At 44.4% G+C, this 72089-nt stretch overlaps 7 non-coding genes across 7 annotated transcripts; 6 read left to right on the top strand and 1 right to left on the bottom strand.

Annotated features, from left to right (window-relative positions):
- Window positions 1-7343: 7343 nt before the first annotated feature.
- Trnar-ucu (transfer RNA arginine (anticodon UCU)) lies at window positions 7344-7415 on the bottom strand. Its single transcript has one exon. It is a non-coding gene; the product is annotated as a tRNA-Arg (tRNA).
- An 18412-nt stretch (window positions 7416-25827) lies between these two features.
- On the top strand, window positions 25828-25899 carry Trnar-ucu (transfer RNA arginine (anticodon UCU)). Its single transcript has one exon. It is a non-coding gene; the product is annotated as a tRNA-Arg (tRNA).
- Window positions 25900-26314: 415 nt separating this feature from the next.
- Window positions 26315-26386, top strand: Trnar-ucu (transfer RNA arginine (anticodon UCU)). The gene has a single exon. It is a non-coding gene; the product is annotated as a tRNA-Arg (tRNA).
- Window positions 26387-26802: 416 nt separating this feature from the next.
- Trnar-ucu (transfer RNA arginine (anticodon UCU)) lies at window positions 26803-26874 on the top strand. Its single transcript has one exon. It is a non-coding gene; the product is annotated as a tRNA-Arg (tRNA).
- A 7582-nt stretch (window positions 26875-34456) lies between these two features.
- Window positions 34457-34528, top strand: Trnar-ucu (transfer RNA arginine (anticodon UCU)). The gene has a single exon. It is a non-coding gene; the product is annotated as a tRNA-Arg (tRNA).
- Window positions 34529-34944: 416 nt separating this feature from the next.
- On the top strand, window positions 34945-35016 carry Trnar-ucu (transfer RNA arginine (anticodon UCU)). Its single transcript has one exon. It is a non-coding gene; the product is annotated as a tRNA-Arg (tRNA).
- A 4904-nt stretch (window positions 35017-39920) lies between these two features.
- Trnar-ucu (transfer RNA arginine (anticodon UCU)) lies at window positions 39921-39992 on the top strand. The gene has a single exon. It is a non-coding gene; the product is annotated as a tRNA-Arg (tRNA).
- Window positions 39993-72089: the final 32097 nt, after the last annotated feature.

The following is a 72089-nucleotide window of genomic DNA, read 5'->3' on the forward strand; positions in this document are numbered from 1 at the left end:
CTCAACGTGGTTGTGAACACGTTGTCGTCGAAATCCACTACCGCAGAATAGACAGCGAGCAAAACATTTTTGTCCTAAACGCATACTGCCGCCCATCAAAAAAGGATCTCGATTTCAAAAACACATTTCATTACTGCGTAAAAGCGGTGACGACGAGACCATTCATAATCTTAGGAGATTTTAACAAAAATGGGGATACCGCTGCCAGTACAAGACAGGCAATCAACACCCTCAAGCAATGGAACAACACGGCATCCTCAACAAAACCGGGCACCCCCACGCGGATGGGCATGAGTACGTCCACGGACAGCACCACGGAATTCTGCCTTCTAAAAGGGCACTTGGACGTGACATGGCAGAACATCGGCAAAAACCTCGGCTCTGACCACGACAGTGTCAGCCTAACAATAACGGGGCCAAACTTCACAGAACAGGTTGGTCAGGCCCGAATAACAAACTGGGACCGGCTCCGCAAAAACACTACGGACAACGAGAATCCCGAGGCAACATCCCAAATGGCGCCACGGACTTATCAAGCCTGGGCCAAGAAGCACATTGAGTTGGTCGAGAAATATACCCAAAAGATAGCCACCACTGTCATAACTCTGTACGTTGACACTAAACTTGCACACATATGGGAGGCTTGAAACGCACTCACCAAACGATTGAAGAGATAAAGGCACAGTACGAAGCTCCGCAGGCGCATCCACAACCGCAACAGACAGGCAAAGAAATATGCCTCCCTACTCTGCAGGGAGGACTGGATGAAGCTGTGCGACGGCTTACAAGGAACCCTATTAACCAGAAAAACATGGAAACTCCTCCGGCATATGATCGATCCTCTAAATGGCAAAAGTTCAAGCAACCGCCACTTCACGGGTACGCTCAACAACTACACGGGGGTAGTGACCAACTGATTCATGACCTCAAAAGCAAGTATTTACAAACAGAAAAGAGCAACACGCCTCTCCCCGACTACGAGGGAACGTCGAACCAACAGCTTGAATTTCCGTTTTCAGGCCCAGAGCTCATTGCGGCCATTGACAATCCCAACCAAGACAGCGCACCCGGCAGACACCATCACCTACCGGTTACTCAACAACCTCAGCGACAAGAGCCGCATATAGCTCCTAGACCTCATCAGACACGCCTGGGCTCAAGGGGTACTACCCAAAGAGTGGAAAGAAGCCGAGGTCCGGCTCCTACCCAAACCGGGAAAAACACCCCACATCGAAAACCTGAGACCTATCTCACTCCCCTCCTGCATGGAAAAGGTCTTAGAACGAATGGTTCTCAGACTCCTCCAACGACACTTGGACTCCACTGGACAGATGCCAATAACCATGTGCGGTTTCCGCGAGCATCTCAGCACCCACGACGTCCTCCTACAATTTCGCGAGCTAGTCATCAAGACAGCGAAAACCCAAACACCAAGAGCCATCCTGGCCCTCGATCTTAAGTGGGCTTTTTACGTCACTCACACAAGCATACACCGTAGTCTCAACAAGATGGGATGCGGCAAGAAAATATTCAAATAAACTTAAGGCTTCCTGAACAACCGCCGAGCAGTCATCAAGATCGGAGATGAAACGTCGCAGCCGATCCAGCTGGGCGACTGGGACACCCCATAAGGGTTCGTTTCACCCATGCTCATTACCCTGGCCCTTCTACCCCTTCATGCCATCCTCGACACTATAGAAGGAATAGACCACGCTCTCTACGCAGATGACGTACCCATATGGACCTCCAAGACATGATCGGACGGATGGATGGAAGAGACCCTTCAACACGCAGCTAACACGGTCCAAGTATATGCCCAATCATGTAGTCTCACCTGCTGTCCCAAAAACATGAACCTCTTGAAATAACGCCAAGCCGAAAAAAGAGCGAAAGACCTTCTATAACACTCACCATCGACGGCACCGACATCAAAACTACAAATGAAGTACAGATCCTAGGTTTACTCATTCCAGAAAACGGCAATGCAGGGGCGGCGACCGTGAAACTCAAAACGACATCGGATGAGATCATCCTCAGGATTCGGCGAGTAACCAATCGTCAAAGGGGACTCAATGAGGAAGACGTACTTCGGCTGGTTCAAGCCTTTGTAATATCCCGATTAGTATACTCCACCCCATACCTCCAACTCCTCAAAAATATATCTACTAACTTGATACAGTGATAAGAAAAGCTACCAAACTGACCCTGGGCAACCCCGTCCACTCCTCCAGCAAAAACCTCCTAGGCATGGCCAAGCGCAACACCCTCCGCGAACTAACAGAGGCTCATCTCTCCAACCAACGAATCCGACTCAGCCGGACCCCAGCGGGGCCAGCGGTACTCGCCAAAATCCGATGGCAGGCAGCCTACCACCAAGACAAAGGACCCATACCCACTATCTGGACCACAAACATAGAAAGTAAACCAATCCCCAAAAACATGAACTCTGATCGCAACAAAGGTCGCCGAAAGGTCAGAGTGAAAGCCCTGACCAAACTCCTGAACACAAACGACGGAATACTCCACACAGACGCCTCCTTTCTTATGGGCTCTACATCGGCAACGATAGCCGTCACGACAATTTACAACCCCATCTGCTGCGCTTTCCTCGTCACGCCCTACGCCGAAGAGGCCGAGGCAGTCGCCATAGCGATAGCCCTTACTTAACACGGCTAAAAGGCCATCATCACGGACTCCCAGACAGCATACAGGAACAACAGAAAAAGGTAGGTGTCAATCCCAGCGACCTGCATTCTTCGAATGACTGACCCTCCAAATAACAAAACAGATCTTATATGGGTCCCAGCGCACTCCGAAGTAGAGGGCAATGAGTTCGCACACCAGCAGGTCCGCCAAGCTACCCTCCGGGCCGAAGAAACTGCACAACAACCCATCACTAGCTACCGCGAAATACAACGCCACTACAAGGGAGGGTAGGGCACGCTTTCCCCCACATCACAACTTCTTTGCTCGACAAGGACAATTCTTCTATCGGAAAATTCAAGGGGGTCCTTTCCAAACCCTGTACTTCAAAACAAAATTTATCCCGTGCGATACGACAAGGAATGCCCTTTCTGCAAACGACTCGGCACGCTCCGCCTCGTAAATAGAGAGTGTGACTTTTCCCACACCGTCCTCCCTCACTACCCCGCACTAACAGCGCTTCACTGAAAGATGGGAGACTTTGCTGCTCAGTCCCGCCCTGGAGAACCAGAGACTACTGATCGCCAGGGGCCTGGAGGCCCGAAGAGCCTATGGAGCCCGTGAATAGGGCCCCAATCCTTCTGGTGCCCAGTGGCGACAGCATTATTATCTCAATAAAGTATTTTCTCTCATGCCCCCCAAAACCACATAAAACCACTGAGCATGAGCACTCGCAGCACGCGCAGAAACGCACGCAGACGGCAACAAATTTTGGCAACATGGAATCTCGGCGATGTTTTCCATTTCCCTTCGAATTGCACCGTCACCAAAACAAGCACGAACCTTAGCATTTTGGTAAGCAAGTTTTTTTGATTATATTTGCATTGTTTACTCATCGAAAGCCTTTATTGGCACTTTTAGGGTGAACTGCATTTCCTTCCTCCTGGTAGACTCACCAGTGTTATACCTCCACTGGACGGCATCCCGTCCTCAAGCCAGATATCAGCTCAAATATTGAAACCATGCAACGTATATTAATCTGCTTTACGCCTTTTTGGATATTTCTTGCCACTATTCGGTCAACGGCGTACAAATGTTTTGATGGTGTAATGTTTCTTTTGTAAGCTGGTTGCCTTGAAAAGTGCCCAAGATGACCGCATTAGTTAGGGCAACTCCGCGATAGGTAATTGAATTCTCCGCAAAGACAACTTCTCTGAACTTCTTCCTAAAAGGCTGGCCCAAACTTTCTTTTCTAACAGAACACGAATGAGGCCTCCCACCAGAAACATTGAATTCCGCCTTATGCGTTTTGCTAGCGCGTAAAGCAACAATAAAACCTTTTTCCTTGTCGGGCGTTACATCGTGTGGTGAAAAACTGAGAATCGTCCTGTGGTGTTTATAATTGTAGTACTGACAATATGCGAAAGATCTCATAGATAGCTTTTACCTCGTGTAGACCCCATGTAACAATGCTACCGCATCGTTGCGTAGGTAAATAAGAGGTAAAAAACGTAACAATGCTAACACGTTCAACTATTCCAGCCATGTAATCTATTTATATTCTTGTTGCGACAGCCCCCAAGAGTCTTTATCAAACAAAATATGTAGCCCTTGTTTGTTTTCCTGCGTTAGGGAAAATGCGTTGTTTTAATTATATCCGCGAAGACGCAAATAACGTCCTATTGCTAAACGTTACGCAGGGGCACCACCACAAGGAAACGACTGATGCAATATTTGCAGAACAGGAGAAACGTGTTTGATTATTTGTAAGAATACAGTTCACTGAAGTCCGAAACATCTGCATGGTACTTCGCATAAATCGAGATGACTTTTGTTTTGCTGATGTGCGCCGGTAAGCATTGCACCTCCGATTACGGGTAGTAGCTGTCAACTTTTTGATGATCTTCTGTGATTCCTTTTGCATTACACAGAGCCGGTCGCGAAATGTTGAAGTTCACCCCCACTGGCCTAAGCTCGGCTGTTGTCCAGATACGACGCGCCGCCGTCTTCACTGAGATCAGAATTTGAAATTAACGTACAGCTCTATACCACCGGACAGGTTGTCGCACTACCATTACGCAGCGTTGGTCCATGGTTCGCATTGAACCTGCTGCACATTGTGGGATCAATACAGTTTCTCTCCGAACAAAAGGAGGGTTCCATTGAAATGGTACGCGATAATGTGACGCCGAAGCCGTTGTGGATACAATGGTTTCTTTCCATGTCTTTGCAAAAAATGGCCGAGGATGTTGTGGTCGTCAAGGTTCACTACCACCACGCTCATTCCTTAGGGTGTCGCATGGCGCGTTTATACTGACGCTCTGCCTTCGGTTCGCCGAGACTACTTGTGTACGCCACTGTCATGAGTAAACGGAGCTATATAAAGTAAGCCAGAATTTACCAAACTCATCTTGTGATTTAGCATTTAGGTATTTTCTGTACTTTCTGTATTTTCTGTACATATTTTAATACACATTTGCTGCGTGTGTGCATTAATTATTCGAAAGTGCATGATCACTCTGCTCAACTTGTCTTTGAGACAAAATTTTTGATTCTGGTTTTGCCAATGGCAAGTCTTCTCGGTATAAGGCAAATAACCTGTGTTTATGTCGTTTATCTTTTTATTTCAGTCATATGCACCCATTAAGATCGTACAATGGGTAACAGGAAAATATAACTAAAAAAATAAATACCTAAAAAAAGACCAATAATAAAAATAGGTAATAAATGAATAAAAATAAATAAAATATAAAAATTACATTGGTTCTCATGTCGCGAGAGCCTGGTAGCTGTTACAGCAACAGACTTTGAGATAAAAACGCTTGAAAAATACAAGACTGAATCCTCGGAAAAATGTATAAGCCTATAAATGATCTTAAAAGAAATTTTGACAAAGAGAAAACACCTCGGCATTTGCTACAAAAAAGCACGTGAATGGTTTGTAGAAAATGTCATCAAATCACTAAGCCAAACTTTCTTCTCAGTATTATTTTCGGCCGAACTCAGTGCAGGAAGTACCGCAAGCCGCATCTGGCCATTTATAGCATCGTGTTCAAGTTCAAGCCGGCAAATTTCGGAATCTGCGGAGAGCGCTTTTTCGCATCGGTTACCCTCTGCCTGTTAGCGGCCATGAGTTGCATCTCTCTTTTGAGTCCTTGAGAACCATGCATGTAAGACCTTCCCTTTTTCGCACTGCCAGTGATATTTAAAATTCGTGTCTGTTTATAAATGTTCGTTTGTCCGGCACACATTTTGTTTCTCCACAACTCTAGGTATTTATTGAGAGTCATGCAGTACACGCTATTTTGTTAGGCAAATTGTTTTAGCAACGAAGGAGGTTACAGTAAAAGTGACGGTGAAGAAAAAGGCAGGAGGACATTGAACATGGAAACAAGATAGGTAAAATTACAAAGATAAAACACACGAATACAAATAACACAAATCCAAGTACTGCAGCTTCGTGCAAACGTTTTTGTTTACAAATATTTATTCTCATGTTGAAGCCAATGTTTCGGGCCTCAGGAGTGGTGAGCCGGTGCGGGGCACGGGTCGGTAGTGATCCTGTCGGCTGCGGGATGCTCGCGTTCCTTCAGAAACGCCAGCAGCTCGCCGACACTCGTACTCGAAGTGGCTCAAACACAATAGAAGAAGCTCCACCGAAAGATTTCGTAGGCTTTCACGCCCAGCAGAGACATATAGAACAGACCGCCTTGACACTTTCCGGCAACCCGAAGGACCGGCCCACGGCTTCCTCCTTCATCCTTCTTTTTTCACGCGGTGCTCCAGAGCGTGGTATGCCCAATTAACGATCTTCGCTACTTATTGCCTCCTTACAAACAGGATACTTCCAGGTGTATGCCAAGACTATTTGACTGAAGTACAAATATATCCGCATACATTTCTTTAGATGACTGTACTATATATAGTCCGCCCTGTCCTATCCTCGCGCCCCTCGCGCCACCTCGTCATCCTCAGCCGGCACATGTCCATCGCGCGGGATTGTCCAGCGCCACTATTGCCGGATTACCACAATATATATATAATAAGGAAATGAGGGGCTCGTTGAGGAAATACAGAAAGATAGGTCGGCAGTCTACAACGCCAAAGGAGGCATAGGGATGTGGTTAGGCTCTATTGTTTATATAAAGGTTAATGAAGTTACATTTTTTTAATATACGGAAGAAAGAAAGAAAGAAAAACACGCGCACAGAGTGGGGACCGAACCCGCGCCTTTCGATTAGATCTCGAATGCCTTACCAACTCGGCTATCTGGGCGACAGTGTTCTCCTTCGCTTTCTGGGTTATTTATATTTACTACAACTGTATCTGACGCTTGAGGGTGGTAGCCAGCGCCACTCAGACTACACGGGGAGAAGGGGACCTTCTTTTCAACCCCCGGGGCGTGACGCGAACGTCTACAGCCTGTCATAAGCGGGCAACTGGCGCGAAACCCTCTTATGCTACCTTGGCATCAAGGCTGCCAGAACCGAGGCCCTCGCTAAGCTTTTGCACGATAATAGGGTTTAGAAATGAGGGGCTCGTTAGCAAATACAGAAAGAAATGCCGGCAGTCTACAACGCCAAAGAAGGCATAGGGGAATGGTTGGACTATTTGTTACCGTTAGTGACGTTACATTATTATTATTATTATTATTATTATTATTATTATTATTACGTGATAAAGATAGAAAGAAAAACACGCGCCCAGAGTGGGGACCGAACCCACGCCTTTCGATTAGATCTCGAATGCCTTACCAACTCGGCTATCTGGGCGGCTGTGTTCTCCTTCGCTTTCTGGGTTATTTATATTCACTACAACTGTATCTGACGCTTGAGGGTGGTAGCCAGCGCCACTCAGACTACACGGGGAGAAGGGGACCTTCTTTTCAACCCCCGGGGCGTGACGCGAACGTCTACAGCCTGTCATAAGCGGGCAACTGGCGCGAAACCCTCTTATGCTACCTTGGCATCAAGGCTGCCAGAACCGAGGCCCTCGCTAAGCTTTCGCACGATAATAGGGTTTAGAATTCAGGGGCTCGTTAGGAAATACAGAAAGAAATGCCGGCAGTCTACAACGCCAAAGAAGGCATAGGGGAATGGTTGGACTATTTGTTACCGTTAGTGACGTTACATTATTATTATTATTATTATTGTTGTTGCGAAGAAGCGTCGAAGCCGGGCATGTGTAGGTGCATCGGACACATGTGGACTGGCAGTCGTTCCGCAGCCGAAGCGCCCCAAAGCAATGTTCGTTTCAAAGCTTTCCCCATCCACCACCTCTGCTAGCCTTAAAACCCATCTGTTAACCTTAGGTGTCTCGCCCTTGAACTGCCGACGACTGAAAACTAAATTTGAAACGTACGCATCCTTTTATATTTCCGTCAGTGAAGAGTTTTTCGAGCGCTTGAATGACCCTGCTGTTTGGCCGAAAGACTGCCTCTTTAAGGAGTTTCGAGGCATGTTTCGCGAAGGCATGCTTCACAGCTCTGAGCGCAACAAATCAGAAAAAGAATAATGACTAGTTTATATGTTTTTTATCAGAACGTGCGAGGTCTTCGAACTAAGGCGACTGAATTTTTTGGTAATGTTCTGGTTTCTTGCTTTCCGTTAATAGCTATATCTGAAACTTGGTTGTGCCCTGATATTCTATCCAATGACTATTTTCCTCAAAATTACCATGTATATCGTAATGATCGTGCCTTAACTGGATGCAAACAAAAGGGGGGCGGGGTACTTCTCGCAGTTAACAAATCTCTCCCGTGTGTGCTACGTAGCGATATTGAAAACGCAGGTGAGTCTTTATGGGTCGAAATTCATATCTCTAAAACTGAAAAACTTCTAGTTGGTGTTTTTTACGTTCCTCCTGATGTAGTTCCTGACGCGTTCAATAAGTTAGTCTCCTCCATTGAACAGGTGCTCACTACTCATTGCGACCTCAAGGTCCTCCTCCTTGGAGATTTTAACGCTCCTAACGTTCAGTGCAGCCACCTCACCTGTTCCCACTACAACCACCACTTTCAACAGAAGGGTAATAGGTTACTAGATTTTTCGTCTTTCACTTCCATGGCACAGCGTAATCACATAAAAAACTGCAGTGGAAACATTCTGGACCTGTGCTTTTCAAACTTCGATGGCGTTAATGTGTCGCGCTCTGATTGTGCTTTAGTAATACCCAACAAATATCATCCTCCTCTTTCTATTTCCTGTTGCCTTCCTACAATGCTCCACCGTTCTGTAATTTCAAGCAATGCGCAACCTCGCTACGCTTTCGCCCGGGGAGATTACGTTGGGCTGTATGGCTACTTTTCTGCTGCCCCTTGGTCAACAGTCATTGACCACTGTGATGTCAATGAACAAGTTGACCGTTTTACTGAGATTGTGCTTTTGGGTATGAAGAAATACATCCCACAATATTTACCAAAGAAGTTCAAGTTCCCACACTGGTTTTCTTCTGAATTGCGGGATGCCCTGAAACTCAAAGAACGCGCGCACAGAAAGATGAAGCGCTCTGGTGCGAATCAGTTCGTTCAGGAGTTCCGGCGCCTACGTGCCCTATGCAAAATATTGCACAAACGTGATCATGCTTTGTACCTGGCGTCAGTTGAAGGTAAAGCAACTCATCAGCCGGGAGCCTTCTGGAAGTACATTCATTCTAGATCTAGTACAACGAAAGAATCTATTCGTCTACTGGATTCCAACGGCGATGAGGTTGCAGATGCGGCTGACTGCTTTGCTCGTCAGTTTTCTTCTTTGTTTGGGCTTAGCGGTGGTAGTGATGACGGCAGCGTCTCTTGTCACCAGGACGGTTACTCCGCTTGTTTCCAATTGGATGAGAACATCGTGCGGGCCAGCATCAAGCGGCTAAAGCCCTCGTTTTCTTCTGGGCCAGATGGTATTCCTTCTGCAATTCTAAAAACGTATGCAAATATATTTGTTCCTGTGTTCACCTCAATATTTAATAACTGTCTCCGGTCTGGCACGTACCCTCGATCATGGAAAATCTGTCGTGTATTCCCTGTTTTCAAGTCAGGCCCGAAAACCGACCCCATGAACTATAGGCCAGTGTCGCTTCTTTGTTCTGCCTCTAAAATATTCGAGTTATCTCTTCATAAGGTCTTGTCTTGCTCACTTAAACACGTCCTCATTCCTAATCAACATGGCTTCATGCGTGGTCGCTCAACTTCCACAAACCTCGCATGCTTCATGGAGCAGGCTGTCCCAGCAGTCATTGGTAGAAGCCAGCTTGATGCGGTCTACTGTGACATGAGCAAGGCCTTTGATGTAGTCAACCAGTCGTTATTGCTTGCCAAGCTCATTCTGTTAGATGTTCACGCTTCCTTAGTGGGTCTTATACGTTGCTATCTCCAGGAGCGATATTGCTATGTAAGTGTTAATGGTCAAACATCATTTAGGTACAAAGCAACCAGTGGTGTACCCCAGGGCTCCGTTCTGGGCCTCCTTCTTTTTTCCATTTTCATTAACGATGTTGCTTCTGCCATTAAAAATTCTTCTTTTTTGTTGTATGCTGATGATGTGAAAATCTTCAGAGAAGTGCGTAATGTTCAGGACTGTAATTCTCTTCAGGCTGATATCGTGTCATTCCATCGTTGGTGCACCAAAAACGACTTAATTTTGAACCCCTCAAAAACGAAAGTTGTTTCCTATAGTAGAAAAACTCAACAGCTGCAGTACTCCTATCAAATAGCAAGCACTGCACTGCCGAGGGTGACCGAAATTCGTGACTTGGGAGTACTATTTGATTCTTCTCTGACTTTCTCTTCCCACGTTACACAAATTACCGGACGCTCTCTTCGATGTCTGGGTGCTGTCTGCAGGTATTCTAGAGAGTTTAAAAGTCCTCTTCCTTTCTTAAAGTTGTATTCGGCTCTGTGCTTACCACTTCTCGAATACGGTTCTGTTGTTTGGAATGGAACTTGCAAGTCCAATAGTGACCGCATCGAAAGGGTTCAAAATAAGTTCCTTTCTATCTTTAGGCACCGTTTCCGTCATGTACAAGAAGACGCAAACGGCATCATGTCTCTTCTGAAAAGTATTCCTTCCCTTTGGTGTCGACGAATGAGAGCTGACATTATCTTTCTTTATAAACTTCTTCATGGTGATATTTTGTGTGATGACTTGGTTGCACTTATCAATGTCAACTTGCCGAACAAACTTTTCCGAAGATTTCGAACTTTCAGAACAGATGCTTTAAGTAAACGATGCTCGTTCATCTGCAGAATACAATGTGCATATAATGAATATTCCGATCGTCTTGATATATTCCAGAGCTCTTTGTCTTTGTTCTCTAATGAATTGAAAACTGTTGTAACTTATGTGCCTTTTTGTCATTTATGTGCCGTATTTCTGTTCCGTATTTATTTTATGCAAATCATCATCTTGCTTGTTTGTTTTTCACTTTTCCTGATTTTGTGTTGCTTGAATTTCTGTTGGTATAAGTGTCAGTGCTTGTAACGCTGAACTTCGTTTTTCCATTTTGAAACTTCCTGACATTTTGTTACAAAACCTTTGTTTTATGTGTATATTCTATCTCCGTCATGTGCATTGAGTATTTGCTTGTGTATTTTCAATTTTTCACGTGCCTTCAACGTTTGCTGGCCGGGTGTCATGGCTTCTAACACTAGGCTTCCTTTTTTTTTGCTGTTTTGCTGTTTTGCTTTCTGGGATCTCTGTAACTATTTTTATCTTATTGTTTCTTTCATATATACGGTTTTCTGTGTTGTGTTGTCTTGATTTTAGTTTGTTTTTATGATGGCTTGTATATGGTGTACCAGTACCAAGACCCTAGGGTTGTTCCTGGGCACCAAAAATAAAGGTTTATTGATTGATTGATTGATTATAATTACGTGATAAAGAAAGAAAGAAAAACACGCGCCCAGAGTGGGGACCGAACCCACGCCTTTCGATTAGATCTCGAATGCCTTATCAACTCGGCTATCTGGGCAACTGTGTTCTCCTTCGCTTTCTGGGTTATTTATATATACTGCAACTGTATCTGACGCTTGAGGGTGGTAGCCAGCGCCACTCAGACTACACGGGGAGAAGGGGACCTTCTTTTCAACCCCTGGGGCGTGACGCGAACGTCTACAGCCTGTCATAAGCGGGCAACTGGCGCGAAACCCTCTTATGCTACCTTGGCATCAAAGCTGCCAGAACCGAGGCCCTCGCTATGCTTTCGCACGATAATAGGGTTTAGAAATGAGGGGCTCGTTAGGAAATACAGAAAGAAATGCCGGCAGTCTACAACGCCAAAGAAGGCATAGGGGAATGGTTGGACTATTTGTTACCGTTAGTGACGTTACATTATTATTAATATTGCGCCACATGATGGCGCCCAGTAAGGACAAGTGCCTCCTCTGCTGCCTCGCTTTCTTCGGCAGGCAGGAGTTTTTTCGATGTTCTGAGTGTAAACGCCGTGCGCACGGAAAGTGCATTGTTCTTCCGGACGAGGAACTGCAGTGTTTGATCTCCGGTGAGCAGCCGTTCGTGTGCAATCTGTGTGTGGCTGCGGCGTCACCCGCTAGGCCTAGCGACCCCGGTGACCAAGCCAGCGAAGATGGTGAGCCAGCGAACATCCCGGCCAAACGAGTGGCGTCCCCTGTCGGAGCAAGCTTCAACACTTCGGTGGACCTACGCGCAGAGGTAGCTGCGTTGAAGAATCTCCTGTCCGAAGCCTGCGCGAGCCTCTCTTTTCTCGGGGATGTTGTCACCGAGCTGCGCGAGGAAAACCGGCTTCTTCGACGGGATAATGTGGCTGGGCTTTCCCAGCAGGCTGCAATCGTCGCTTCCCTGCGCGAGGAGGTTCGCTGCCTGCGAGGGGAACTCGCGCGTCCCCCGCCTTCTCCGCCTGCTTCTCCGAAGCCTGCTAATCCTTTCATGCCGCCGGTGACGTCACCGCAGTCTGGTATCCCTACGAGGTCGTCGTTCGCCGAAGCCGCCGCCGGTGCAGCCGGTGAATGTGCCCCCTTCCTGTCATCTACCACCGCTTCGCCGTTCGTTGACCGCCCCAGCAGTCAACCTGCTACGGCCTTGAGCACTTTGGTTTCCCCTTCGCTCCACCCTCTGCCCCCGCCTCCTAGGTCCGACACTGCGATTAATGGCCCGCCGACGAACTTGCAGAAGAAAAGGAGCCCTCCCCGCGTGGGTGCGTCGGAAGCTTCTCAGTTGGTTGTGGTACACCGACCAAACACGGTGGCTGGCCGCTGAGATGAACGCCCACGCCGGGGATCGTGCCGACGCGCAGGACATGGAAGAAGCCATTTTGCTTTTTCTTGCATACGAAACCTCCGTCAGGTTCATATTTTCAGAGAAGCATTATTGAGCAGTTTTAATTAATGTATTTCACCTTAAAATTATGATGCAATTTTAAAATACGGGGTTAATTATTTTGGTGTTAATTTCGATTTTGTAGGCTTTACTTTCTGCAAACATATATGAAGTACGACACACATCCTAAGAATCGGCCGTTGAATCGGCACCCAACAGAAATATGGCCGCTCCGCGGCACAGCAAGGTTAGAAAAATTCATGGAAAAATTAGAGGTAATGGTTATGAAGGCGAGCGCAGATGCTCGCGAAAAAAATCTATAACTACTGTAGGCACAGAATCACACGCGCGGTGTTTTTTGCTTGTCGCAAGCATTGCGGGCAACCACCATGCGCCGGCGGCTGCAACTCGTTGCTACCAGGAAATTTTTTAGCGCCGGGACATTACTTTTGAGGCGTGCTAAATGCAAAATGCGTGCAGCTAACGTGAATCGAATGTCTTCGGGCAGAAACATTGCTTTCAGGGCTGCAGATTAATTTTGACCACCGGTACCGATCGAGCGCAGCAGCGCGAGATCGACACAAGGGCGGTTTTACCTTTCTCCTCGATCTGGAAAACAACCGCTGCGGCCGGGAGCGCACCCCCGTCCTTGGGCTTTGCATCACACCGCCTAAAAAAAGCTAACAGCTCTACTTTTTATTAGTGCCTGTAAACCAATAGCACCGAACAATGTATTTGACCAATGGACATCCCCTATTGGTCTATTAGGCTGATACAACCAATAGCTATTGGTCCCACTATCCCAATAGCTTTTGGTCCCAATAGCTATTGGTCTCATTGGGACCAATAGAACCAATACGAATTGGTCTATTGGACCAATACATGTCACTCTATTGGACCAATAAATTTTGTATTGGTCCTATAGATACTCAAATAGAACCAATAGCCTGACCTATAGGACCAATACATTATTTCTATTGGACCAATACAAATTTCTATTGGAATTTTCGCTAGGGCCCCCTCTTATTGTCTCTGTCTCGGTCGCGACCCAGCATCGCTCTGGCGATGTTGACAATTGTTCAGTCCCGCGATATGCTTTCAAGCGTGGAGATTATGCTGGGCTGTATCACTTTTATTCATCTGCTGAATGGTCTAGTGTTTTGGATGTCAATGATGTTGACGAACAGGTTGGACGTTTTACCGAAATAGTCAGAAGTGGCATGGAAAAGTATATCCCTTATTATAAGCCTGTTCCTTCCAAATTTCCCCACTGGTTTTCTAAAGAACTTCGAAGTTCGCTTAAACTTAAGGATAGCGCCCACAAAAAGGCCAAGCGTTCTGGGCTCGACAAGTGGAAAGTGGAGTTTAGTCAGTATCGCTCTCTTTGTAAAATCCTCTACGGGCGTGACCACCAGCTCTATATAGAATCGTTAGAGGCTGCTGCGTCTCAGAAACCGGCTGAATTCTGGAGGTATGTACGCGGCCGTTCTAAGGCGTCTAAAGAACACGTTAGCCTGCTTAATTCCGATGGTGAAGAGGTTGAGGATGTTGCCACCAGTTTCGCTCAGTACTTTCATTCTGTCTTTCAACTGCCAGATGGCAACGACGAACGCTTATCGTTTAATAACTCTTATTTTAACACACTTAGGTTCGATGAAAAAATTGTCAATGATAGCCTTCAACGGATGAAACCATCATTTTCCTGTGGTGCAGATGGAATTCCAGCAGCCCTCATGAAGTCTTACGGGAACATTTTTGTGCCTGTCTTAACTTCCATTTATAATAACTGCTTACTTTTAGGTAAATTTCCTCGTGCATGGAAGATCGCTCGAATTTTTCCAATATTTAAGTCTGGTGATAACTCAGCCGTTTCTAACTATCGCCCGATCTCACTCCTTTGTGTCGCCTCAAAACTGTTTGAGTCAGCTCTGCATAAGCGGGCAACTGGCATAAGTCATAAGCGGGCATAAGCGGGCATAAGCGGGCATAAGCATAAGTCAGCACAAGCGGGCAACTGGCGCGAAACCCTCTTATGCTACCTTGGCATCAAGGCTGCCAGAACCGAGGCCCTCGCTAAGCTTTCGCACGATAATAGGGTTTAGAAATGAGGGGCTCGTTAGGAAATACAGAAAGAAATGCCCGCTTATGACAGGCTGTAGACGTTCGCGTCACGCCCCGGGGGTTGAAAAGAAGGTCCCCTTCTCCCCGTGTAGTCTGAGTGGCGCTGGCTACCACCCTCAAGCGTCAGATACAGTTGTAGTAAATATAAATAACCCAGAAAGCGAAGGAGAACACAGTCGCCCAGATAGCCGAGTTGGTAAGGCATTCGAGATCTAATCGAAAAGCGTGGGTTCGGTCCCCACTCTGGGCGCGTGTTTTTCTTTCTTTCTTTATCACGTAATTATAATAATAATAATAATAATAATAATAATGTAACGTCACTAACGGTAACAAATAGTCCAACCATTCCCCTATGCCTTTTTTGGCGTTGTAGACTGCCGGCATTTCTTTCTGTATTTCCTAACGAGCCCCTCATTTCTAAACCCTATTATCGTGCGAAAGCTTAGCGAGGGCCTCGGTTCTGGCAGCCTTGATGCCAAGGTAGCATAAGAGGGTTTCGCGCCAGTTGCCCTCTTATGACAGGCTGTAGACGTTCGCGTCACGCCCCGGGGGTTGAAAAGAAGGTCCCCTTCTCCCCGTGTAGTCTGAGTGGCGCTGGCTACCACCCTCAAGCGTCAGATACAGTTGTAGTGAATATAAATAACCCAGAAAGCGAAGGAGAACACAGTCGCCCAGATAGCCGAGTTGGTAAGGCATTCGAGATCTAATCGAAATGCGTGGGTTCGGTCCCCACTCTGGGCGCGTGTTTTTCTTTCTTTATAACGTAATTATAATAATAATAATAATAATAATAATGTAACGTCACTAACGGTAACAAATAGTCCAACCATTCCCCTATGCCTTCTTTGGCGTTGTAGACTGCCGGCATTTCTTTCTGTATTTCCTAACGAGCCCCTCATTTCTAAACCCTATTATCGTGCGAAAGCTTAGCGAGAGCCTCGGTTCTGGCAGCCTTGATGCCAAGGTAGCATAAGAGGGTTTCGCGCCAGTTGCCCGCTTATGACAGGCTGTAGACGTTCGCGTCACGCCCCGGGGGTTGAAAAGAAGGTCCCCTTCTCCCCGTGTAGTCTGAGTGGCGCTGGCTACCACCCTCAAGCGTCAGATACAGTTGTAGTAAATATAAATAACCCAGAAAGCGAAGGAGAACACAGTCGCCCAGATAGCCGAGTTGGTAAGGCATTCGAGATCTAATCGAAAGGCGTGGGTTCGGTCCCCATTCTGGGCGCGTGTTTTTCTTTCTTTCTTTATCACGTAATTATCAATCAATCAATCAATCAATCAATCATGTTTATTTACGTGCCCAGGAACAGCCAGAGGCCTGAGTGCTGGCGCACGGGTAGCTACATGAAAACAAAATACAAGAAACATGTAGCAAGAAACAAACAAGCGACAAGACACACAAATTGAAGTAGTGAAAATGACAAATACAGCACAGGCGGAGCCTGGGTACAGGTAAAAAAAAATAATAAAAATAATAATAATAATAATAATCAATCAATCAATCAACCTTTATTTTCGGTGCCCAGGAACAACCCTAGGGTCTTGGTACTGGTACACCATATACAAATCGTACATAAAAACAAACTAAAATCAAGACAACACAACACACAAAACCGTATGCATGAAAGAAACAATAAAGATAGTTACAGTAATCTCAAAAAGCAAAACAGCAAAAAAAAAAAAGAAAAGAAACAGGAGACCTAGCGTTGCAAGCCATGACACTCGGACAGCGAAATGTTCAAGGCACGTGACAAACAGGAAATACTCACTGAACATGACAGAGATAAGTTATACGCATAACACGAAGGTTTTATAACAAAATGTTCGGAAGTTTCAACTTTGAAAGAAGTTCAGCATTACAAGCACTGGCACTCAAACCTACAGCAATTCAAGCAACGCAAAACCAGGAAATGTGAAAAACAAACAAACAAGAACATGATTTGCCTAAAATAAATGCAGCACATAAATTTGCAATGACTAAAGGCACTTAAGCTACAACAGTTTTCAAGTCACTTGAGAACAAAGAAAAAGATCTCTGAAATATATCAAGACGATCAGAATATTCGTTATATGCACATTGTATTCTGCGGATGGACGAGCGTCTTCTTCTTAAAGCATCTGTTCTAAAAGTTCGAAATGTTCGGAAAAGTTTGTTCGGCAAGTTGACATTGATAAGTGTAACCAAGTCGTCACACAAAATATCCCCATGAAGAAGTTTATAAAGAAAGATAATATCAGCTCGCATTCGTCGACACCGAAGGGAAGGAAGACTTTTCAGATAAGGCACACTGCCGTTAGCGTCTTCTTGCACATGACGGAAGCGGTGCTTAAAGATAAAGAGGAACTTATTTTGAACTCTTTCGATACGGTCACTATTGGACTTGCAAGTTCCATTCCAAACAACAGAGCCGTATTCGAGAAGAGGTAGGCAGAGAGCCGAATACAACTTTAAAAAAGGAAGAGGACCTTTAAAGTCTCTAGAATACCTGCAAACAGCACCCAGACATCGAAGAGAGCGACGGGTAATTTGTGTAACGTGGGAAGAGAAAGTCAGAGAAGTATCAAATAGTACTCCCAAGTCTCGAATTTTAGTCACCCTCGGCAATGCAGTGCTTGCAATTTTATAAGAGTATTGCAGCTGTTGAGTTTTTCTACTATAGGAGACAACTTTCGTTTTTGAGGGGTTCAAAATTAGGTCGTTTTTGGTGCACCAACGATGGAATGACGCAATATCAGCCTGAAGATACTTACAGTCTTGAATGTTGCGCACTTCTCTAAAGATTTTCATATCATCAGCATACAACAAAAAAGAAGAATTTTGAATTACAGAAGCAACATCGTTAATGAAAATGGAGAAAAGAAGGGGACCCAGAACAGATCCCTGGGGTACACCACTGGTTGCTTTGTACCTAAATGAAGTTTGACCGTTAACACTTACATAGCAATATCGCTGCTGGAGAGAGCAACGTATAAGATCCACCAAAGAAGCGTGGACATCTAACAGAATGAGCTTGGCAAGCAATAACGAGTGGTTGACTACATCAAAGGCCTTGCTCATGTCACAGTAGACCACATCAAGCTGGCTTCTACCAACGATTGCTGGGACAGCCTGCTCCATGAAGCACGCGAGGTTTGTGGAAGTTGAACGACCACGCATAAAGCCATGTTGATTAGGAATGAGGACGTGTTTAAGTGAGAAAGACAACACCATATGAAGAGATAACTCGAATAGTTTAGAGGCAGAACAAAGGAGCGAGACTGGCCTATAGTTTATGGCGTCAGTTTTTGGGCGCGACTTGAATACAGGGAATACGCGAGAGATTTTCCATGAGCGAGGGAACGTGCCAGACCGGAGACAGTTATTAAACATTGAAGTGAACACTGGAACGAATAGGTTTGCATACGTTTTTAGAATGGCGGCAGGAATACCATCTGATCCACAAGAAAGCGAGGGCTTTAGCCGCTTGATACTGGTCCGCACGATGTTCTCGTCCAGTTGGAAACAACCAGAGTTACCGCCCTGGTGACAAGGGGCGCTACTGTTATCACTGCCACCGCTAATTCTAAAAAAAAAAGAAAACTGACGAGGAAAGCAGTCGGCCACCTCCGCAACCTCATTGCCGTTGGAGTCTAGTAAACGAATAGATTCTTTAGTTTTACTAGATCTTGAATGAATGTACTTCCAGAAGGCTCCCGGTTGATAGGTTGCTTTAACTTCTACTGACGCAAGGTACGAAGCATGATCACGCTTGTGCAATATTTTGCATAAGGCACGTAGGCGCCGAAACTCCTGAGCGAACTGGTTCGCACCAGAGCGCTTCATCTTTCTGTGCGCACGTTCTTTGAGTTTAAGGGCATCCCGCAATTCAGAAGAAAACCAGTGTGGGAATTTGAACTTCTTTGGTAAATATTGCGGGATGTATTTCTTCATACCCAAAAGTACAATCTCAGTAAAACGGTCAACTTGTTCATTGACATCAGGTTCGTCAATGACTGTCGACCAAGGGGCAGCAGAAAAGTAATCATACAGCCCAACGTAATCTCCCCGGGCGAAAGCGTAGCGAGGTTGCGTGTTGCAGGAACTTACGGAATGGTGGAGCATTGTGGGAAGGGAACAGGAAATAGAAAGAGGAGGATGAAATCTGTCAGGTCTGACTAAAGGACAATCAGAGTGTGACACACTAACATCATTAAAAATTCCAAAAACACATGTCCAAAATGTTTCCACTGCAGTTTTCCATGTATATGCTGTGCCATGGAAGTGAAAGACGAAAAATCTAGTAATTTATTACCCTTCTGTTCAATGTGGTGGTTATGGTGGGAACAGGATAGATGGCTCCACTGAACGCCAGGAGCGTTAAAGTCTCCAAGAAGGAGGACCTTGCGGTTGCATTGAGTAATAAGCTCTTGTTCAATGGAGGAAACTAACTGATTGAATGCGTCAGGAGCTACATCAGGGGGAATGTAAAAAACCCCAACAAGAAGTTTTTCAGTTTTAGAGATAAGAATTTACACCCATACAGACTCATCTGCATTCAGAATATCACTACAAAGCACACTCGGGAGAGATTTGTCGACGGCAAGAAGGACCCCACCCCCTTTTTGTTTGCTTCCCGTCAAGGCACGATCACTACGATATACATGGTAATTTTGAGGGAAATAATCACTGGACAGAATAATAGGGCACAACCAAGTTTCAGAGATAGCTATTAACGGAAAACACGAAGCCAGAACATTACCAAAGAAGTCAGTTGCCTTGGTACGAAGACCGCGCACATTCTGATAAAACACATCCAAAGTACTAGTCATCTTTGCTTTTCTTACGGGATGCGCTCAGAGCTGTGAAGCATGCCTTCGCGAAACATGCCTCGAAACTCCTTAAAGAGGCAGTCTTTCGGCCAAACAGCGGGGTCATTCAAACGCTCGAAAAATTCTTCACTGACGGATATATAAAAGGATGCGTACGTGTCAAACTTCGTCTTCAGTCGTCGGCAGCTCAAGGACGAGACACCTAAGGTTGACAGATGGGCATTAAGGCTAGCAGAGGTGGTGGATGGGGAAAGCTTTGAGACGAACTTAGCTTTGGGGCGCTTCGGCTGCGGAACGACTACGAGTCCACATGTGTCCGATGCACCTACACATGCACGACTTCGGCGCTTCTTCTCAATAGTAGGAGGGTTACGATCAAGCACATACACAGATTGCACCGGGGAAAGTGGGGACGGAGTGGGAGGCAGTGTCGGAAAAGCCGAAGACACCGACTGCAGCGGAGCCGACGTAGCCGACGGCGACACTTCTTTGTAGACAACTTGCGTGAGAGAAGGCTTTTCCAAGCTGCGACCTACTTCATCCTGCAAGGCAGGGGGGCGGAATAATAATAATAATAAATATAATAATAATAATAATAATATTAATCAATCAATCAATCATGTTTATTTACGTGCCCAGGAACAGCCAGAGGCCTGAGTGCTGGCGCACGGGTAGTTACATCAAAACAAAATACAAGAAACATATAGCAAGAAACAAACAAGCGACAAGACACAAAAATTGAAGTAGTGAAAATGACGAATAAAGCACAGGCGGAGCCTGGGTACAGGTAAAAAATAAAAAAAGAAGATGCCTATGTTGCTCTGCCTGTCGTAAAGGCCACACGACAGGCAGAGCAACAAAGTTTGACAGTAATACAACAAAAACAACGGAGTGTGGCGACCTCGTAATAATAATAATAATAATCAATCAATCAATCAATCAATCAATCAACCTTTATTTTCGGTGCCCAGGAGCAACCCTAGGGTCTTGGTACTGGTACACCATACAAAAAAAACCACTACAATTAAGACAAGACAACACACAAAAACTATATGTATGACATAAACAATAAAGTAAAAATAGTTACAGAAATCTTAGAAAGCAAAAAGGAAAAAAAAAAGAACAGAAAGTCAAAAAAGAAAAGGCAGGCGTAGTGTTGCAAGCCATGCCACTCGGCCAGCGAAACGTTCAGTAGATGTGAAAAATAGGAACTATACAAGCAAATATTGAATCAACATGACATAGAGTATACGTATGTAACCAAGGTTTTCTAACAACATATTAGGAAGTTCCAAAAAAAAAGGGGGGGAAAAGCTTCAGCATTACCAACACTGACACTAAAACGTACAAATATTCAAGCAACACAAAACAAGAAAAAGTGAAAAGCAAGCAAGAACAGTTTGCACATAATACATAGGGTATATAAATTTGGAATGACATAAAGGACTTAAGCTACAACAGTTTTCAACTCATTAGAGAACAAAGTAAAGGAGCTCTGGAATATATCAAGCCGAACGGAATATTCATTATATGCACATTGCATTCGGCAGATGGACGAGCGTCGGCTATTTAAAGCAACTGGTCTGAAAGCTGGAAATTTTCTGAAAAGTTTATTTGGCAAATTGACATTGATAAGTGTAACCAACTCATCACACAAAATATTACCATGAAGAAGTTTATAGAGAAAGATAATATCAGCTCGCATTCGTCGACACCGAAGGGAAGGAATGCTTTTCAGAAGAGACATGATGCCGTATGCGTCGTCTTGCACATGACGGAAGCGGTGCTTAAAGATAGAAAGGAACTTATTTTGAACCCTTTCGATACGGTCACTATTGGACTTGCAAGTTCCATTCCAGACAACAGACCCGTATTCAAGAAGAGGTAAGCAGAGAGCCGAATAAAACTTTAAGAAAGGAAGCGGACCTTTAAACTCTCTAGAATACCTGCAAACAGCACCCAGACAAAGAAGAGACCGACGGGTAATTTGTGCAATGTGGGAAGAGAAAGTCAGAGAAGTATCAAATAGTACTCCCAAGTCTCGAATTTTAGTCACCCTCGGCAATGCAGTGCTTGCAATTTTATAAGAGTATTGCAGCTGTTGAGTTTTTCTACTATAGGAGACAACTTTAGTTTTTGAAGGGTTCAAGATAAGGTCGTTTTTGGTGCACCAACGATGGAATGACGCTATATCAACCTGAAGAGAATTACAGTCCTGAACACTACGCACTTCTCTAAAGATTTTTATATCATCAGCGTACAACAAGAAAGAAGAATTTTGAATGGCAGAAGCAACATCGTTAATGAAAATGGAAAAAAGAAGGGGACCCAGAACGGAGCCTTGGGGTACACCACTGGTTGCTTTGTACCTAAAAGATGTTTGACCGTTAACAGTTACATAGCAATATCGCTCCTTGAGATAACAACGTATAAGACCCACCAAAGAAGCGTGTACATCTAACAGAGTGAGCTGTGCAAGCAATAACGAGTGGTTGACAACATCAAAGGCTTTGCTCATGTCACAGTAGACCACATCCAGTTGGCTTCTACCAACGATTGCTGGGACAGCCTGCTCCATGAAGCATACAAGGTTCGTGGAAGTTGAACGACCACGCATAAATCCATGTTGATTAGGAATGAGGACATGTTTAAATGAGAAAGACAAGACCGTATGAAGAGATAACTCGAAAATTTTAGAGGCAGAACAAAGCAGCGAGACAGGCCTATAGTTTATAGCATCAGTTTTTAGGCCTGACTTGAAAACAGGGAATACGCGAGAGATTTTCCATGAGCGAGGAAACGTTCCCGACCGGAGACAGTTATTAAATATTGAAGTGAACACAGGAACGAATATATTTGCATATGTTTTTAGGATTGCAGCAGGAATACCATCTGGCCCACAAGAAAGCGAGGGCTTGAGCCGCTTGATGCTGGTCCGAATGATGTTCTCGTCCAGTTGTAAACAACCGGAGTTCTCGCCCTGGTGACAAGGGGCGCTGCTGTTGTCACTACCACCGCTAATCCCAAAAAAAGAAGAAAATTGACGAGCAAAGCAGTCGGCCACCTTGACAACCTCATCTCCGTTGGAGTCTAGAAGACGAATAGAATCTTTAGTTGTACTAGATCTAGAATTAATGTATTTCCAGAAGGCTCCAGGTTAGTGAGTTGCTTGAGTTTCTACCGACGCCAGGTACGAAGTATGATCACTTTTGTGCAATATTTTACATAGGGCACGTAGGCGCCGGAATTCCTGAGCAAACTGGTTGGCACCAGAGCGCTTCATCTTTCTGTGCGCACGTTCCTTGAGTTTCAGGGCATCCCGCAATTCAGAAGAAAACCAGTGTGGAAACCTGAACCTCCTCGGTAAATATTGCGGGATGTATTCCTTCATACCCGAAAGCACAATCTCTGTGAAACGGTCGACTTGTTCATTGACATCAGTGTGGTCAATGACGGTCGACCAAGGGGCAGCGGAAAAGTAGCCATACCGCCCAGCATAATCTCCCCTGGCGAAAGCGTAATGAGGTTGCGTGTTGTTGGAATTTACGGAACGGTGGAGCAATGAAGGGAGGCAACAGGAAATAGAAAGAGGAGGATGAAATCTGTCCGGTATTACTAAAGAACAATCAGAGTGCAACACACTAACGCCATCAAAGTTCGAAAAGCACAGGTCCAGAATATTTCCACTGCAATTTTTTATGCGATTACACTGTGCCATAGAAGTGAAAGCCAAAAAATCTAGCAGCCTATTACCCTTCTGTTCAATGTGGTGGTTGTAGTGGGAACAAGTTAGCTGGCTCCACTCCACGCCAGGAGCATTAAAATCTCCAAGCAGGAGGACTTTGCGGTTGCCATGAGTGATAAGCACCTGTTCAATGGAGGAGATTAACTTATTGAACGCCTCAGGAGCTACATCAGGAGGAATGTAAAAAACACCAACTAGAAGTTTTTCAGTTTTAGAGAAATGAATTTCGACCCATAAAGACTCATCGGCGTTATCAATATCGCTACGTAGCACACACGGGAGAGATTTGTCAACGGGGAGAAGGACCCCGCCCCCTTTTTGTTTGCATCCCGTTAAAGCACGATCAATTCGATATACATGGTAATTTTGAGGAAAATATTCACTGGATAAGATATCGGGGCACAACCAAGTTTCAGATATAGCTATTAAAGGAAAGCAAGAAGCCAGAACGTTACCAAAAAATTCAGTCGCCTTAGTTCGAAGACCTCGCACATTCTGATAAAAAACATCTAAACTAGTCATGGTTGTTTTGCTTACGTGATGCGCTCAGAGCTGTGAAGCATGCCTTCGCGAAACATGCCTCGAAACTCCTTAAAGAGGCAGTCTTTCGGCCAAACAGCGGGGTCATTTAGGCGCTCGAAACACTCTTCATTCAAGGAAATATAAAAGGATGCATAGGTGTCGAATTTAGTCTTCAGTCGTCGGCAGCTCAAGGGCGAGACACCTAAAGTGGACAGGTGAGCATTGAGACTGGCAGGGGTGGTGGTCGGAGAAAGCTTGGAAACAAACATAGCTTTGGGGCGCTTCGGCTGCGAAACGACGACCAGTCCAGATGTGTCTGACGCACCCACACATGACCGGCTTCGGCGCTTCTTCTCAAAACTGGGAGGGTGACAGTCAGGCACAGACACGGAAAGCACTGGGAAAGGGGTGGACGGAGTTGGGTGCAGTGTAGGAGACGCCGGAGACACCGCCTGCAGCGGAGCCGACGTAGCCGACGAGGATGGCACTTCATTGTTAACAGCTTGGATGAAAGAAGGCTTCCCCGAGCTGCCGCGCATTCCATTCTGCAAAGCAGCGGGACGGCGAAGCAATTCAGCTCGCAAGGAGCAAACCTCTGCACGCAGGGAAGTGACCAACTTCGCATAATGGGCGCGGTCTCCCTCCCTCTCCTGACGGAGGCAGGCAAAAGCCCGCGCGTTTTCCCGGCGCAGAAGGTCGTTGTCCTCGCGAAGCCCGGCCACTTGGTCGCTGAGAAAGGAAATTCCCTTCAGCGCGTCAACGAGGAGCGCGCGAAGACCGGCAGGTTCGGCACCAAGGTCACCCGGTTGGAGCGGGGGCGCCGGGGCCTTCTTGACGACTGTCGGTGAGCCTTGACGAAGGGAGCAGGGGGAAGAAGCCCTGCTTGCGGGCGCGCCGAAGTCTTCGCTGGCTCCACTAGGCCTAGCCGCCACCTCAACCGTTTGACAGATGTTGCATTTGAACGGCCGAGCGCCAGATCTCAGGAGTTGAAGCTCAGCGTCCGGCCACACAACACACTTCGCGTGCACACGTTTTTTACAGGCAATGCAGCGGAAAAACTTTTGTTTGCCATAAAAAACGCAAGAGCAAAGAACACAACAATCCTTGCTAGGCGCCATCTTGAAAAAAAAAAAATAATAATAATCAATCAATCAATCAATCAATCAATCAATCATTTATTTGCGTGCCCAGGAACAGCCGGGGGGCCTTTGTGCTGGCGCACGGAAACAGAAACACACGAAACATAATGTACACATCTTTCAAATACAAAATAAAATACAAAATACAAAAAAACGAAAGGATAGCTTATGTTGAAGTTACGGAATAATAATAATAATAATAATAATGTAACGTCACTAACGGTAACAAATAGTCCAACCAATCCCCTATGCCTTCTTTGGCGTTGTAGACTGCCGGCATTTCTTTCTGTATTTCCTAACGAGCCCCTCATTTCTAAACCCTGTTATCGTGCGAAAGATTAGCGAGGGCCTCGGTTCTGGCAGCCTTGATGCCAAGGTAGCATAAGAGGGTTTCGCGCCAGTTGCCCGCTTATGACAGGCTGTAGACGTTCGCGTCACGCCCCGGGGGTTGAAAAGAAGGTCCCCTTCTCCCCGTGTAGTCTGAGTGGCGCTGGCTACCACCCTCAAGCGTCAGATACAGTTGTAGTATATATAAATAACCCAGAAAGCGAAGGAGAACACAGTCGCCCAGATAGCCGAGTTGGTAAGGCATTCGAGATCTAATCGAAAGGCGTGGGTTCGGTCCCCACTCTGGGCGCGTGTTTTTCTTTCTTTCTTTATCATGTAATTATAATAATAATAATAATATAATAATGTAACGTCACTAACGGTAACAAATAGTCCAACCATTCCCCTATGCCTTTTTTGGCGTTGTAGACTGCCGGCATTTCTTTCTGTATTTCCTAACGAGCCCCTCATTTCTAAACCCTATTATCGTGCGAAAGCTTAGCGAGGGCCTCGGTTCTGGCAGCCTTGATGCCAAGGTAGCATAAGAGGGTTTCGTGCCAGTTGCCCTCTTATGACAGGCTGTAGACGTTCGCGTCACGCCCCGGGGGTTGAAAAGAAGTTCCCCTTCTCCCCGTGTAGTCTGAGTGGCGCTGGCTACCACCCTCAAGCGTCAGATACAGTTGTAGTAAATATAAATAACCCAGAAAGTGAAGGAGAACACAGTTGCCCAGATAGCCGAGTTGGTAAGGCATTCGAGATCTAATCGAAAGGCGTGGGTTCGGTCCCCACTCTGGGCGCGTGTTTTTCTTTCTTTCTTTATCACGTAATTATAATAATAATAATAATAATAATAATGTAACGTCACTAACGGTAACAAATAGTCCAACCAATCCCCTATGCCTTCTTTGGCGTTGTAGACTGCCGGCATTTCTTTCTGTATTTCCTAACGAGCCCCTCATTTCTAAACCGTATTATCGTGCGAAAGCTTAGCGAGGGCCTCAGTTCTGGCAGCCTTGATGCCAAGGTAGCATAAGAGGGTTTCGCGCCAGTTGCCCGCTTATGACAGGCTGTAGACGTTCGCGTCAAGCCCCGGGGGTTGAAAAGAAGTTCTCCTTCTCCCCGTGTAGTCTGAGTGGCGCTGGCTACCACCCTCAAGCGTCAGATACAGTTGTAGTAAATATAAATAACCCAGAAAGCGAAGGAGAACACAGTCGCCCAGATAGCCGAGTTGGTAAGGCATTCGAGATCTAATCGAAAGGCGTGGGTTCGGTCCCCACTCTGGGCGCGTGTTTTTCTTTCTTTCTTTATCACGTAATCAATCAATCAATCAATCAATCATGTTTATTTACGTGCCCAGGAACAGCCAGAGGCCTGAGTGCTGGCGCACGGGTAGTTACATGAAAACAAAATACAAGAAACATATAGCAAGAAACAAACAAGCGACAAGACACACACTAATTGAAGTAGTGAAAATGACAGAAATAAAGCACAGGCGGAGCCTGGGTACAGGTAAAAAATAAAAAAAGAAGATGCCTATGTAGCTCTGCCCGTCGTAAAGGCCACACGACAGGCAGAGCAACAAAGTTTGACAGTAATACAACAAAAACAACGGCAAGAGTGTAGAGACAAATGAAAAAACGAACAAATGACAGTAAACAGTTTCAAAAATAGGCAACTATCAGTTGGATAGACACAACCGCAGAGAAATCAAATTCCAGAAAAAAAAGAACGACAGACATATCATAGGTGTTTAACATACTGTATTCAACAGCGTTGTACGGTAAACTGTAAAGGATTTCTGAAAGATGTCAAGGCGTTCAAAGAAGCGGTTGTAACAATTCTGTATTCTGCGCACAGGAGAATGATTGGAGTTGCGCGCAGCGATCAAGAACGGGCGATGCGACCTGGTGGGCCTTTGTGGTACACTAAACTCTAAACAGTTAAGCAGGTCTGCGCAAGAAAGGTCACCATGAACAATTTTGTGAAGAAATGTGGGGTCTGCACGCATACGTCTGCAGTTCAAAGAAGGGATGGAATGGACTATGGATAAGTCAGAATCAGGATGAAAACTGTGATTGTGATGACGGTGCTTAAATATGGATAAAAACTTCTTCTGCACACGTTCTAGTAATTCACTACTAGATTTGGAGATGCCGTTCCAGGCAACAGAAGCATATTCTAACTGTGGTATACTTATTGCATTGTATAGCATTAGAAATGGATCTGGAGAAGAGAATTCCTTTGTAATCCGACAAACATTTCCAAGGCTTCGGAGTGCTCGCCGGGTGATGAGCCTAATATGAGGAGAAAAAGAGAGGGTATTGTCGAAAAGCACCCCTAGGTCCCTAATCTCCTCAACCCTTTGCAGATGAGCTCCCTCAATACTGTAGGAAAACAGCAGACGGTGGGTTTTCCGGCTGTAGGTGACAGCCTTTGTTTTAGTGGGGTTTAAAATTAGGCAGTTTTTCCTGCACCAGACCGATAATTCCGACACATCCCTCTGCAAGGCACAGCAGTCCTGAACACCGCTAATGTGCCTAAATAGTTTGACATCATCAGCATAGAGAAGAAAAGAAGAGTTTGTTAACACTGTTGAAACATCATTGATAAAGACAGAAAACAATAATGGACCCAGCACGGAACCCTGGGGTACACCACTTGTTGCAGGGTAAACACTAGACTTTTTGTAGTTAACATCTACATAAAAGGACCGATCAAGGAGATAGTTGGACAACAAGGCAACAAGGCTTGCGTCTACACCGGACTTAGCAAGCTTGTTAATTAATAACTGATGGTTCACCACATCAAACGCCTTACTGAGGTCAAAATAAATAACGTCCAACTGGCCGTTTTCACAAACTGCAACCGAAGCCTGTGTCATAAAGCTTGCAAGATTTGTGACCGTTGATCGACCCGAGAAAAAGCCGTGCTGATTTGGTATCACAACGTTCTTGACGCAGGCAGCAAGAACTTTGTGCAGAGCTGACTCAAAGAGTTTTGAGGCGACACAAAGGAGTGAGATCGGGCGATAGTTAGAAACGGCTAACTTATCACCAGACTTAAATATTGGAAAAATTCGAGCGATCTTCCATGCACGAGGAAATTTACCTAAAAGTAAGCAGTTATTATAAATGGAAGTTAAGACAGGCACAAAAATGTTCCCGTAAGCCTTCATGAGGGCTGCTGGAATTCCATATGCACCACAGGAAAATGATGGTTTCATCCGTTGAAGGCTATCAGTGACAATTTTTTCATCGAACCTAAGTGTGTTAAAATTAGAGTTATTAAACGATAGGCGTTCGTCGTTGCCATCTGGCAGTTGAAAGACAGAATGAAAGTACTGAGCAAAACTGGTGGCAACATTCTCAACCTCTTCACCATCGGAATTAAGCAGGCTAACGTGTTCTCTAGACGCCTTAGAACAGCCGCGTACATACCTCCAGAATTCAGCCGGTTTCTGAGACGCAGCAGCCTCTAACGATTCTATATAGAGCTGGTGGTCACGCCGGTAGAGGATTTTACAAAGTGAGCGATACCGACTAAACTCCGCTTTCCACTTGTCAAGCCCAGAACGCTTGGCCTTTTTGTGGGCACTATCCTTAAGTTTAAGCGAACTTCGAAGTTCTTTAGAAAACCAGTGGGGAAATTTGGAAGGAACAGGCTTATAACAGGGAATATACTTTTCCATGGCACTTTTGACTATTTCGGTAAAACGTCGAACCTGTTCGTCAACATCATTGACATCCAAAGCACTAGACCATTCAGCAGATGAATAAAAGTGATACAGCCCAGCATAATCTCCACGCTTGAAACCATATCGCGGGACTGAACAATTGTCAACACCGCCAGAGCGATGCTGGGTCGCGACCGAGACAGAGACAATAAGAGGGGTGAAATTTGTCGGGGTGCACAAGGGATATTTCGGAGGCACACACTTGTACGTTTTTAAGTTTGAGAAGCACACATCTAGAACATTACCACAAGAGTTTTCTATGCGGCAAAACTGCTGCATGGAGGTGAACGACTGAAAATCTAATAGCATGCTGCATTTCTGCGCTGCATAATGGTTTTTTTGCTCAAAGGAAAGACTGTTCCAGCGAATACCTGGGGTGTTGAAGTCTCCAAGTATGATGAGCTTATGGTTGGAGTGTGCATTTGAGACATTTTCTATGGATGTGAGTGTTCGATTAAATTCAGAAGGTAATACATCCGGGGATATATAGAATGCACCGATGAGTAGCTTCTCGCCCTTCGTGAGGCCTACCTCAAGCCAGACTGATTCGTCTAGGGTCTCGAGGTCAGCACGCCGTATGCACTGCACTGAATGATCAAGGGCAACGAGAACCCCGCCACCTTTTTGTTTAGGTCCAGTTAATTTTCTGTCGCTTCTAAAGATTTGATAGTTAGAAGGGAAATAGTCGGAAGACGAGATATCATCGGAAAGCCAGGTTTCAGTAATGACAACAGCAGAAAATTTAGAGCATACAATATTTCTAATAAATTCAGAGGACTTAGTTCGTAGACCTCTAGTGTTTTGATAGTATATGTCGAAACTCTCGTACTTACTGATCATTTTCAGTTATTTCAGAGCTGTGCAGCATACCAGGGTGGACCTTGCCTTGAAACTGCTTGAAAAGGCAGCCTTTTGGCCACATAGACGGGTCGCTCAGGCGCCTAAAACACTCCTCGTTAACAGTTACGCAAAAAGAAGAATAGGAGTCGTACTTAGTCCTAAGGCGTTTGCACGACAATGGCGTAACTTGCACAGTTGACAAGTGGGCCAACAGTTGAGCAGATGTGGTGTTAGCCGACAGTTTTGAAACAAAGATGGTCCTGGAGCTGGGTGGTCGGTGTACCACAACCAACTGAGAAGCTTCCGACGCACCCACGCGGGGAGGGCTCCTTTTCTTCTGCAAGTTCGTCGGCGGGCCATTAAACGCAGTGTCGGACCCAGGAGGCGGGGGCAGAGGGTGGAGCGAAGGGGAAACCAAAGTGCTCAAGGCCGTAGCAGGTTGACTGCTGGGGCGGTCAACGAACGGCGAAGCGGTGGTAGAGGACAGGAAGGGGGCACATTCACCAGCTGCACAGGCGGCGGCTTCGGCGAACGACGACCTCCTAGGGATACCAGACTGCGGTGACGTCACCGGCGGCATGAAAGGGTTAGCAGGCTTCGGGGAAGCAGGCGGAGAAGGCGGAGGACGCGCGAGCTCCCCTCGCAGGCAGCAAACCTCCTCGCGCAGGGAAGCGACGATTGCAGCCTGCTGGGCAAGCCCAGACACATTATCCCGTCGAAGAAGCCGGTTTTCCTCGCGCAGCTCGGTGACAACATCCCCGAGAAAAGAGAGGCTGGCGCAGGCTTCGGACAGGAGATTCTTCAACGCAGGTACCTCTGCGCGTAGGTCCGCCGAAGGGTTGAAGCTTGCTCCGACAGGGGACGCCACTCGTTTGGCCGGGATGTTCGCTGGCTCACCGTCTTCGCTGGCTTGGTCACCGGGCTCGCTAGGCCTAGCGGGTGACGCCGCAGCCACACACAGATTGCAGACGAACGGCTGCTCACCGGAGATCAAACGCTGCAGTTCCTCGTCCGGAAGAACAATGCACTTTCCGTGCGCATGGCGTTTACACGCAGAACATCGAAAAAACTCCTGCCTGTCGAAGAAAGCGAGGCAGCAGAGGAGGCACTTGTCCTTACTGGGCGCCATCATGCGGCCAATCATGCGGCCAAAATCAATCAATCAATCAATCAATCAATCATGTTTATTTACGTGCCCAGGAACAGCCGGAGGCCTGAGTGCTGGCGCACGGATAGTTATATGAAAACAAAATACAAGAAACATATTGCAAGAAACAAACAAGCGACAAGACACACACATATTGAAGTAGCGAAAATTACAAAAATAAAGCACAGGCGGAGCCTGGGTACAGGTAAAAAGAAAAAAGAAGATGCCTTTGTGGCTCAGCTTATTGTAATAAATACACAACAAGCAGAGAACAAAGTTTGACAGTAAGACGACAAAAACAATGACAAGAGTATAGAGACAAATGATAAGACAAGCATGATAAGTAAACAGTTTCAAAAACAGGCAACTATATTGGTTAAACCGAACCGCAGAGAAACCAAATTTCACACACAAAAAAAGAAAAACGAACGACAGAGATATCATAGATGTTTACCATACTGTGTTCAACAGCGCAGTACGGTAAATTGTAAAGGAGCTTTGAAAGATGTCAAGGTGTTCAGAGAAGCGGTTGTAGCAATTATGTATTCTGCGCACTGGAGAATGATTGGAGTTGCGCGCAGCAGTCAAGAAAGGGCGATGCGACCTGGTGGGCCTCTGTGGAACACTAAACTCTAAACAGTTAAGCAGGTCCGCGCAAGAAAGGTCACCATGAACAACTTTGTGAAGAAATGTAAGGTCTGCACGCATACGTCTGCAGGTCAACGAAGGAATGGAAGGAACTATGGGTAAGTCAGAATCAGGACCCGGACTGTGATTGTGATGACGGTGCTTAAATATGGATAAAAACTTCTTCTGCACACGTTCTATTAATTCACTACTAGATTTGGAGATGCCGTTCCAGGCAACAGAAGCATATTCTAACTGGGGGATACATATTGCATTGTATAGCATTAGAAATGGATCCGGAGAAGAGAATTTCTTTGTAATCCGACACACATTTCCAAGACTTTTAGCGCTCGCCGGATGATGAGCCTAATATGAGAAGAAAAAGAGAGGGTACTGTCGAAAAGAACTCCGAGGTCCCTAATCTCCTCAACCCTTTGCAAAGGAGCTCCCTTTATACTGTAGGAAAACAGTAGACGATGGGTTTTGCAGCTGTACGTGACAATCTTTGTTTTAGCTGGATTTAAAATTAGACAGTTTTTGCTGCACCAGACCGATAATTCCGACACATCCCTCTGCAAGGCACAGCAGTCCTGAAAACTGCTAATGTGCCTAAATAGTTTTACATCATCAGCATAGAGAAGAAATGAAGATTTTGTTAACACTGTTGACACATCATTGATAAAGACAGAAAACAATAGTGGACCCAGCACAGAACCCTGAGGTACACCACTCGTTGCAGTGTAAACACTAGACCTTTTGAAGTTTACATCTACGTAAAAGGACCGGTCAAGGAGATAGTTGGACAACAAGGAAAAAGGCTTGCATCAACACCGGACATAGTAAGCTTGTTAATTAATAATTTATGGTTCACTACATCAAACGCCTTACTGAGGTCAAAATAGATAACATCCAACTGGCCGTTTTCACAAACTGCAGCCGAAGCCTGAGTCATGAAGCTTGCAAGATTTGTAACCGTCGATCGACCCGAGAAAAAGCCGTGCTGATTTTGTATCAGAACGTTCTTGACGCAGGCAGCAAGAACGTTGTGCAGAGCTGACTAAAAGAGTTTTGAGGCGACACAAAGGAGTGAGGTTGGGCGATAGTTGGTAACGGCTGACTTATCACCAGACCTAAATATTGGAAAAATTCGAGCAATCTTCCATGCACGAGGAAATTTGCTGAAAAGTAAACAGTTATTATAAATGGAAGTTAAGACAGGCACAAAAATGTTGCCGTAAACCTTCATGAGGGCTGCTGGAATTCTGTCTGCACCACAGGAAAATGACGGTTTCATCCGTTTAAGGCTATCATTGACAAGTTTTTCATCGAACATAAGTGTACTAAAATTAGACAGATTATTAAACGACAGGCGTTCGTCGTGACCATCTGGCAATTGAAAGACAGAATGAAAGTACTGAGCAAAGCTAGTGGCGGCATCCTCAACCTGTTCCCCATCGGAATTAAGCAGGCTAATGTGTTCTTTAGACTCCTTAGAACGGCCGCGTACATACCTCCAGAAGTCAGCCGGTTTCTGAGACGCAGAAGCCTCTAACGACTCTATATAGAGCTGGTGGTCACGCCGGTAGAGGCTTTTACAAAGTGAGCGATACCGACTAAACTCCGCTTTCCACTTGTCGAGCCCAGAACGCTTGGCCTTTTAACGTCACTAATAATGTAACGTCACTAACGGTAACAAATAGTCCAACCATTCCCCTATGCCTTCTTTGGCGTTGTAGACTGCCGGCATTTCTTTCTGTATTTCCTAACGAGCCCCTCATTTCTAAACCCTATTATCGTGCGAAAGCTTAACGAGGGCCTCGGTTCTGGCAGCCTTGATGCCAAGGTAGCATAAGAGGGTTTCGCGCCAGTTGCCCTCTTATGACAGGCTGTAGACGTTCGCGTCACGCCCCGGGGGTTGAAAAGACGGTCCCCTTCTCCCCGTGTAGTCTGAGTGGCGCTGGCTACCACCCTCAAGCGTCAGATACAGTTGTAGTCAATATAAATAACCCAGAAAGCGAAGAAGAACACAGTCACCCAGATCGCCGAGTTGGTAAGGCATTCGAGATCTAATCGAAAGGCGTGGGTTCGGTCCCCACTCTTGGCGCGTGTTTTTCTTTCTTTCTTTATCACGTAATTATAATAATAATATTAATAATATTAATGTAACGTCACTAACGGTAACAAATTGTCCAACCATTCCCCTATGCCTTCTTTGGCGTTGTAGACTGCCGGCATTTCTTTCTGTATTTCCTAACGAGCCCCTCATTTCTAAACCCTATTATCGTGCGAAAGCTTAGCGAGGGCCTCGGTTCTGGCAGCCTTGATGCCAAGGTAGCATAAGAGGGTTTCGCGCCAGTTGCCCGCTTATGACAGGCTGTAGACGTTCGCGTCACGCCCCGGGGGTTGAAAAGAAGGTCCCCTTCTCCCCGTGTAGTCTGAGTGGCGCTGGCTACCACCCTCAAGCGTCAGATACAGTTGTAGTAAATATAAATAACCCAGAAAGCGAAGGAGAACACAGTCGCCCAGATAGCCGAGTTGGTAAGGCATTCGAGATCTAATCGAAAGGCGTGGGTTCGGTCCCCACTCTGGGCGCGTGTTTTTCTTTCTTTCTTTATCACATAATTATAATAATAATAATATTAATAATAATGTAACGTCACTAACGGTAACAAATAGTCCGACCATTCCCCTATGCCTTCTTTGGCGTTGTAGACTGCCGGCATTTCTTTCTGTATTTCCTAACAAGCCCCTCATTTCTAAACCCTATTATCGTGCGAAAGCTTAGCGAGGGCCTCGGTTCTGGTAGCCTTGATGCCAAGGTAGCTTAAGAGGGTTTCGCGCCAGTTGCCCGCTTATGACAGGATGTAGACGTTCGCGTCACGCCCCGGGGGTTGAAAAGAAGGTCCCCTTCTCCCCGTGTAGTCTGAGTGGCGCTGGCTACCACCCTCAAGCGTCAGATACAGTTGTAGTAAATATAAATAACCCAGAAAGCGAAGGAGAACACAGTCGCCCAGATAGCCGAGTTGGTAAGGCATTCGAGATCTAATCGAAAGGCGTGGGTTCGGTCCCCACTCTGGGCGCGTGTTTTTCTTTCTTTATCACGTAATTATCAATCAATCAATCAATCAATCAATCATGTTTATTTACGTGCCCAGGAACAGCCAGAGGCCTGGGTGCTGGCGCACGGATAGTTACATGAAAACAAAATACAAGAAACATATTGAAAGAAACAAACAAGCGACAACACACACACAAATTGAAGTAGCGAAAATTACAGAAATAAAGCACAGGCGGAGCCTGGGTACAGGTAAAAAAGAAAAAGAAGATGCCTTTGTGGTTCAGCTTATTGTAATGAATACACAACAAGCAGAGAACAAAGTTTAACAGTAAGACGACAAAAACAATGACAAAGTATAGAGACAAATGATAAGACAAGCATGATAAGTAAACAGTTTCAAAAACAGGCAACTATATTGGTTAAACAGAACCACAGAGAAACGAAATTTCAGCAATAAAAAAAGAAAAACGAAACGACAGAGATATCATAGATGTTTAACATACTGTGTTCAAGAAAGCAGTACGGTAAATTGTAAAGGAGCCTTGAAAGATGTCAAGGCGTTCAGAGAAGCGGTTGTAGCAATTCTGTATTCTGCGCACAGGAGAATGATTGGAGTTGCGCGCAGCGGTCAAGAAAGGGCGATGCGACCTGGTGGGCCTCTGTGGAACACTAAACTCTAAACAGTTAAGCAGGTCTGCGCAAGAAAGGTCACCATGAACAATTTTGTGAAGAAATGTAAGGTCTGCACACATACGTCTGCAGGTCAACGAAGGAATGGAAGGAACTATGGGTAAGTCAGAATCAGGACCCGGACTGTGATTGTGATGACGGTGCTTAAATATGGATAAAAACTTCTTCTGCACACGTTCTATTAATTCACTACTAGATTTGGAGATGCCGTTCCAGGCAACAGAAGCATATTCTAACTGGGGGATACATATAGCATTGTATAGCATTAGAAATGGATCTGGAGAAGAGAATTCCTTTGTAATCCGACACACATTTCCAAGACTTCGGAGCGCTCGCCGGGTGATGAGCCTAATATGAGAAGAAAAAGAGAGGGTACTGTCGAAAGGAACCCCGAGGTCCCTAATCTCCTCAACCCTTTGCAAAGGAGCTCCCGCTATACTGTAGGAAAACAGTAGACGATGGGTTTTCCGGCTGTACGTGACAACCTTTGTTTTAGCTGGATTTAAAATTAGACAGTTTTTGCTGCACCAGACCGATAATTCCGACACATCCCTCTGCAAGGCACAGCAGTCCTGAAAACTGCTAATGTGCCTAAATAGTTTGACATCATCAGCATAGAGAAGAAATGAAGATTTTGTTAACACTGTTGACACATCATTGATAAAGATAGAAAACAATAGTGGACCCAGCACAGAACCCTGAGGTACACCACTCGTTGCAGTGTAAACACTAGACCTTTTGAAGTTTACATCTACGTAAAAGGACCGGTCAAGGAGATAGTTGGACAACAAGGCAACAAGACTTGCATCAACACCGGACATAGTAAGCTTGTTAATTAATAATTTATGGTTCACTACATCAAACGCCTTACTAAGGTCAAAATAAATTACATCCAACTGGCCGTTTTCACAAACTGCAGCCGAAGCCTGAGTCATGAAGCTTGCAAGATTTGTAACCGTCGATCGACCCGAGAAAAAGCCGTGCTGGTTTGGTATCAGAACGTTCTTGACGCAGGCAGCAAGAACGTTGTGCAGAGCTGACTCAAAGAGTTTTGAGGCGACACAAAGGAGTGAGATTGGGCGATAGTTGGTAACGGCTGACTTATCACCAGACTTCAATATTGGAAAAATTCGAGCAATCTTCCATGCACGAGAAAATTTGCCGAAAAGCAAACAGTTATTATAAATGGAAGTTAAGACAGGCACAAAAATGTTGCCGTAAGCCTTCATGAGGGCTGCTGGAATTCCGTCTGCACCACAGGAAAATGACGGTTTCATCCGTTTAAGGCTATCATTGACAAGTTTTTCATCGAACATAAGTGTACTAAAATTAGACATATTATTAAACGATAGGCGTTCGTCGGGACCATCTGGCAGTTGAAAGACAGAATGAAAGTACTGAGCAAAGCTCGTGGTGACATCCTCAACCTGTTCCCCATCGGAATTAATCAGACTAATGTGTTCTTTAGACGCCTTAGAACGGCCGCGTACATACCTCCAGAAGTCAGCCGGTTTCTGAGACGCAGAAGCCTCTAACGACTCTATATAGAGCTGGTGGTCACGCCGGTAGAGGCTTTTACAAAGTGAGCGATACCGACTAAAATCCGCTTTCCACATGTCAAGCCCAGACCGCTTGGCCTTTTTGTGGGCACTGTCCTTAAGTTTAAGCGAACTTCGAAGTTCTTTAGAGAACCAGTGGGGAAATTTGGAATGAACAGGCTTATAAAAAGGGATGTACTTTTCCATGCCACTCCTGACAATTTCGGTAAAACGTCGAACCTGTTCGTCAACATCATTGAAATCAAAAACACTAGACCATTCAGCAGATGAATAAAAGTGATAGAGCCCAACATAATCTCCACGCTTGAAAGCATATCGCGGGACTGCGCAATCGTCAACACCACCATAGCAATGCTGGGCAGCGACAGAGATAGAGACAATAAGAGGGGGGTGAAAGTTGTCGGGGCGTACAAGAGATATTTCGGAGGCGCACACTTGTACGTTTTTCAAGTTCGAGAAGCACACATCTAGGACATTACCACAGAAGTTTTCTATGTGGCAGAACTGCTGCAAGGAGGTGAATGATTGAAAATCTAATAACATGGTGCATTTCTGCGCTGCATAAAGGTTTTTATGCCGAAATGAAAGACTGTTCCAGTGAATACCTGGGGTGTTGAAGTCCCCAAGTATAATTAGCTTATGGTTGGAGTGTGAATTGGAAACATTTTCAATAGATGTGAGCTTGAGATTATATTCAGCAGGTAAGATATCCGGGGTTATATAGAATGCACCGATGAGCAGCTTCTCGCCCCTCTTGAGGCCTACCTCAAGCCAGACTGATTCCTCAGTCTCGAGGTTATTATTATTATAATAATAATAATAATAATAATAATAATAATCAATCAATCAATCAATCAATCAATCAACCTTTATTTTCGGTGCCCAGGAACAACCCTAGGGTCTTGGTACTGGTACACCATATACAAGCATTCATAAAAACAAACTAAAATCAAGACAACACAACACAGAAAACCATATATATGAAAGAAACAATAAAGTAAAAATAGTTACAGAGATCCCAGAAAGCAAAACAGCAAAAAAAAAGGAAGCCTAGTGTTAGAAGCCATGACACCCGGCCAGCAAAACGTTGAAGGCACGTGAAAAATTGAAACTACACAAGCAAATACTCAATGAACATGACGGAGATAGATTATACACGTAAAACAAAGGTTTTGTAACAAAATGTTAGGAAGTTTCAAAATGGAAAAACGAAGTTCAGCGTTACAAGAACTAACACTTAAACCGACAGAAATTCAAGCAACACAAAATCAGGAAAAGTGAAAAACAAACAAGCAAGATGATGATTTGCATAAAATAAATACGGAACAGAAATACGGCACATAAACGACATAAATGCACTTAAGCTACAACAGTTTTCAATTCATTAGAGAACAAAGACGAGGAGCTCTGGAATATATCAAGACGATCGGAATATTCATTATATGCACATTGTATTCTGCAGATGGACGAGCGTCGTCTACTTAAAGCATCTGTTCTGAAAGTTCGAAATCTTCGGAAAAGTTTCTTCGGCAAGTTAACATTGATAAGTGGACAATAATAATAATCAATCAATCAATCAATCAATCAATCAATCATGTTTATTTACGTGCCCAGGAACAGCCAGAGGCCTGGGTGCTGGCGCACGGATAGTTACATGAAAACAAAATACAAGATACATATTGAAAGAAATAAACAAGCGACAACACACACAAATTGAAGTAGCGAAAATTACAGAAATAAAGCACAGGCGGAGCCTGGGTACAGGTAAAAAAGAAAAAGAAGATGCCTTTGTGGCTCAGCTTATTGTAATGAATACACAACAAGCAGAGAACAAAGTTTAACAGTAAGACGACAAGAACAATGACAAAGTATAGAGACAAATGATAAGACAACCATGATAAGTAAACAGTTACAAAAACAGGCAACTATAGTGGTTAAACAGAACCACAGAGAAACCAAATTTCAGCAATAAAAAAAAGAAAAACGAACGACAGAGATATCATAGATGTTTAACATACTGTGTTCAACAAAGCAGTACGGTAAATTGTAAAGGAGCTTTGAAAGATGTCAAGGCGTTCAGAGAAGCGGTTGTAGCAATTCTGTATTCTGCGCACAGGAGAATGATTGGAGTTGCGCGCAGCGGTCAAGAAAGGGCGATGCGACCTGGTGGGCCTCTGTGGAACACTAAACTCTAAACAGTTAAGCAGGTCTGCGCAAGAAAGGTCACCATGAACAATTTTGTGAAGAAATGTAAGGTCTGCACGCATACGTCTGCAGGTCAACGAAGGAATGGAAGGAATAATAATAATAATAATAATAATGTAACGTCACTAACGGTAACAAATAGTCCAACCATTCCCCTATGCCTTCTTTGGCGTTTTATACTGCCGGCATTTTTTCTGTATTTCCTAACGAGCCCCTCATTTCTAAACCCTATTATCGTGCGAAAGCTTGGCGAGGGCCTCGGTTCTGGCAGCCTTGATGCCAAGGTAGCATAAGAGAGTTTCGCGGCAGTTGCCCGCTTATGACAGGCTGTAGACGTTCGCGTCACGCCCCGGGGGTGAAAAGAAGGTCCCCTTCTCCCCGTGTAGTCTGCGTGGCGCTGGCTACCACCCTCAAGCGTCAGATACAGTTGTAGTAAATATAAATAACCCAGAAAGCGAAGGAGAACACAGTAGCCCAGATAGCCGAGTTGGTAAGGCATTCGAGATCTAATCGAAAGGCGTGGGTTCGGTCCCCACTCTGGGCGCGTGTTTTTCTTTCTTTCTTTATCACGTAATAATAATAATAATAATAATAATAATAATCAATCAATCAATCAACCTTTATTTTCGGTGCCCAGGAACAACCCTAGGGTCTTGGGACTGGTACACCATACAAAAAAAAACACTACAATTAAGACAAGACAACACACAAAAACTATATGTATGACATAAACAATAAAGTAAAAATAGTTACAGAAATCTTAGAAAGCAAAAAAGAAAAAAAAAGAACAGAAAGTCAAAAAAGAAAAGGCAGGCTTAGTGTTGCAAGCCATGCCACTCGGCCAGCGAAACGTTCAGTAGATGTGAAAAATAGGAACTATACAAGCAAATATTGAATCAACATGACATAGAGTATACGTATGTAACCAAGGTTTTCTAACAACATATTAGGAAGTTCCAAAAAAAAAGGGGGAAAAGCTTCAGCATTACCAACACTGACACTAAAACGTACAAATATTCAAGCAACACAAAACAAGAAAAAGTGAAAAGCAAGCAAGAACAGTTTGCACATAATACATAGGGTATATAAATTTGGAATGACATAAAGGACTTAAGCTACAACAGTTTTCAACTCATTAGAGAACAAAGTAAAGGAGCTCTGGAATATATCAAGCCGAACGGAATATTCATTATATGCACATTGTATTCGGCAGATGGACGAGCGTCGGCTACTTAAAGCAACTGGTCTGAAAGCGGGAAATTTTCTGAAACGTTTATTTGGCAAATTGACATTGATAAGTGTAACCAAATCGTCACACAAAATATTACCATGAAGAAGTTTATAGAGAAAGATAATATCAGCTCGCATTCGTCGACACCGAAGGGAAGGAATGCTTTTCAGAAGAGACATGATGCCGTTTGCGTCGTCTTGCACATGACGGAAGCGGTGCTTAAAGATAGAAAGGAACTTAATTTGAACCCATTCGATACGGTCACTATTGGACTTGCAAGTTCCATTCCAGACAACAGACCCGTATTCAAGAAGAGGTAAGCAGAGAGCCGAATACAACTTTAAGAATAATAATAATAATAATAATGTAACGTCACTAACGGTAACAAATAGTCCAACCATTCTCCTATGCCTTCTTTGGCGTTGTAGACTGCCGGCATTTCTTTCTGTATATATATATATATATATATATATATATATATATATATATATATATATATATATATATATATAGTAAAAAGGGGCGCAATAAAAACATAACAAGTTTACTTCGAAAACATACCTTTACATCGACGTTTTGGACGGGGACCGTTCTTTATCAAGAGTAATATTTTACAGAATGGAAGCGGTTTATATACAGTTCAAGCACATGAGGTTCCGGGGCGTTGACATACGTTTAAGATTGGAAGCGAGGAGGAAGAGAGAAAAGGGCATTGAAACATGAGAGAAAAAGCCAGCAATAAAGAAGCACAAACTTGAAAAGCATAAATATGTGATAGAGAGGGATGGAAAGGCAGAGGTGGGGACGGGCAAACTAAAAAGAACCGAGAGGTCACGACAAACATTAGTTTAGGAGCGATGAGAGACACGTAATTGCGTGGTCGACAGGGATGACCCACAGGGGCGGCGAGTTGTACCTGCCCGTGGCCATCGCAGGCGAACAATATGCAAGGGTTGTACGCGCGCCGCTTCCAAGACTCCCGTTCCAGGAGCGCGTGTTTTTCGTCGGCCCTCAAAGACGCACCGCCATCTACTTCCCCCCACCCTTCCTGCTCAGTTCGCGGAAGTCGTAATGTGTCGCCGTGTCAGAGAAAACCGGGAAGAAACGGGCCGCCCCAGTCGCGCCGTCGAGAAGATAAGCAATCGAAAGTCCGAATGAGAGTGATTATGCATGAGTGAGGAGACATGAATCAGGTTGCCTGCAGAGACAGCGAGAGTAGTAAGTCAACGTGAGCGATAGGGGGCACATAATTGCGTGGTTGACAGGGGTGACGAGTTGTAAGCGCCCGCGGTCAGCGCCCGTGAACAATTTACGAGGGGTGTGACGTACGCGTGCCCTGAAGACTCCCGAGCGAGGGGCGCGGGGTTTCGTCGGCTCCCGAAGATGATCCCCCATTCAGTTCCCTCCACCCCCTTCTCCCAGTCAGTGTCGGCGCCAAAGTCGTAAAGTGCCCACGTGTTCGAGAAACCTGGGAAGAAAGGAGGCGCCCCCCGTCGCGATGGCGATAAGAGGGCTAAGCTGTCGAGTGATAGTAATTATGTCTCAGTGGAGAGACAGTGAAAGTAGTAAGCCAACGGGGGAGAAAAAGAGAGGGATACCGGTGCCACAAATCAAAACAGAAACAGGGCGAAGGTCAAAGGCAATAGCCGCGCACACGCACACACAAGTAGCAAACACGCACAAACGACCAAGTGGCCATGGAAAGAAGGAAAGACGCCAATGGCTTGACCGATTGACCCAAACAACGAAATCAATCGAGTGGCCGATAAAGCAAGCAAAATAAACAGTGACAAGACAGTTTCTTTTGATACGCGGGTACACTGGGTGAGACAAAACATTATCAATGGTGTCAAGACGAATGACGTATAGAAACAATTCTCTAGAAATGAGGTATAGAAACAATCTTGTATAGAAACAAGAAGAATGGCGTGTAGAGACATTCTTACACCATTCTGTGCTTATAGATATACACGCGTACACGGTCAACTCTTAAATAACACAATGTTTATACATAATTACAATGAGCAGATTTTTCCAATCACCACAACCTTCCGATCAGAAAAAAAATGCAGCAGAGGTGTGCGTTACGGGCACAACAACGAAAACCTCCCCTGTTGTTCATTTATTCCACCTGCAACTGTGTTGAATTTGTGGATTAGAAATGATTCAAACATCTCTCTTTCGTGGTGTGTTCTAAACTTTGATTTTAGCACGGTCACCGTGAATTTGTCAAAAGAGTGACCAAGGCAAGTAACGTGTTTTGAGACAGGGAGGTGAGGCAGCGTTTTGGTGTGTGATCTGTGGTTATTAATTCGTACTCGCAGTGGTGTTTCCGTCTGACCGATGTACTGTGCGCTGCATACAGTGCACTGAAGAAGGTACACAACATTAGCACTATCACAATCGAAGGTTCCGCGTATTTGAAAGGAGAAGCTAGTGGCAGTGCTTTCAGCAACAACAGTTTTTGGCATCATGGGGCAAAGCTTACAGCGGGGTTTGTTGCATGGTCCAGAGCCTTGAAATTGGGAAGTTGCAGTTTTTGAAGAAGTTATGATATCTTTCAGGTTTTTTGCTCGCCTATATACGACGCGGAGCGGTTCAGGGAGGACACGTAGCATTCGATCACTTTCCAGAAGGATGTTGTGATGTTTTCGCAAAATTGTTTTTACGTTCGGAGCGGAGGCCGAGTATGTTAGGACCAAGTTGGTTCGAGGTTTATCAGTTTGGACGTTGCTGCTGCTGTTTATTAGTTCAAGTCTGTCCAGTGTTTTCGATTTTTCAATGGCATCGTTTATTACGGGAAGAGGGTATTGTTGGCGGGTTAAATCTTTGCGTAGTTGGTCACAGTTGGCGGCAAAGTCTTGAGGGTTGGAACATATTCTTTTGAATTGGATGGACTGCGCAATTACGTGTCTCTCATCGCTCCTAAGCTTCTGTTTGTCGTGTCCTCTCGGTTCTTTTTAGTTTGCCCGTCCCCACCTCTGCCTTTCCATCCCCCTCTCTCACATATTTATGGTTCTCAAGTTTGTGCTTCTTTATTGCTGGCTTTTTCTCTCATGTTTCAATGCGCTTTTCTCTCTTCCTCGTCGCTTCCAATCTTAAACGTATGTCACCGCCCCGGAACCTTCAAGTGCTTGAACTGTATATAAACCGCTTCCATTCTGTAAAATATTACTCTTGATAAAGGACGGTCCCCGTCCGAAACGTCGATGTAAAGTTATGTTTTCGAAGTAAACTTGTTATGTTTTTTATTGCGCCCCTTTTTACTATTTAACCTTCACTAGCCTAATCGTTTGCCTTGTATATATATATATATATATATATATATATTTATATATATATATATATATATATATATATATATATATATATATTGTAGTGAAGAATGTTAGCTATGCTGCCCAAAAGCATCAGAGTCGTCATTACCCAGAATGGGTCATGTTGACCAGTGCTTGCACCGTCACATCAGCAAAAAGACTGTCGGTAATCCTCATCGCCATCGCCTAGAGCTACGGGAGTTTCTCAGACTGCTTCGATCGGCTCGTGTCTGCTTCCCTGATCCGCGATTCCTAACCTCTCGCCTTCAGAAAGATCTTCGTCAATAAATCACCTTTGAAGTGGTGGAGGACCCGGGGGCACGCCTTAATCCTGGAACTCCAGAGCCAGAAGTTGCCCTCGGCCATAAACAACCAACCGGACCAGAGTGCTACGCCCTCATCACCGACGGTGATGTGCTACGGTGCTATGCAGCGGGAACCTCTATTCTTCAACGGAACCGACAATAACGACGCCGAGGATTGGCTGTTCGTGTATGAACGCGTAAGCACTCATACCCGATGTGACGACGCCATGAAATTGAATGACGTCGGCTTCTCTCCGAAGGGCGCCGCCGAGTTATGTGTGGGAACAACACGCGCGACTGCCGGACGTGGTCTGAGTTCAAGGTAAAGTTCATTGCGGCCTTTGGCCGACCAGCGGTGCGCAAGCTTCAAGCAGAGCAGCGTCTGCGTGTTCGAACAGAGCAGGCTGGCGAGAGCTTTATTAGCTATATTGAAGACGTCGTGGACCTATGTAAGCGCGTCGACCCATCTATGGCGGAAGATGATAAAGTCAAGCCTATTTTAAAGGCATACATTACCACGCCTTCCAAATGCTTTTGTCCTAGGACTTGAGCACTGTTGCCGATGTCGTCAAGCTCTGCTTAAGCTCTGATGAGCTGCGGAAGCAACGGTCCCTCACTCGAGGATCTCTTCAACGGGATACCTCTGGGTTGAGTTTGGCAGTGATTTCGCTGATTCCGCATTGCTTACGCAAATCAAAGACTTCGGGCGTGAGAAAGTGGCTCGGCAGTTGTCCCTCCTACCCTCCATGACGGTCTGTGTCGACGCTAGAGCCTGCCCTCAGAGATGTCATCCGTGGTCAAATTGCCGAAGCACTTCTGCCGCCGTCTCCGCAGTACCTGCCAGTAGTTGCGCCAGTCACTTATGCCGATGTCGCCACCAGACCACTTCAGCAGCCTGCCGTGACGTTCCGGCCGACATTCCCGGTTTGACCTTGGGTTTGGCCTTCGGTGATTTCCCAACCTCAGTTCGTGCTGCAACCCCGGAGTGCATGGCGTACACCGGACAATCGCCCTTTGTGCTTTGCGTGCAGGATGGCTGGGTACGTTGCACGCTATTGTCGTCGTTATCCGCCGTCAACCTAGAACTCTGCGCCTCCAGACTCTTCTGAGTCGCCTCACGTCCATGTGACCCCACGTTCGTCGTTGCCAACCTCCTCTTCGAACCGCGCCACCTGTACTGACCACCGTTCGCCGTCACCACGCCGTCGCTCGCTCTCCCCGATGCGGCGCCGTCCTGGTCTAGGAAACACGGAAAACTAGACGCCACAGTTTCTGAGGCACGAACTGCGTCGATGTCGAAAAGTCCAAGACCTCATCCCCTTCCGTCCCCTATAAATGTCATTGATGGCATTCGCACATCAGCTCTGGTCGACACAGGAGCCGCCGTTTTTGTTATTCACGCTGATCTCTGCCGTTCCCTTCCCAAAGTAAAGACGCCCCGGGATGGACTATCGCTCCGAACCGCAAGTGCACAACATGTCGAGCCAATGGCTGCGTGCACAGCTAGGGTCCTTATTCAGCACGTCGTGCACCATATTGAGTTTATAGTGCTTACGGCTTGCTCCCCACGAAGTAACATTAGGATGTGACTTCCTTTCTCGCAATAACGCAGTGATTGACTGCGCACGCGCGAAAGTGGAACTTTCTACCTTTTCTGAAGCATTGTTCGACGATGACCATCCCATCCACGCTGCTAAACTTGTCGTGGCCGAAGACACTCCTATTCCGCCCTGTTCTTCTGTATGTGTGCCTGTATTCTGTGTGTCTGTGACCTACGCCATGGCGCTGTTTACGCCATCTGACACGTTTCACCGCCGAAACCTTTTTCCGGTGCCGTTTGCTGTTCTAGTTTTCCACTCCGGGGGAAGCGCCATGTTCATCACGAACCTTTCGGCCGTACCGTGCGCCCTTCTAGATGGCGAAACTCTTGGAAGTCTAGAACGTATAGACCCTGGCCTTGTTTTCAACGTTACGGATGGCGTGTCACGCATTGACATCGACGGACTAGATCCATGTTCGCAGATCCAAACTCAGCCACTGACCTTTTTCGTGCCAACGTGGACGATGCTCTAGACAGCACCCAACAAGCTCAACTTATTGCTATACTTCAGCAATTCCGTTCGTGTTTTGATTTTTCACACAGCGCGCTTGGGCGCAGGACCACTGTGGAGCACACCATCGACACTGGAAGCCATGCTCCCCTTCGGCAACGGCCGTATCGCGTCTCCCAAGCCGAGCGTCACACCATCGAGCAGCACGTTGACGCCATGCTTCAGCGTGGCGTTGTTCGACCCTCAAGCAGTCCCTGGGCATCGCCGGTTGTTCTCGTCCGGAAAATAGATGGCTCTATTCGATTTTGTGTAGACTATCGCCGCCTCAACAAAATCACGCGCAGGGACGTCTATCCTCTCCCTCGCATAGATGATGCTCTGAACAGCTTGCAGGGTGCAGAATTTTTTTTCGTCACTTGATTTAAGGTCCGGATATTGGCACATTTTTATGGCGGATGATGATCGCCCAAAAACGGCATTTGTCACACCTCATGCATAGTACGAATTGAATGTCATGCCGTTCGGGCTATGGAACGCCTCTGCAACAAGTGAACGCATGATGGAAAATGTTTTGCGGGGCCTCAAGTGGAAGATCTGTCTGTGCTATCTAGACGACATTGTCATCTTTTCCGCCGATTTTCAGACGCACCTTCACCGTTTGGAGAAAGTTCTAACATGCCTTTCTAGAGCTGGGCTCCAACTTAACCTCAAAAAGTGTCGCTTCGCCGCCATGAAACTTACCATCTTGGGTCATGTCGTCTCCAAGGACGGCGTGCTCCCCGACCAAGCCAAGCTTCGCGCTCTCGCCGAATTCCTGAAGCCAACCAACAATAAATCCCTTCGGAGCTTCATAGGACTTTGCTCGTACTTCCGGCGTTTCATTCGCAACTTTGCTTCCATCATTGAGCCATTGACGAAGCTCCTTGGTGGTGCTCGTGACTTCCCTGCCTGGTCTCTGGCCTGCGACCACGCGTTCCAGACTTTGCGCCGTCTCCTGCCCTCGCCACCCATACTTCGACAATTCGACCCTACAGCGCCTACCGAACTTGATACTGACGCCAGCGGAGTTGGCCTTGGGGCTGTGCTTTGCCAATGTAAACCAGGTTTCGACGAATATGTCGTCGATTATGCCAGCCGCACCCTAACGAAGCCAGAATCCAATTATACAGTTACCGAGAAGGAGTGCTTGGCCATCATCTAGGCGCTTGCTAAATTTTGACCATATCTGTACGGCCGCCCATTTGATGTGGTCCCGACCACCACGCCCTCTGTTGGCTGTCTTCTTTGGAAGATCCGGCAGGTCGTCTGGGGCGATGGGCGCTTCGTCTCCAGGAATATGATATACGAGTGAAATACGGGTCTGGTCAGAAGAATTCGGAAGCCGACGCTCTCTCCCGTTCCCCCGTACCGGCTGATCTCTAGGACTCTCCAGGTGATCTGTCTTACCTTGCTGTGACTGATATGGCAGCTGAGCAACGGAAGGACCCATGGATTGTTGCGCTCCTCACCTCGCTCACCAATTCTTCCCAAGCCGTAACGCCACGCGCTCTCCGCAGGCAAGCATCTCACTTTGCAGTACACGATAAGCTTCTTTATCGACAAAACTACTACTTGGATGGCCGCAAATGGTTGCTCGTGATTCCTCGACATTTGCGGTCCGATGTTTGTGCCTTGTTCCACTCTGACCCCAGGTGTGGTCATGTCGGCCTACTGAAAACCTATGAACGTTTGCGTCTTCGTTACTTCTCGCGCGGGATATACAACTTTGTGCGACAATACATTCGATCCTGCCAAGATTGCCAATGTCGAAACCCGCCGGTACCTCATCTGTGTGGTTCGTTACAGCCACTGCCTTGACCAGTGAAACCATTTGATCGTGTGGGCATTGATTTGTATGGACCGTTACCCTGCACAGCCGCCGGAAACCGCTGGGCTATAGTTACCATCGACCACTTGACGCGCTATGTTGAGACCGCCGCTCTACCAGCTGCTACCGCACGCGACGTCACCTCGTTTCAACAGCGGCCTTTTATACTTCGTCACGGTGCGCCTAAGGAGCTACTCAGCCACAGGGGACGCGGCTTTCTGTCTGACGTCGTAGCGGAGCTTCTTAAGGAATGCAGCGTCATCCATCGAACGAGTACTGCCTACCATCCACAAACGAATGGCCTCACAGAGCGTTTTAACCGTACCCTGGGGGACATGTTGTCCAAGTACGTTGCGTCTGACCATCGAAACTGGGACCTCGTACTCCCTTACGTGACGTACGCCTACAGACCCGTCGACCAGCGTTGAACCCTCTTCCGCTTCCTATGGCACCAAGACTGCCAGAACAGAGGCCCTTGCTATGCATGTAGCGCTATCCATACAAACAGCTGAGAATTTTTTTAATCAAAAAGAAAGTGGTGGAAAAATGCTCGCCGGGTGGGATCCAAATACACGACCTCCAAAATACCGGTCTGGTGCGATGACCGCTATGCTACCGGCGGGGCTGTTTCCCCAACCCTTTTTCGGGTATTTATTTTAAGGTATTTTCTGTGTCCTGCACTTGAGGGTAGCAGCCAGCGCTACTCAGACTACTCGGGGTGAAGGAGACCTTCTTTCTAACTCACTGGCCGTGCCTCGAGTGTCTACGACATGTCGAGAGTGGCCCACCAGCGTTGAACCCTCTTGAGCTACCTTTGGCACCAGGACTGCCAGAACAGAGGCCCTGGCTATGCATGTAGTGAATCCGAAATGGGAAATGAGGGGCTCGGTCAATAAGACAGAACAAGAGTTGGCATTCAAGAAAACCACGCAAAACAACGGGGGGAATACATTAGGTCATTAAAAGAGATAAAAAATTTTTGAGTAAGAAATGAAGTGGTCCGGATACTGCGTTGCAGATGTGCAAAAAAAATTTACTCACATGCACAAACATGAATGTTTTGCACAAAAAAGCTACATCGAAAGGAACAATATATATGCGTTTAATGAGTGCTGATTCAGTATAACAGTATGAGTGTGGCAAAAATGTCCAAAACACATTTAGGAACACAGAAGTGTCCTTTGTTTCAACTCAGCAAGAGTTACATAGCGATGCCGGTGTCGGAACGACCAGCCCGTTTTTTTGTCAATATTGCGTTCGCAATGCTGAACAGTCGTTTTGAAAAAGCTCTTTAGGGTACCTCCGTGTTGCAATTTAGGATAAGTTGCTTCTGTCCATCAGGCTCAGGATACCGCCTCCGCTTGTGCTCCTAGGCTTGTGCTAGCATGCAACCCTCCTTATCACGGACATGGTTGTTGTGAGTATGTTTGATTGGATGGCCGTTAAAACACTTGTGGTGCCGTTCGCATAACTTTGGCCGTTGTGGTTTTCTCCTGAAAGTTTCCCGAGCGCGAGCGTCGGTTCCTCAGAAACAGAGCTTCGGAGTGTTACACTGCGGAATTGATCATTCGCGTTCGCCTTCTTTGTCGAGCCCTTACCTGCGGTAAATTTATGCTAAAGTTTTAAAGTTGGCCTTCCGCTTCTCGCAGTCAGAACGGAGGAACTCTGCACACGGCAGCAGCTACCAGCTACGCCAGCACGACTCATCTCGCCATCGGTGCCCGGCTGAATCCCTGGTCGGAACCGTCTGTCACAATACATCACAGTCATCACACTAGTATGATGCTAAAGGAAAGGTGGCAAAACAACTCCCACAGAAATTCTAAAACAAACCTCAAAGTATACCTGGCACATCGCGAAACGGTAAGTGAGAAAGGTTACGGTGGTACGTTCGAGTGCGATGTCCGTGCGTGGACCGAAGGAACGTCCGAGGTCTGATTCGTCTTGAAGCTCTCACGGATGGTTGCTGTTGTGCATGAGACCTATGTTGCGCCTTGCTTTGCACGGAAGCAACAATATTTCAATAATCCGAGACAGGGAACCTTACGCCTTGCATTTACACGCTGCAAGCGCAACGCTGGCGACCAAGCAGAGAAGTCTCGTATGGATCTTTTGGCTGGTTCGGCTTCCTGTACTGTAGAGAACCCGCGTGCGATAGAAACGGTGCAGACACGTCTTCGTCTGCTCAGCTTTTATGCTCAGAATTTAACTTCCACTCTAATGTACAAAATAAGAAGCCGCGGGAGCAGACGAATTAAAGAGGCACCGAAGCACCGGTATCACGCCCTTCTGCAGACGACGTAGCGACATGGCCGTGCGCACCCGTTGCCGCCTGCCCGACAGCCTGCGGCTGGCTGCGTGGTTAATCTTCTGACTTTGATTTGCCAGTAATAACCGTATGCGGAAGAACGGGCCAATCGGGCATCTTAAAGGAAGAGAAACATAGTAGTGGCTTCTGGCTTTTTGTACTGGCTTCAGCCCTATAGCATTGACTTCAAAACAGTAAAACCTTGGCGATGGAACATTTGAAGAAGAAACGACGTTCGTCTGCCGTTTGTCCGTAAACGTAACGAGCTACCGTTACAGATCCATACGCTTCTAATAAAACGGCAGCGTTCCTCTGTTCCTTCCCAAAAGAACTAGTTCTAGGAACAGCGCTTGGAACCCCATTCCGTAGAACACTGCAAAAGAGCATGTGTTTTTACGCCTTAAGCAAGAGCAGCGAAAGGCTTCCTGCAAAATAAAATTGTATACAGCGGCCGCTGTGACTGCACATTTCGACGAGTACGCTGACACACAAATACACCCAAACGGGTGACTTACACTTCTATTTTTTGCCTGTCTAAAAGCACAGTGGTTGCGAAAAGGTAATTCATTATGCCGGTGGTTGTACTTCTCAAGAGGGAAAAAAGTTCAATGCCTCGGCAATAGACAGTTATAGATTATTATGGCCTATTTCCAAGTTTCAATGGTATGTTTGTGTTACGATATTTCAGGTGCTAACAGAGTACACCGGCAGGGTCGGGTAGCAAATTTCAAGCACCCATTTGGCTGCTTTGGACAATTTGTCCAGGGCCCTGCAAGTATTTGCAAACGTATCGTTTGTAAAGCAGGCGGGCAGCATTGCACGCCGACTGCCTCCCATGCTCCCTGTCAAGCCACAGTCACAGGACTTCTACATATACGCGTCATTCATCGAAATTAAACCAGAAAGCCTCGTAGCCATGCAGCAGCGTGTGAACCACAAATTCTGCGTCATGATCAGGTACCTCGAGAGAACCAACGTCACCATGCAAGGGCATTTTATTTATTTATTTATTTTTATTTACTTATTTCTTTTTATATTTATTTATTTAATTATGGCCCAGACGGCATTATTGAGGGCAGTGGTGCATCTGGATGTTCAAAGATGGTCAAATTGTACAAACATTGTATACAGTTGAACAAATATCTAAAAACTCTAAACCACTTAGTATGGAGCGGTGCGCAGATATAAAGAAAGCCTTAAGACAAATCTACACAGGTATTGCTTCGAGCATAGAACGCTAAAAAACTAACATTGAGAATCGCATAGAAATTAAAATATTACAGTGGAAGGAAAAGAAACACTGCGGAAAAAAGTTCACAAGCTAGACAGATGTTAAGCAATCCGACACTTGTTTCCTAAGGTGGACAATGTTGTTATTAAGCACTAGAAATTGTGGCAGGCGATTCCACTCTGATGTAGTTCTAGTAATAAAGGAGTTTGAATATAATACAGTGCGAAGTTTTGGCATACCAACTTTACAAGAATGATGAACTTTTAAGGGTGGCGTTCAATTTATAGATTTTAAAGAGAAGGCTTATGCGCGATATCTTCCTGCGCAGTGTTAGTGGTTAGAGAGATATAGTTGTTTTTATTTGCGTTACGCTTGATAAAATGCCCTTATCATGAAGGATGAAACACGATGCTCGGTTTTGGATTGCCTCAAGTGCATTTATTAGTGAATAATGGCATGGATCAAAAGCTTAACTTTCATATTCGAGTTTTGAGTGCAAAAGTGCTTGGTTCAATAACAGTTTAACCGAAGTGGGTGCTAAGCATATGTCGCCTAATAAAACCAAGCATTCGGTTACCATTCCAGATAATTGAAGAGATGTGCATATTCCAACCAAGGTCGGCGGGTAAGATAGATAACCCGAGGTACTTTTTAGACGGCACTGGTAGAAATTGGGTGCAATTTACGTTGTCAGGAGAACCGCAATAATTTGCATTTAATGATATAACACTCATATGCCAAATCGAGCACCAATTATCGATAGCGTCAAAATCCTCTTGAAGCAAAAAAGGTCTGTAGTATTTTTCTTTCTCTGTAAATAGCACAATCATGTGCAAAAAGTTTCACACAAGAAGTTAGATTGTTAGGAAAATCTTTATTATATATAAAAAAAGCAACCAGCCCAAAACTGAACCTTGTGGTGCGCCTGAAGTAACAGGAAGAGTTGAAGAGTTAAATCGAATAAACAAATTGAGAGCGATCTGTTAGAAAACTAATCCACCTAAGAACATTGGGGTCTATATTGAGTTGGCTTAGTTTGTGAAGAAGCAGGAGGTGGGGCACTTTATCAAACGCTTTAAAAAGTCTATAAATATGCAATCAGCCGGAGGACCATTAAAAAGTACAGAATGAAGATCGTTTGTGAAGGCTAACAACAGCGTTATACACGAAAATAATGTTGAAAGCCGTGTTGTTCCGGTGTAAAGAATGAGAATGTATCAAGAAAACTTGCCAAGTGAGAAGCCATATTGTGTTCAAATATTTCAAGAAATACTATCTAACAATGTGAGGCAATAGTTCGAAGCGGAATATTTTTCAACAGATTTATGGAGTGGAATAACTTTACCTATTTTTAGTCATATAGAGTCTCCCCTGATTGAGGAGACTGATAAAATATTTTGGACTGTAAAATAGACGAATAAACACAGGAGTTTAAACACTTTTGTATTAATATCATCGGGACCATCTCGAAGGCAATTTGAGGCTCTCAATTAGGCGGGTAATGCCATCTAATTCAAAATGAATAGGATCCATGGGGAAATCATAATGAGTGTGACAATCTGGGAGGGACTGGTTAGTACCACTGCCAAATGCGTTTGCAAACGTGTCCTTAAGAGCTATGGTGCAATCAGCGTGGCTGATTCGGTTTCACTTCAAATCAACAAGGTAAATTGTTGAATTATCAGCAACCTTCATCCTACTCCATAATTTTTAGGGTTTCTGGAAAGCAGTTCAGGTAGTGTAGCATTCATAAACTCGTCGTTTGCTTGCTTTCAAGCTTCCTTTAGTGCTGACCAGAGCTCCTGTTTTCGAGGACGCTTCGCAGTGATGAAGAAACGTGTTTTTTTGTTAGCAAGGCGTTTGAAGGCATGGCTGAACAACGAAAACCTATGGTTGATGGTAATACTCTTTTGTGGAATGTGATGTTTATTTAAGTTGTGAATTGTACTTTTAAACAGGTGCTTTTAAACAGGCCAACCAATATTTCGGGATCTGCCATTACTTCCTTCGCTGAAAAATGCCGCCGACAAGGCCAGCGAGATTTCTGCAGCCCATCGCCGTGGTATAACGGCCGGTCCAGCAGATCAGAACTGACCTTCAAAGCGTCTCTTCTAGGTCACAAGCTGCGAGCAAGTGCAATATTGTGACCACAAACTATGCTACTGCTACACAGAGACCTCCACTCTTCCCAACAGGGAGGCAGAATTTGTCGCCAAATTGTTCAGCAAACAAGTTGTATTGCTTAATATTGCCCCTGAATTTCAAATGCCTTGCCGCGGACGACTTCACTAAGGAGCTGGTGCAAGAGTATTGCGCTACTGCGACATGCATCCCAGAAGACCCACAGCGTACCAACACCAAATGAACCGACTAATGAAATGCAAGAACAAGGCAATCGCGAACATGTTGTCTACGTATCTCGTGATTCAACTTATGACGCAGGACAAAATACTCCATTTCGTATTCTTCTAATACATTGCTGTTATCCCTGAAAGTATGCAGATGGCTGTATTCGTGTTTGTCTACTGTCGACAGGCGACGACAACCCTCGACGCCACGCTTACACACATGAAAAACAACGACCCCAATGCAAAATCAGCTTCAAGAATAGGAGTGTTTCTTGCCTGCGTATGTTATGCGACCTTCTAGCTTGTGGATTCTGAAGGCCACGACCTTCGGCGGCTTGACGCTAAACATCACCCAGGTGACCTTGTGTACGTTTTGACTCCAATTCGAAGACGGCATCTCAGTGAATGCCCCTTGGGGGTGTTTCGTATCCCACCGGCTTCAGTGACGTGTCGCCCAACCTTTTTGCAAACTTTTCTCCCGCGTTGAGTACGGATAATCAAAACGGCGCACACGCCCGGAAGTCGTCTTCGTGTTTTGCATCTGGCGCTACTAAACCAGATGACTGTTTTGAATTTCTTATTTCCGCAACAATTCAATGCACTCGTGAGGTTATAATGGAGTGGCACAAGCCTCCCATTTTTTACGCCTCTGTCTAGCTTGGACAACATGCCGGTGACGGACTCGGCAATCTTTCTTGGAAGCAAAGCGCTCGTTCCCTTCACTTTTCTTTGCAAGGCGGGCATGCTATCTCACTTGATAGGAATAGCATATCATCATCTTGTCCCCATAATAGAAAGCTTTACTGTGTACGAGACTTCTCTTAACAGTTTTAGAAAAAATGACGGGGAAAGAAGGAAATGCACGATTGTCATCGCCGTACCACTCAATTCTCTAACGATCGCTATCGACGTCACTTTGTCGTCTGATGTTGATCGGTTGTAAAGGGTGTGAGTTCTTTGCGTTGCAGAATTTGCCGTTTATTAACTTTCTTGAACGAACCTGCTACACCCTCGCCAACTTGAAACAATACACCCTAATATTTTATCCGCCAGGAAAATTGTTTCGAGAACGTCATGATGAACAACTTTTGCCCACGTGAAGCAATACACTCCAAGTTTTTTTTTTGTCACCGGAATTGTTTTATGACCATTATGATGAGTCCCGTATTGTTGGTCATCACAGCTTTCGGGTAATTTTGTGACATGGATGCTTCTGCCGGTGAAATATTTTTACGTGTATAAGCTGGCTACTAGGCTGGAAATGTTTTTGAAAAAATCATTGCTGCAACATTGCTGCAACATTTTAATTACTTTACCAGATTTGTTTTCAGCTATGCCGTGAACAAAATCCTTCTGTTTCTCTTTATTTCTTCCCATTATGGCTTGAACTGCATCAAAAAGTTGAATGGCACACGCTGCAGCTTCTGTTTAATGAATGTATTGCGTGGTTGTTGTGCACTTCTCTTATCTCTGGCACACTCCTTATGTAACATGCAAGCAATTTTTATTAGGTTTTACGTATCAAGAGGCCCGTTATGTAAATATGGTGGAATGGCACATTGCTCTCGACGCTCCCGACTCCTTGGCAATACCCCAGGTATTCGTAGAGGCAAGAACACCCATGTGTTCGTACACGAATGTGTTCGAGATTTTGGCTGTTGGTTAAGCTTTCTGCAAGTGGTTATAATCATTCCGCAAGAGCCCACAAGAGCGCGCCTCATACCCTGTGTAGTTTCGGTGCATTAAACCAAATAATTGTCATTATTACGTCCAATGTGTATATTCCACGATTAAACGAACAACAAGACCAACTTTCTTCTACGCGGCCAATGTGCGGAGAGAACACTCTCATTCCTGCTTTCGGCCATTGCTGAGGGTGAAAGTTCTAATCGTAACCATTAGCCTGACAATAACAACGGCTCAACCGAGCCGCTGAAATAGGCCTACGGAAAGCGATCGCGACTACTATCAGTTAATACTGTCTCAACTGAATAACAGACGCAATAGTCTGAGAACATTGTTTTGGAATGCTTCTCTAAGGCTAGAATTTTTTATGAGGATGATTTCAGTGGTGCGCTCAAGCTGACTCGATTTTTCATATAAAAAATTGCCTTGGGTACGTGGCAATTAGGCCATGTCATGGCGATCATTTTCAACAGCTCTGAGTCGACTAAGATGTTGACTGTCAGACTGCTGCAAGTACATGGTCCAGGGCTGCTGGTTCGGCGTAATGAATCCACTGGGCATTACAGGTCAGACACACAGTACAGTTGCTCATGGAGGGCGTCACGAATGGAGACATTGAAGCCACATTTTTGTACAACAGGAAAAGGGTAGAATCGAACAGGGAACGGTGGCACCTCAAAGGCATTGCTTACAAAGTTTGCATCACGAGGACACTGGTGCTGAATTTCAAAGAGTTCTTCTTGGTAGATATACCTCACCAGAGAAGTGCTGCACGTGAGCCTGCTCTCGTGGTGGTGCCATGCCCGCGATGCTGTGTCTTCGCTGCAGCGGAGATTACCACATGCGTAGGGATTGTTAAGGTTGTCATTTTTCAGAGTGCCTTCTATTTGGCCACCCCGACCGGCAGCGTGTGTATTTACACGCGTCTGTGACCGGGTCAGCGAATGCCGAAACAACGTTCGAACAACCCATGAACACTGTATATAGCGAGAAGTTAGCTCATTCCGAAGGTGCTAGAGATATTGTGAAGCTACCCCAGCACACTAAGAAAGGCAGACACACCCGAAAAGTAGCAAATGCGGCAGCCTCTTCAGCAAAAGAACACACCATTGTAGATACCTTGACAAAAAGGGACAAACATCTCTTGGCAGCAGCCGACCTGCGCCTAAATCCTGGTTCCCCAAACACCAAAAGTCGACACGTGAGAAGTGAAATGCAACACCGGTGATGCGAACACTACAGACCTTACAGTGAAGCCAACGACGAAACGGCTACCAGCGCCCCATCCTGCTGCCGGAAATGCCGCCTGATTGAAATCAAGCAGAAACAGTACCCCAGATGCGCAAGGCACATGACAGCACCGCGGCTGCCCGGAGCACCGAGTGCTGAATTACACGCGAGACGTAACCACCAAACTCTTGGTCTCCTTGTTAATAAATATGTGTGGGGATCCCACCCTCCACAGAGTTACACTCTATATAAGGTCTTTGAGGCGGAAAAAAATACAGTTCCAAGCACAACACCTCCTTATGGCGCATGAGGGTGATGTAAGCACTTAAGAAAACGTTAGGGGAAGGCAAAGACACGAGCTCTCCTTCGGGGTTTCCCGGCGATAAAATACGCATGTTTCTGGCCTGAAGTCGATAATGTGGTGTTGTGCATACTTTTCGGTGAATAGCAGAATAATGAGTCATCATCGAATGGATGTGTTTTTTGGAAGATGGGTCGTTTCTGATATTTCTTTTCGCCGCCATACATTGACGTTTATGTCTATTAACGCTCCACGCTTAACAGACGAATGGGTTACGTTTTTAACAAATATGCGACTGCAACCTTTAGCAGCACGTGACAATCAAAGCAGCCAGACTTTGAACTATGCAAGAACGGAATTGTATGGTCATATCGCAGAATGTGGTCTTGGGAATATGGCCTAATGCATAGAGGCACCACAAGGTGGGGTCTATATACAGTATAGGGGGCCATGCCACTCACGACTAGAGGTAATGTAATTTCAGATAATAATCGGAAGTGCTTTCGCCACAGAGCTTCGCAATATACATTACTGATCATTGTCTATTTGCAAGCAAAACATGGTTCGAGACAACTGTGACTCTCCAAACACAGAGTAATAAAACTTACACCAATAGTTATTTATTACAAAACTTTCAGCTGTGTAATAAAACCCAAACTCTGCGAGATCGAAGTAGGGTGTCTATTTAATGGTTTTAAAAACGTGCAGCTGAGTAGCCAAAAAATAAAAACCAAGATATTAAGATATAGGTTGATTAGGGTCTGCGCAAAACTATTCGAAAATGCCGTCACAAGAAAACAGTCACAGCTGACAGAGAAGGAACGCGGAGAGCATGGTGCATTCAAAAATTATGTTAGGAAAAATAACAGAATGGTTGGTTTTAAACGGAGACCACTACATGGAGCGCCAGAAATACAAATGTTTTATAAAGCAAAAGCTGGAGATAGTATTACCCAGTAAAACATAAACCCAGTTTGAAAGGAACAGCATTATAGCCGGAGATAATAACGACACTGGGCTTCTTTCTGGATTTTTACATAATTCTGACAGCTTAAGAGCTCCATAAAGAGAAAGGATGAGGAACAAATTTGTTGTCAACATGCCAAATCTCGGAAGTCACATGAGGTAGCAGTTGCAGTAGTAAATAACATGAAACGAAGTAAAAGCAGCATTCGACAAATAAAAGCATGGAAGTCACTCGGCCCAGATGGCTGAGGTGTGTTCTTTCAGTACACGTTCAAAATTGCATAGCGCTACTCGCTGCGGTGGGTTTGAACCAAGCTTTTAAGGGCACCCAGTGTCACTGTCCTGTAAACTGCTAACACAGCACTTATTAAAAACTACACGTATTAAAAATATAAAAAATACCGGATTGATGCCTATTTCACTTGAGAATATCAATTAGATAATACTCCAACGCTACACTCAAGAATATTCAAGGGTGCCATAAACAAACCTATGGGCTCTCGCAAACGACGCACTTTTCGAGGAAAGTGGACACGCATGAACAGTCATAGGTGTAGTCGCCTTCTTGGGTGCAGCAATATCACCAAATAGGCTGCTCGGCTTCAACTCGACCTTGAAAGCCATGTTACACCGTGTCACATGAAGGTTTGTTCAGTGGGATGCTGTTGAAAAAACGGCGAATATTTGAAAACAGAATTCAGCAAAAAGACCCCCGGAAATGCCCAACAGTGTATGGGCTTGAACATGTTTGCACGACAGGAAAGAGGACGGGTGTGTGGAGCTGCTGGAAGATTAGCGAATAACCGCTGGGGCAGTAAACACTTCCGTCACCCAGGACGCTAGTGCTAGGCGAGACGACCATTTGGGAACACGGCACGAGAAACGCGACGTCTCGTTTCCTTGGGGGAGTGTTGTAAAAAAGCCTAATATATTTATAACACTGTAGGTTTGGGATCTAGATTTAGAAGAAGTTGAGCTGTTCAGAGACGGCAATGGCGCAAAAGTTAGTTAAATTTTACGTGCAATCAGACCATCTGCAATCACGTCAGCGAGAGCTTTATGTATTTTTTTCTTGTATGTCATATCTTGCCAGGTATTTTTTATGGCTTGTATTGGCTGGAGCAGCCAAGGGTCACGAAAGTGTACATAAAGAGCGACATTTTTTTTCGGTGCATTGTTGCCCTGTATTCTTCCTTTTAAATTAAATAGGCATGCAATTGATCTTTGAGTAGCATAACTGCACCTCCTCGGTACTTTGGTGTGTGGAACTAGCATGTGCCGTTTTACAGTACTTTGCTTGTATACGTTATAATTTTAGCCTTCTCTTGGTGGCCATAGAATGGCTTTTTTGAGCTTCCAAAAATTTTAAACCATGTAAACTTCCAGAGGTTTTTGTGGAGAGTAATGGTTTTATCTAGTCGTATAATTTTGGTGGCTGCCATTCCAACTTGCGGAATTAAAAGCGATTCCCTACATTGCATGGACAGTTATAGCAGACTTTACCTTTTGTGGCTTCTAAAAAACAAGAAACGTGGCATTCACTTTTTTCGTGACTCTAACCCGTGATTGATAACACAACGATCAAAACATAGCAATGCTGTGTTGTTACCTAACAGTTTCAGCAACAAAAAAACTAGTTACGACAGTATAACAAATCTATTCATAGGTGCAGTTAACCATGGTTTTCAGGCTGCTCCTTCACGGATTCGTTGCTGTGTGCATGTTAGCCCTGAGTACTAGCCAGAAGTGTGAGCTGAGGTCTCCACTGACCTTTTTTTTTCCCTGTCGATATAAAAGAGGTACGTTGAAGTATTATGGGTTAAATATAGATCACGCTGCGTTTGCACGATTTGCTCGTATAATAAAAACTGGATCTAGCTGTCTCTAATTTTAAGTGGCAGTTGGGGCAGTTTCAATTACCAGGAGAGGGATAGTAGAATGTGCAATGATTTCTGGGTTGCAGAATTGTTCAGCCCACAAGCCTAAAAATTGAAACATCTTTTCAGCAATGATTGGTATTTGAAGTAATGTTTTTGTGTCTAGCAATTGTATGATGTTGCTTTATTCTGTCAGAGTTCACGGCTGCTGCAGAAAAATATTTCTCTCACCTATATTATTTAAAATATTTCCAAGCATTCTTTTGCCTAAATCCGGTGGCATAAATATGCTCGCCCAGCGGATGTGTCATGGCTTACGTTTTAAAACATTGGTTTTAAACCATAAAACACACGTGGTTTATTTAACACCAGTGGCGGTGCCACAATGTTTTAATGGTTTCTGCTTAGAGGCCCAATAAACACTTCGTCTAGTAAGGGCTGCATTGTCTATGTGTCGCATAGAGAGAATTGCCCTTAAACGTTTTGGTGAAGTTTCATATATACCTACTAGCTCTACTTTATATACTGGAAAAAAAGTAAAACCAACGACTTCCGCAGAAACGGTCGCCTCGTGTGTTCGATGCATTGAAAACACAAAAAGCTTTGACACGTGCACAAAAGATTTATATAAATTACATAAATTTTCAAATTTTACATAGGAAAAGTACGTTTTGCACCAGATGTAAGACGGAAGCCAGTGCCCATAGAGGTAGCTGTTTATAATGTAAACGAACACTAAAAAAAGCCAGGAAAAATGTAAAACACAAGCATTATATTTAGCATTTATTTGTAAAAGCGTAATTTCATAGATATATACATTATCTGAAAAGCACACTTCCTGTCTAAAAGGTACGTTCGTTGCAGTTTTTTAATACCACATGCTATATTTGGACTAGAATGTCATCTACAAGATCTTATTTATGCAAAGTTGATCAACCACTATACGAGACCTACAAAGATGTTTTTTTTACAAGGACAACAGCAATGACATAACACGTAAGGATCGTAACTAACACTAACATACTGATTATATATGATCCAAATTCCTTTTTCGAGTAGGCAAAATTACCAAAGTAACGACAGACCGCATTTTGGGGATGTTTTGGGACGTTGACTGCTGGCACGAAGCAACATACATGGTACTTTAAACCAAAGGTACGAATAACGTTGCTTTTACTGTGTGCTTAAAACATTATTCTCTGCGCGAGCAGAAATTATTTTAGAGGTGCATGTTTTCAGTGGGTGCGGCTCTGGAATATTTATTATGTCTGTACAAAAAACCGAGAAGAACTTGCAATGTATTTACTTTCGTAGATCTGCTGTCAATTAGAGAACACTTTCTGAAAGTTACTCCTTGGAGAGACAATTTAAAATCACATTTCTGGCTCATACGAGCCCAACTGTTTTCGAAACGTCGTGCCCATTCATAAACGGCTCAGGTAAAAAAAATAAAGGGTGTTCTTTTTTGAGAAACACCAAATTATGGTAATATTTGAAAATGTTCGAGCTAGCTATTTTAATTATTCTTATTTTAATTTTTTGAGACATTAGTTAGACTTTGTTAGTGTTCTTAGTTTACGCATGCAATCTAAACGCTACGACCACCCATGACACGCCCGAAATACTTTTACGCCGAGGCCGCGCTTCGATTCTTGACACTGGGATACTGAGGTATGCGTGCCCACCAAAGAGTCATGCCCTCGTTTTAATTGCCTACCCAATCGCAAGTGTGTTCACAAAAAAGTACGATTTCCGCAAACCGGCTAACTTTTAGCCAGGGTTGCGCATTCAGTTGGAGACCTTGTCTTGCACTTTCGTCGGTTGGCTAAGAAATTAGATTTCAGCTGCTTGTATATGCCGCCCAAGCTCACCTGTTTTGTTTGCGAGAATTTTTTTGCACTTTATTTGAAACATATCCAAGCCACTTTGGTTATTATGTCCTTCTGAGGGATCATATAAACCTTCCACATTAGGGCACTTTACCACGGGTGGCAGTTTGTATAGTTTGTGCTCATACTACCAGCATATATTGTAGCTTGCCTTGCTATTTTGCTCGAGCAAAACTAATGCAGTCATAGTACCAAATGGGAGGACGTGTCGCCAGTTGACTTCACACGTTAGACCCGAGCCGACTCTTCTGTCTGGATGAACATGCCGGTGATGGGGCCAATCTCGAGTTTAAAACAAAATATTTGAATATGCTGAATGCAAAGACACAGGAACCGGCATAGATTCCAAGGGTGGGGCACAGAAACAATCATGTGATAACTTAGAACAGTGGCGGACTTTTGTCACCACGGGCAGCCAAGCATTGTCTTTACGGTCGTATGTAAACGCTGGAAAAACAATGTTTCGGAGTTTTGCATCTTTGTAACTTTCCTGGAAGAATCTTGCAAAGACAAAATATCCTTGCGGCTCTTTCCTCATAGTTTGTTTTGCGGCAGCGATCGCGGTGTCGTCAAAATGAGAATTGTTTTCATTTCATAGGTTTTATTTGTGTCATGATTTTTTGTTAAAAGCGGCGAGGGAAGAAAAACCCACCCAATGCCACATCGACTAGGCCCCCGCCCACTGTAACATGGGCAACATTAGGCACAGCAAAGCTACGCACAGATAGCTCAAATAGATAAGTATGCAAAGGTAAAAGCAACTTGGTATGCATGCTTAAACTCACGAGTACCCCGATGAATGCGAATCAGAAGGGCATCAAGTATATATACCTTCATACAAACAGAAAATACAGCAATACAATTATACACGCTTTCGCATCATCAACAACGTTCTAGTAAACACAATATTTATTTAATAATATCAGCAGCTTGACATAGGAAAGTAACACAAAGTAAATATAAATAACTATTAAGGAGTTGCTCAAACGCGTGTTTAACTCATAAGTTATTCATGTGCTTCGCCAGTCTGTGAAGGCTGTTTAGCAGTACCGGTATTTTACTTCGTAGAATATTTTCTCCGTAAACGGTTCTGTTAAGAGAGACCGACCAGAGCACCGGATGTCTCGTAACACGTGAATAGATATTTTCACTTTATTTAAACATAGTAATTAAACAACTCCTGCCTTTATTTGTTTGGTAATTATGTTCTTGCAGATACGGTTATAAAAAAATGCAGTATGCTAATAGGAATAATTTTTTCCACCAAAGAACGCACGCTGTCGCCAGAGACGACGTTTGAGATATTTCTTACTATTCTGTTCCGTAATCTATTCTATTTATGGATATTTGTAGAAGTAGTGGTGAACCATACTAGAAAACAGCATTATGTGTGTGGTAAGACATCCTGGCTACATAACTGACGATGACTTCTTGTCTTACGTAGTGAACAAGGAACGCGTATTTGGTTCCGACACTTCAACTATATTTTTATTTATGGTCAGTATTCGCTTTTCTTTTGTACAGTAAGAACCGTGATATATATAGAGAGAGCCTATTATTTACTGGAAGCAAGTCTCAGTAACGGTAAAGTGCCCCTGTGATACGTGATAGTTATGCAACGACTTTATCTGTCTGTAAGTCCCAAAGCATGTTTTCAGAAAATAATAATCCGAGCGTCTTGTAACTAGTTACTATTGGAGTTGGAGAGCCATTTAGAAAAACAGTTCGATTTTGGTGCAGCTGCTTGTTGTTTGCTCGTAATACAACAGATTTGGTATTGTCAGTGTTTATAGCTATTCTATTACGCGATGCCTATTCACCACGTTTAAGCAACATTTCATTTCCCCATAAAAACAAAAAATCAAGTCGTTTTTCGAAACAAATACACTAATATCATATAGGCGAATTACATAATTACCGACAGGATCCATTTGAACAATGTCGTTGATATAGATATTGAGTAGCTAAGGTCATACCATGCTCCCCAGGGGTAACCCGAACATTGGCTGTTTTTTAAGAATAGTGAATTTTAAATGAGTATTATTCGGTATGACTACTTAGATATGATTAGATAACTTTGTGCTCTATGCCACGTATACCGCAGGATTCAAATTTTCGCAATGTCAGTGCAGTCCACTATAAAAAGAAATAGGCAGCGCCTGGTTTCGATCCCATGACTGTAACGCCGCAACGGGACGTACGTGGTGCTCTTCCCACTGCGCTACAAAGGGAGACGGGAGCATGTGCTACAAGCGCGGATTATTTCCTTTACTCATTCAAACTACATCAAGGAGCTACTGATACAACGAAGGTACTCGAAGCTGAACGTCACAGAAACGACGGACTGAAAACGTTAGAGGAGGGTTTTGATTTTGCCGTGTGAAAGCCGTGGTGGGAAGAGCCACGCGCCTTGCAGCTCAAGTAGAGAAGAGGACGAAAAGGGCGGGAAGTGGGGTAGGAGCGTGAGCACGCAATAAAGACGACAACCAGGAGGTGTTTTGTCAGGTAACTCGGGTGTCGGTCTCTTCGCTGTCTCTACATTTATCTACATTTCTCTTAATTTCTCTGTCTCTACAAGGGGGTTCACACTACGTTCGCATTCGTGCTCCGATAAATGAAAAAACCTAATGGGAAACAATGAAACCTACATGGAACCCCTTCGCCCACAACCTCCTCTCCTTCCGCCCCCCATGCTTCGCAACCTCCTAATGGATCCCCACGGAAAGATGGTGTAATATTAAGGATTTTTAGGCACGGGCAAAACCAAGGAGCGGCAATGATGTGCGACCGCGGAGCCGCGCGGTTGTGTTCTATCTCTAGCTTGGCATTGGCAGTGTTGCGGAGTTACGACTTCGAAAATCGGAATGACGCCGTATTCATTCCGCTTTTTTTATCGTTTAACAGCAATAAAAATGAGGTGATTACACAAATCGCAGGCTATGACTCAAGCTTTAATATTTGTAACAAGAGAACCCAAAAGACACAAAAATCAAGAACAGTTGGAGAATTAGTGCTTACTCCGGTTCTGTGGTCGATGGCACTAGTTGCACCAAAGCTTTGGTACAACCAGGTTAGTGTATTTTTCGTAGGTATGTTACATATAAAGTCTATATAAAGTCACCCCCATATATAGACTGAAGGGTATTCTCCTACGAAAACAACATCAGATTTTTAAATAGGAAAGGAAAGCTGATTCTGGTCCAGATGGAGGGTGATATACAACAGAAAAGACGAACTCGTTCCTGCTGATTGACAACACTTTCTAGTCGCTTTGTGTGCAACTAAATATTTTAAGAGTTCACTGCGGTACTCTTTATTCCGTAATATTGCTACGCCACCACCGCACCAAGAAAAAATGATTTACATCCTGGCCTTTCATTTTGCATATTGCTGTAAGCGAAAAATGTAGCATCGCAGATCTAGAACGAACACTGTGCCGAACTTGTAAAACTAGCTCTATACAATTTCCTACCATCAGTGCATGTATTTATAATTCAGCAACAACATACAACTCCTTTGATCCGCAATTCCTAGTATAACATTTATGATAAACTCTACAAAAACTGCCTGGAAAGCAGCCCGCGAAAACTTACAATCGTGTGGTTCAGAGTTCATGGAATTGAAGTAATGGGAGATCCTGGCGTGATTCGCTCAATTTAAACGTCAAGCATAGATCAGTCACAGCGCACCATGGCATTTACGAGATAAAAAAAAAGACACCAAATATTTCAGAATTCAGAAATTTGAGGAAAACCAATCAATACAGAATAATGTGACATAAAACGTATTTTGACATGTCTGTGATTTAGGTTCTGCCTAATGTTCATTCTGCCACTCCGAATGTTTAAAATGAAATCATTTGTTTTTAACTCTTTATTTACGTTTTAGTTAGCTCGTCTACCGAATGAATATTTAAAAAACAAATTGACCACCAAAAACGTGCCTTGTGAGAGAACAGCACTGTTTTTTTAGTTTGTAGGTGTTAAGGGCAGCAGGGAGGGTTCTTTTGGGCATTTAGCAAATTTTCGGCATAAATTTTTTTGTAGTAGCAGTCCCTACACCAGACGCTATTATGTTCAAGTTGTTTTTGAAAATATACACAGTTGCAGCATCGCCAAGCAGTATTTTTAATTTGCGAAGATTTATTTTTAATGGATTCGGGAAGCTACGTCACTCTCCTTATTGTTGATATATCTACGCTCAGTAATGGCAAAGACCTAAAAATTACTTATTTTTAAAGGCCTATCTTCTGGTTCGCGACTATTGTAGCAAACAGACAGAAATAAAAATAACTGCTAATAATATTAATATAAATTTTTTCAAATAACAATAATACTTTCCAAATTCTACCTACGCAAATACATTAATATATTTATCTATCTAACACCCTATGACCCAGTTTTAAACCAAATATTTGTGTTAAACGGAAAACGATATGCTATGCGCCACCGCTCATTTAGGCCATCAATGATCTGATATTTTATGTACAGATTTTGCCGTACACTTGCTCTTCTTCATATTTCTCCAAAGTATATTAGAGACAAGATTTTTGAAAACAATTCTTTAAACCATATTCCCTCTCAAAACAAGTTTCTACACCTTCGACATTGAATATTTTTAGTTTCTTGTATTTCGCCTGTTTTTGGATTGGTTTACACGTCGTCTGCTTCTGGTGTGAAACCTTGTAGTAAACTCATGATTCTTTAACCCTGATGAAGTCTTTCTAATCTTTTACTGGTGCCTGCAAAACTAAAAACTTTTTGGCGCAAATTTTTTACCGCCCTAATAGCTTTACCTGTGCTAACACCATGGTATACTCAATTTAAACATAGAGGTAAATGCTCGTCTCAAGACACGTTTACAATTTTTGTCTTTGTATTTTAAATATCACTACACGCATTTAGGTGTACTATTCATATTTTTAGATTCAATGTTTTGCATACCCTGACAATGCTGTTCTAGAACAGATGGTGTACACCGGTGCAGTTTATCTTTGTGGCATCGTATTGACGTTTAGTCCGATGCTATTGCATCAAAAGTATTACCATCGTAAGTTTCAATTGCAATTCTGTAACAGATCACGGCGAATTTTGGTATGTATGAAGCAAGGGACGTTTGTAAATAAAATACCGATTTTCTAAACAGCTTTTGGCAGGGTCAAAGAAGTCGCCTATATTTTGAAGGCTTCCCAATAGGTGCTCAAAAAACTTCTACACGTTTTGCATAGGTATATCTGGCACACGTCTTGTGATAGTAAATTTATTCTGCTTTTACATCGAAGTCCCAACGCAGTGTGCAAAACTGGCAGATACATTGAAATAATAAAAATTGCTCGGTTTTGTTTCTCTGTTTCGCCGACTAGAAGATTCCTTTAAAAAATAGGTCCAGATTAAGCAAACACTGACGACGCTATGGTGGGAACAAATATTATTCAAGAACAAAAAAATTGACTGGAATCTTAAAAAACTGCTTGCAATTTGTAAATAGTAGCGGTAAACACGTTTTAAACAAATTGTTTTTTTTATTTACTTTGTTACTGTTTCAGTGTCAGCAGCATTATTTGAAAAACAAAATTAGGCATAATTTACCTTTATGTCCTCTCCGTTAAAAATGTCGTTTTTCAAGCATGCAATTTTTTTAAAAAAACACCGATATATTCATTCACATAGTTTACACAGCGTCGCTTTTGCATCTCCATATTAGGTCATAATTTCGGTTTTGTGTTTTTACGGTTTTGTGTAGGAAACCTAGCTCTACACCTGCGGCTGATACGTCAATCATTCAAAGTCGCCCATCTTTTCTTTACCGAAAGTCAATCTTGAACGATAGCACAAAAAACTACCTGTTTTTTAAAACCACGTAAATTTGCGCTGTTTCAATTTGCAGAACGAAAAAAAAAACTCAATGTACTCAGGTCAACCATTTTTTACCCTTCCGGTGCTTTCTCTCGGTATTTTGGTGGTTTATGTATTTGGTCACCATATTGTAACAATAGAAATAAAAAGTCGTTTTAAAATCTTGCCATTTCACAGGCGCAGGTGACATCTAATATACACTCGTAAATTACATAGGGCCATTGTCAGTGTCGCTGAAATTTCATTTGGTTTGTAGGCATTCGTATTTGTACATGACGCAATAAGAAGTACCTATTTATGGAACGATGTTTCAAGAGATACCTTACATGCCTGGATCCCGATGTTGCTTCAAGCTTGTTTTACGTCCAGAAAAAGGCACTTTGTAATGGTGCTGCTCGGTTGTGGAACACACCCCAAGATAACAAAACGTCTGCAAAAAAAACATTCTTGCACTAATCAACTGCCTGCTGATAAACTCGCACTTTCGAATTAAAAACAGCGAAATGAATGTCTTTCCTGCGGTCTTTTAATGTCCAGTTTTTGCCACCGAAGTTGTTTTCCAACACAAACGCATTTGTATAATATGTTCCTCCCTTTGAGATCGGTTTTTTAATTTCACAGATTGTGAACTCCGCATAAGAGGAGACAAAATACGGCCCTTTTTACTACTGACATTTGCGTGGTGGCCTTTGGAAATATCTGGTAACCAAACCTCACGCACTCAACGTATGACCAACAACATTGCGAAAAGTTGATCAAGAGACAGCGGCAATGAGATGTCGTTACTCTTTTAATATAAATATATTTATAAAACTTCTTGCAGTAAATTTTATATAAACGTTTGGGCATAAAGAGAGGATTCTCTCAAAACAAATTCTTGGCTATCTTGCATATTCTGGCGTTAGTACTTATATACGCGCAATAAATATAGTGGAAATATTACTGTAATAAATACTGAAAATACAGAATACATTTGACTCATAGAATGACGTCTACGGCTGACTTTGGCGGTATAAATACTAATAAAATTTTTATTGTTTCTTTATTTTGAATGAAATGGCAACCCCAACATATATTTTTATTAGGGCATTCTATTTACGTTTTGCCATCCACGTCCTCTAATGCCAGTGAATAACTTACTCTAATTATAAATGATTTCACATATAAGCGATAAGAAAGTAGCTTCATAGTATCACAGTGGAATATTGGTAGGCGTACGAAATGCGCCCAAAAAATTGTATATGGTTGCTTTCTTTGATTTTCTTAATTGGGCGGGAGTTTGTTTTTCTAAAAATTAGAATTTTGTTGCATGAAAGAGTATTTTGAGTTCCTAATATATATACACTTGATAGGTTTCTGCAGTTACTTTCTCAGTTTTTGTCTACTTCAATAGTACCGTTTTATTACCGGTTGGAATATATATTCTTTCCTGGGGTTTAAGCACATCCCCCATAAAACGCAAGTCTTTAACCACTCTTTTCATTTTACGTCCTAATGAAGTATACGTTCGTTATTACACATCGAAACGTAAGTGTTTATTTACGAAACAATTTAGCGTAAACTGCAAGCACCCTGTTTCTGCAAGATATAGGGGAGAACCTTAATGGGGAGGGCGTTGCCGAGAAAGAAAATTTGACTTCCACCACCGTGTATGCCGAAGGACCTATAAAGTGGACGTCAATATTTTATACCCTAATGTATGTGTGTGATGGTGTACTAGAATAAATATTTCAGCATGGCCTTGTATTTACTATGAACCTGCACAATATTCTTTAGTTGCTGTGTAAAGTTTGTACAGCTTTTAAAATTACTTTATTTATTTCAGATGTGTTAAGTGTCTGAAAGTTCAGCCAATGCTCATAATATTTAGTTGATTCTGGAGAGAAAGTTTACCTCGTATGCCACAATTTGGAAAAATATATAAGCAAACTTATCCGACAGTGTATTTAGCTAGCAGCTCGTTTATAATAGCAGAGTTCATTCTATCTAGATCACGAAAGTGACAGATAAACTTTTTGTTTTATAATTGAAATGTAGGACACGATAACCATTACTTCAAATATAAAAGAGGTTTTGAAGCGCAATTGGTCTTATAACTATTTGTACTATGCAATAACACAAAGTTAATGGCGTGCAAGAAGAGCGACGCTGATCCAAAAATTTGTGTTTGAGGCATATAAGGTGTACAAGGATCCATAACAGTGGTAAAGGTAAGATATTGGAGTGAAAGACCGTGGCTCTGAGGTGCAGGTATGTTTGGAAGAGGGGGCGACAGTGTCATTGCTTTGCTGCGTCTTTGCTAGCACTGCGGCCAGGCTTTACTTTTTTTTGGGGGGGGGGAGATGAAAGGGAGGGTGACCGCGAAAAATAGATGGAGCAAGGAAGTTTTTAAGTGCGAATGCACTTTATAAGCGACCCCAAACCTTCCACCACCGGCGGCGGCGGCGTCCGCAGTCCTCCTCTCCCTAGCAACGGCGTGGAGCGGAGAGGAGCGTCGGTAGCAATGGCGCTGTGACGTCACTTCACCACGTGACCGCGCTCGCTCCGCCTCCTCGCCGTGGCTGCGCGGGTGCGCGCCGCTCCCCGCACCGCTCCTCGCGCCGTGACGTCATGGTATGACGTCACAGCGCACCTCCTCTCCCCAGCAGCTGCCGCGCGCCTCTCTCTCCACCGTGACGTCACACTCTCTCCTCTCCCCCTCGCTCGGCTGCAGCTGCCGTGCGCCGCTGTCCCTCTCCCCTTGCGCTCGCCTCCTCTCTCAGCCACCTGGCTCGGCGCGCTCGGCGCGGCGTACCCCCTTATATATGCAGCGATAAACTGCCAGACCTCCGTGGGTCGGCTCGCGCGCGCTCACGGGCGAATGCCAACGGATTTTAACTTTACTCCCCCTCATAGCATCACCCCGTGCATTCGCACTTAACCATGTTCACCCTTGGGGAAATGCTTGGGAGTTTTTTGGTTTGTTTGCGACCATGTATAAACCTGGCTTGTTTTTGTTCAGGCAGAAAATAATCGTTTCCTGAAACACAGTGCTCTCTCAACAAATATGGCCAAGTAAGACAACGTTGTTGCGTCCAACGGCCATTGTTTCATGAGACAACCCCGATGCCCCGCAATCCTATGCAGATAAGCCAAGCATAGTGCGCGCAGTACCAAAAGCAGTATGCAGCGGTACTTGTACGTTTACGTGTGCTTTCGTAAATTTCACTGGTTTTCCCACCAGTCGTACTGCTTATGTGCCCAAACTTTAGGTGCGAATAGCTCGTTCTGAAATCCTTTACGTTCTGCCTAATTTGTGTATGTGTTTCAGGCCCCCCAATCGCAGAGCTGGCTGGCATAACAGCATATGCTGTGTTGAGGGAAATGAGCTAGTGGGTCGCATGTCCATTCTGTTTCTTTGTAATTAGGTAGCTCATTTTAGCGAAGTTTATTTTAAAAGGGTGTCAGTATGATTCTAACGAGGCAATCTTTTGAATGAACCAATCTTGTGCTTTTTTCTCGAAACAATCGTAGCTTTGGGGATTGTGTAAATGCTAGCAGGGATCTCGAAAGTGTAGTGTCAAACCGGGCACGCTTTTTCAGCGCCTGTGGGGGATATCACTTTGCTGCGGCTTTTGTTCGTGTGCACAGCAAGCACTGAACACAAGAGAAAATCAAGAGCTTTTATTGAAATTTTTCAGTATGAACGCAACAGAAAGTAAATTTTGGGTATGCGCGCCTTAGTGTGGGCTTCTGGAGTAAGTTCACCCGCCTGGATTCAACTTTCACCGTCATCTTCACACAAGGGCGTTTTCACTTTTCGCCCTTATTTGAAAAACAGCCAATATGAGCGGGATGGATTTTGCTCGCATGACACATCAGCGTAGCCACTAAGCCAATCAGGTCGCTCGATACCGAGCAGCCAGACGATATATTTGGCAATGCCATCTTCGAGCATGAGCGTATCCAGGAAGAAAGGTTCCCGTCAGTCGAATAATTGTTCCACCATTTAGCAGAATAAAATTTTAAACAAATATTTGCGCAATTATTACGTATTATGTGGTCGAAACTGCAGCGATAAATTTTGCGGTTTTACACACCTCCTAAATAAAAAACGTGGGCTAGGATTGGTGGTCCAAGAGTATTCTTTGCCTTTGTGTTCAAAACAGACTATGGAAAAAGAGGTCTTTAAACATACAT

Source organism: Haemaphysalis longicornis, unplaced genomic scaffold (genome assembly GCF_048455015.1).
Source record: "Haemaphysalis longicornis isolate Haplotype H1 unplaced genomic scaffold, Haemaphysalis longicornis Haplotype H1 scaffold_6, whole genome shotgun sequence".
Lineage (NCBI taxonomy): Eukaryota > Metazoa > Arthropoda > Arachnida > Ixodida > Ixodidae > Haemaphysalis > Haemaphysalis longicornis.